Raw genomic sequence first — 72,089 nt, 5'->3', positions numbered from 1 at the left:
GGTTTGATCCCTGGGTTGAGAAGATCCCCTGGAGAAGGGAATAGCAACCCACTCCAGCATTCTTGCCTTGGAAATACTGTGGACAGAGGAGCCTGGTGGGCTACAGTCCACAGGATCACAAAAGAGTCAGACACAACTTAGCAATTGAACAAAAGCAACTGTAATGTAGTAGATAGTTAAAACTACACTCCCAAACGCATCCTCTTTCATACCCTTCCCATGATGGGTATGGGAAATATGCAATGTTTGGGGCTTTCCTGGAAACCTGTTAGAATCAAAGTGGTCCACAGGCAGAGAGCTCACGTCCCAGTTGAGAAAGTTTACTCCTGCTTTTTAGTTTGCATACTTGCTTTAATCAATTACATATTTACATTTAAAGTCAACCCTTCCATAGATTTTTTTCAGAAAGGAATAAGTCCCTTCTCCTGATAAATCCCCTCCCCAGAGATAATTGCTTTCTATTATTTCAGCTAGGTTTTAGTTTAGTTTGGTATTTATTCCAGATATTGCTACTTCTTGATTTTTTTCTCCCTCCTCCATTATCTCATATACACATCCTTCCAGGCTACTCAAATATTCTCATGACAGTTACATGTTAATCTGGGCTAGGTCAATGTTCTCTGTTTTTTTTTGTGTTTTTTAACAATTATGTAAACACCCTTCCCAGCTGAATCCTGTGGTATTCACTGATCACTTTTCCTTTCTAAATAACTATATTTTTCTTAGAGCTAATGATTGTCTTACTACTGTTGTTATCTTTCTATGTAGGTAACACAAATTCATCCAAATCTCTGTCAGCAATTCAGCTCTCATTTCAAAATATTCGGAAACATCAGTTATTCAACCAATTATATATATTTTGAGGAATTCTAGCTTTTGTTGTTTTCCCCCTTGTTTAAAGAAAGTACATTCTTTGGCACGGCAGAGCTCTCTGAAAAAGAATATACTGAAGGTACAATTTTGAGAACTTGCATTTCTGAAGATGTCTTTATCTTGTTCTCAAATCTGATTTGATAATATGGTTGGATATTATGTCTAACTTATGAATCATTTTATTAGGGGAAGCACACTGACTGAAGCCGCCCACTCTGGCCAGGCACCATAGTAACCATTTGCATGAGCTGTTTTACGACAGGAGGTCCTGGTAAGGAACATGGAACTAATAAGCCATCACCAACCGGAAGAGTTCAGGAAAGGTCAAAAGGAGACACCACATGTTCGACCACCTCACAGAATCCTTCTCTCTGGCATCCATCTTGGCTGAACAAGGCATGCACCACCAGGAAGGACTCTGAGTCAGAATGATTGGCTAAAGACAACCCGGAAACTAATCTCATCACCATAAAAGACTGCGAGCCACGCAGAGCTGTTCTGGCTGTTCCTTACCCTACTGCTCTTCCCCCGGGTGCCCTTTCCCAATAAAATCTCTTGCTTTGTCAGCACATGTGTCTCCTTAGACAATTTATTTCTGAGTGTTAGACAAGAGCCCAGTATCAGGCCCTGGAAGAGGTCCCCCCTTCCTGCAACAATTTCATTCAGAATTTTGAATGCTCCCCTACACCATCTTCTAGCTTCTTGTATGACTGCTGAAATAAATCTGAAATGATTTTAACTCTTGATCTTTTAAATATTATTGCAAATTTACCTCTCCTCTCCTCTCATTTCCTACTAGTACAAGTTGCAAGATAAGTTTATTAGAAGCTCTGGACATAACTTTGCCGACTAAGGTCCGTCTGGTCAAGGCTATGGTTTTTCCTGTGGTCATGTATGGATGTGAGAGTTGGACTGTGAAGAAGGCTGAGCACCAAAGAATTGATTCTTTTGAACTGTGGTGTTGGAGAAGACTCTTGAGAGTCCCTTGGACTGCAAGGAGATCCAACCAGTCCATTCTGAAGGAGATCAACCCTGGGATTTCTTTGGAAGGAATGATGCTAAAGCTGAGGCTCCAGTACTTTGGGCACCTCATGAGAAGAGTTGACTCATTGGAAAAGACTCTGATGCTGGGAGGGATTGGGGGCAGGAGGAGAAGGGGATGACCCAGGATGAGATGGCTGGATGGCATCACTGACTCGATGGATGTGAGTCTGAGTGAACTCCGGGAGCTGGTGATGGACAGGGAGGCCTGGCGTGCTGTGATTCATGGGGTTGCAAAGAGTCGGACACGACTGAGTGACTGAACGGAACTGGACTTAAAAGGGAGTGAACTTGCTGAGTGAGGACTGTAACGGTGAGTTTGGGCCATTTTATATAAAATTTGTAAATTTTTCCTCTTTCTAGGGAAGAATCCTCCCTTCTCCAATCTTATATTGGAGGACACAGTCTGGTAGCTGGCATTCTTAGAGCTGTGTTGGTAGAGCTGGCTGGAGACCTGAATATTTAGGACACAAAAGTTTTCTTGTCCTGTTTTCATAATGGTGCCATACTATCAGCTGCACCTAGAATCCTCTAGCCCAGGGTGTATTGTTTTATCCCATCCAGAGAACACATTTCAAGTCTTCTATCAGAGAGGGGGAGGGTGTATACCTGGCTGCAATGTGTGAGGGAAGCAATCTAGAGATCTGTGTCATAAACAGATTTTTAAGCAGACTTTTTTATTCCTTCCCATGTCCTAAGGGACTTGGTGTGAATTCATAAGTTTTTGAGGGATTCTGCATGTAAATAGGTTCTTTGTCAACTTTTACCAGTACTGGATTAAGATTCAGCTTTTTCTGGGCTGCTAATTAGTAACCATTCATTTGCATTTCACTTCCTAAAATGTTGCTTGCAACTTTATCTCTTTTCACTTTCTTTACTCCTGTGGATTTTTACCTTTTAAGATACCTCTCTTCACTGTGGTTTCAATAGAGTTTTGGGAATGGAGCAAACAATGTACATTTTTTTTCAACCCACCATCTTTATCTTTATCGAATGTTCCCTGAGGATGATGCCTGCAATTGGTAAGATCAGAGGTTAGAGTAGAAAGATTCAGATCACAATATTTCCTCAGGATTAAAGGTATTGAATTCTTAGGGCAAGTTCTTATTCCAATTTGCATTCTCACTTTGTGTAATTATCAAGGACATCACATTATTACCACTCTGAGTCCTATCAAAATAAGATGACAATAGCAATGATTCACTGAGCAACCGCTCATGCCACTGCTGAGCCAAGTACATTACAAACCATCTCGTTTAATTATCATCCTGACTGACTGCATACCATAGGTAGTTTTATGATTTTCATTTTTTAAATGAGGAAAATAATACTTGGAGAGATAAAATAACTTGCCCAAGGTCATAAAACTATAACTTGGAGGAATGAGGATTCAAACATGGGTCTGTCCAGCTGGTAGTTGCTTTATTGTGAGGTTTCTGCTTTTTGCAGTTTTCCCTGCCTTGGCTGATGAAGGCTACTTGCATTGCAGGCAGATTCTTTGTCTGCAATTACTTGGCTATACCATCGCTACAGCCCCGCCACCGCTGATGCTGCTGTATGTGTGTGCTCCCCGCAACATCAGTTTCACAGGATTCACTTAATAAGGATACAAATCCCTGAAGAGTGACATTCTTGGATGAGGAAATAGAGATCAGAAGAAAACCATGGTTGCACAGAGGGGAGGCAATACAGCACAAGCCCAGGAAACTCTGTCCATATCAAATTTTTTCTCCCTGAAGTACTGGCTCAATTATTCCTACATTGCACACAACAAATTAATATTTGGCACATTTTCCAACTGGGGGTATGCATCCTGCTTGGGGAGTCAGCCATTACTATGACAACAATTTCTTTATTTTTTTCTAAAGGAATGTTATAATTAGCTGTCACATGAAATCAGATACAGCAGCTGACATCCTGTCAGACACTCTAACCCTAGCCATTTAAGATTTCTTGGTGGCAGGAAGCACCAATAGGAGCTTTGGCCAAGTGGGTGTCTCCAGATTCAAGAAACTTCTCATTAAGGCAACCTAACTCTAATTAGATGCTGCCTCACTTTCAAGCATATACTAGAAATAAGACTCTGCAAAATAAATCATGTTTATTGAGAGGTGGTTGACTCAAGAGAGTACAATTGGTTTATTTTTCTAAGTGTAAGGAACCATTAAAAGTTAGATGCTACATGTTTGTATAGGCCAAGTTTTGTATAAGGATATGTAAGTTGATTTTACTTGATCTGCAGCTGGAAAAGCAGAAGTAGAAATGGGAAACTAACTTCCTACCCTGCCTACATTGTGCCAGGTGTCTTGTTAAACTGTCACAAATGCACTAAGCATTGAAACCTGTTGGGAGCCAGCATGAGGAACTCCGCCCATGGCAAAGGTCATGAGGAAGGAAGCTTGGCATACGCAAAGGCGTGATCAAGCCTCAGGAAACCCCCTGTTCCCGAGCATCTACCCCCAAAACCAGCCTTTACGGGGAGCCCTCCCCCATAACCGTTTCTCTCAGAGAAGGAGTTAACTTGCAGCTCCAGTTAATAAAAATTCCTGGGCATGACAAGAGTGTTTCAACTTACGAACTCTGAAGGTTCTCTGGCCTGCCTGATCAGGTTCGTCCGGCCGCATGTGATTGTTTACAGCCTCCCAACTGTGAGAGGCACGAGGTGCTTTAAAACTTTCTAAATACAGACTCTTTTGAGAAGTTAGAAAATTATTAGTATAGTATAGTGGGTTGATTAGAAATTATATTGGTGAAGGGTTTTTTCTTTATTTGTAGTGCCAATAATTACTGCTAATTCCCTGCCCTGGGTGTGACAAGGATGTCTCAGGTCAAACCTCTCTGCTGACAGACTAGCTTGTGTGACAACCTCTCAACCATAAACAGCACAGAGAGTTTGGAGTATTAGCATAGGGCTTTTTTCAATGATGAGTCAATGATTGTCATCAGGCCTCCATATCCTTAGGCACCTGGGAATATCTTAATCAATGTATTTGGAATATAGAAAAGGAAATAGAGTAGTTTTTTGATGTTAGCAATACTAGACTTTTTGAGTTAATGAATCTTCTCCTTTGTTATAGATCACTATAAATCACTATGCTATGTACAAATGTAACTTTATCACTATCTTAAGACTAAATAGATCTTAAGGGAAACATTGGTGAAGGGTTTTCATTTGTTGGGCTGATTTTTGCTGCTAAATCTCCATATTCCCTGCCCTTATAATGAATATAACTAGCATATAGGAGAAATAAGTATTAACCTTTAAGATTAATCATGTTAAACCTAAGGTTAAGTAAATTCCTTTCTTGATTGTAACTCACTACACCCTCACCCTATAAGAATGCAACTTTATTTGGAGGGTGGCGCCTGATTTAAGAAAAAATCACCCCTGGAAAAATAAGTTTTCTGGTTAACTGGCCAGTATCAGAAAGGGCCATAAAATGTCAGCAGACCTCATGGCCAGAAGATGATGAAACTCATAAGACCTTTGTATAATTTTATGTGAAGCACCTGATCGTGACAAGGGTCAGGTCTGCTGACCCCTGCGTGACTCTGTATTCATCCCTATGTATAACAAAAAGGTATATAAACAAACCTGAAAAATAAAGAAATTGGATCAGTTTCTGGAAAGACTGATTCCCCCATGTCGTTTCTTTCTTACTCCCCGCTTTCCTGGCTGAATTCCCATCTGAAATGTGGGTACTCACCAAGCCTGCTAATTATGCCTGGGCTTCTGAGATCAGACCGGGGAGGCCTCAGTGCCTCCTCTCCTTTGGGAGAACGGAAAGACGCCTGTGGCCTAAGTAGGTGGTGATTAGTATTCCACGTAAACCAGTTATTCAGCCTCTTTTCTCCATTAATTCTCCTACTACACCATCTGTTTCTAATCTCCCTCTATATCTGTAATTAAATAAGTTTTTTCCAGGACGCCGATTCCATCCCCACCTTCGAATTACCCTGGATCCACCGGAGCTGGACCCCGGCAGAAACCTTGCCTACAATTTAGTTCAGTTCAGTTCAGTCACTCAGTAGTGTCTGACTCCTTGCAACCCCATGAATCGCAGCACGCTAGGCCTCCCTGTCCATCACCAGCTCCCGGAGTTCACTCAGACTCACATCCATCGAGTCAGTGATGCCATCCAGCCATCTCATCCTGGGTCATCCCCTTCTCCTTCTGTCCCCCATCCCTCCCAGCATCAGAGTCTTTTCCAATGAGTCAACTCTTCTCATGAGGTGGCCAAAGTACTGGAGTTTCAGCTTCAGCATCATTCCCTCCAAAGAAATCCCAGGGCTGATCTCCTTCAGAATGGACTGGTTGGATCTCCTTGCAGTCCAAGGGACTCTCAAGAGTCTTCTCCAACACCACAGTTCAAACTCATCAATTCTTCGGTGCTCAGCTTTCCTCACAGTCCAACTCTCACATCCATACATGACCACAGGAAAAACCATAGCCTTGACTAGAAGGACCTTTGTTGGCAAAGTAATGTCTCTGCTTTTGAATATGTTATCTAGGTTGGTCATAACTTTTCTTCCAAGGAGTAAGCGTCTTTTAATTTCATGGCTGCAATCACCATCTGCAGTGATTTTGGAGCCCAAAAAATAAAGTCTGACACTGTTTCCACTGTTTCCCCATCTATTTCCCATGAAGTGATGGGACCGAATGCCATGATCTGTTTTCTGAATGCTGAGCTTTAAGCCAACGTTTTCACTCTCCACTTTCACTTTCATCAAGAGGCTTTTTAGATCCTCTTCACTTTCTGCCATAAGGGTGGTATCATCTGCATATCTGAGGTTATTGATATTTCTCCTGGCAATCTCGATTCCAGCTTGTGCTTCTTCCAGCCCAGCGTTTCTCATGATGTACTCTGCATAGAAGTTAAATAAGCAGGGTGACAATATACAGCCTTGACTTACTCCTTTTCCTATTTGGAACCAGTCTGTTGTTCCATGTCCAGTTCTAACTGTTGCTTTCTGACCTGCATACAGATTTCTCAAGAGGCAGATCAGGTGGTCTGGTATTCCCATCTCTTTCAGAATTTTCCACAGTTTATTGTGATCCACACAATCAAAGGCTTTGGCATAGTCAATAAAGCAGAAATAGATGTTTTTCTGGAACTCTCTTGCTTTTTCGATGATCCAGCGGATGTTGGCAATTTTATCTCTGGTTCCTCTGCCTTTTCTAAAACCAGCTTGAACATCTGGAAGTTCACGGTTCACGTGTTGCTGAAGCCTGGCTTGGAGAATTTGAAACATTACTTTGCTAGCATGTGAGATGAGTGCAATTGTGTGGTAGTTTGAGCATTCTTTGGCATTGCCTTTCTTTGGGATTGGAATGAAAACTGACCTTTTCCAGCCTTGTCTAACTCAATGAAACTAAGCCATGCCCTGTGGGGCCACCCAAGACAGGTGGGCATGGTGGAGAGGTCTGACACAATGTGGTCCACTGGAGAAGGGAATGGCAAACCACTTCAGTATTCTTGCCTTGAGAACCCTGTGAACAGTATGAAAAGGCAAAATGATAGAATACTGAAACAGGAACTCCCCAGGTCAGTTGGTGCCCAATATGCTAATGGAGAACAGTGGAGAAATAACTCCAGAAAGAATGAAAGGATGGAGCCAAAGCAAAAACAATAACCAGTTGTGGATGTGACTGGTGATAAAAGCAAGGTCCAATGCTATAAAGAGCAATATTGCATAGGAGCCTGGAATGTCAGGTCCATGAATCAAGGCAAATTGGAAGTGGTCAAACAGGAGATGGCAAGAGTGAACGTTGACATTCTAGGAATCAGCAAACTAAAACGGACTGGAATGGGTGAATTTAACTCACCTGACCATTATATCTACTACTCCAGGCAGGAATCCCTTAGAAGAAATGGAGTAGCCATCATGGTCAACAAAAAAGTCCAAAATGTAGTACTTGGATTCAGTCTCAAAAACCACAGAATGATCTCTGTTCATTTCCAAGGCAAACCATTCAATATCATGGCAATCCAAGTCTATGCCCCAACCAGTAATGCTGAAGAAGCTGAAGTTGAATGGTTCTATGAAGACCTACAAGATCTTTTAGAACTAATACCCAAAAAAGATGTCCTTTTCATTATAGGAGACTGGAATGCAAAAGTAGGAAGTCAAGAAACACCTGGAGTAACAGGCAAATTTGGCCTTGGAATATGGAATGAAGCAGGGCAAAAACTAATAGAGTTTTGCCAAGAAAATGCACTGGTCATAGCAAACACCTTCTTCCAACAACACAAGATAAGACTCTACACATGAACATCACCAGATGGTCAACACCAAAATCAGACTGATTATATTCTTTGCAACCAAAGATGGAGAAGCTCTATACAGTCAACAAAAACAAGACCAGGAGCTGACTGTGGCCTTATTGACAAATTCAGACTTAAATTGAAGAAAGTAGGGAAAACCACTAGACCATTCAGGTATGACCTAAATCCAATCCCTTATGATTATACAGTGAAAGTGAGAAATAGATTTAAGGGGCTAGATCTGATAGATAGAGTGCCTGATGAACTACGGACGGAGGTTTGTGACATTGTACAGGAGACAGTGATCAAGAGCATCCCCATGGAAAAGAAATGCAAAAAAGCAAAATGGCTGTCTGAGGAGGCCTTACAAATAGCTGTGAAAAGAAGAGAAGCGAAGCACAAAGGAGAAAAGGAAAGATACAAGCATCTGAATGCAGAGTTCCAAAGAATAGCAAGAAGAGATAAGAAAGCCTTCCTCAGAGATCAGTGCAAAGAACTAGAGGAAAATAACAGAACGGGAAAGACTAGAGATCTCTTCAAGAAAATTAGAGATGCTAAGGGAACATTTCATGCAAAGATGGGCTCGATAAGGACAGAAATGGTATGGAGCTAACAGAAGCAGAAGATATTAAAAAGAGGTGGCAAGAATACACAGAAGAATGATACAAGAAAGATCTTCATGACCCAGATAATCATGATGGTGTGATCACTCACCTAGAGCCAGACATCCTGGAATGGGAAGTCAAGTGGGCCTTAGAAAGCATCACTACAAACAAAGCTAGTGGAGGTGATGGAATTCCAGTTGAGCTGTTTCAAATCCTGAAAGATGATGCTGTGAAAGTGCTGCACTCAATATGCCTGCAAATTTGGAAAACTCAACAGTGGCCACAGGACTGAAAAAGTCAGTTTTCATTCCAATCCCAAAGAAAGGCAATGCCAAAGAATGCTCAAACTACTGCATAATTGCACTCATCTCACAATTTAAGGCAAGGCAAAAGAAGTCGTCGGTGGAGACTAAGTACTTATTATGCATTTTCATTTTAAAGATGCATCTGTGGCTCAGCATAAAGCAAGAATGCTTTCTAGCTGGAAACTATACTCTAGAAATCCATGTCAAATGTCAAAAAAAAAAAAAAAAGGTGGAGAGAAATAAATAAGAATATTTGGTATTTCCCTGATCCATGGGCTTTTCCTCGTGGCTCAGATGGGAAAAAATCTGCCTGCAATTCAGGAGACCTAGGGAGGAGACCCAGGTTCGACCCTTGGGTCGGGAAGATCCCCTGAAGGAGGGCATGGCAACCCACTCCAGTATTCTTGCCAGGAGAATCCCATAGACTAGGGGCAACTAACACTTTCACTCTCCCATGAACAACTGAGCAACTAACACTTTCACTTTCCCTGATTCGTATGGTTTCCACAAATCTACTGCTAATTCCTGACAATCCAGGGGTCCACACATCACTGATGATAGCTGGACAGAACATAGAAATCAAGGAGGATTAGAAATAGGCCAGCCTACTGCAGTGATAGGATCACTAATCACCCCTAGACCAACAGCAATGGTAAAGCTGATGGTATGTAGCGGTTGTGTGCTGTGCCTCCTCATTTTGCAGATGAGAAAACAGCCCTGTTGGTTGTGTTGCAAGAGTCACTTGGCCAGTTCACAGGATGACTAATCAGCAGAGGAAGAAAGCAGACCTCCAAAGCCAGAATGCCTTTCCCTCCATCACATAGGCTCATGGGGATGTTATGTTAGGATTTCTCATATAAACTCTCTGCCCAAAGGAATATTTGACTGGGTTTGCTCACAGTGGAATTTCAGACGATGTTTTAGGTGAGATATATTTATTCAGAAAAGCGTTCACTTCCCCTTTTTAACATCAGATAGACAGCAACTTAATCCATCTACACATCCTAATCTCTCTAACTTGGCTGTGAAAACATAAAGCATTCTACATCCCAGTCAGGAAAGAAAGTCACCATCATCATCCATTTCACCTTCTTTCCCATCAGATGTGCTAATTAAAGATTCTGTAATGTTATAACAATTTTGCTTTGCCTACCCTCAGGCCCATCAGATATCTGCAGATGATGATTGGATCATACAAGAATTGTAATTTTCTTCTTCTCTGAGTTACATTCCATTTTGATAGACTTCACAGATACACATTGGAAATAAGTGTTCTTCTGTTTCAATAGTGTTAGCGGCCTTTCCTTTTCTCTTACTTTTCACTGAGAAAACAGGTAGCAAAGACATTAAGTTATTTTTCTTTACATAAATCTGATACAAAGAAGGCTGGGCAGAGAGTATGGAAGCTGCATATTATTCTTCCCCTATTCTCAGACTATTTTCTTTAATTGGAAAGAAAAGCTCATCTTGAACCCCATTCCATTATTAATTTGGCCCTGAGAAAGATATTTAAGATTTTAGAGCCTTAGTTTTCTTTTTAGTCTTTTAGTTGAGGATAATAAAACATAGTTCAAGGTGAAAAGGTTGATAGAATTAAATTAAATCATATTTACAAAAGGGCACTGCAATATGTCAAATACATAATAAACGATAAATGGCTGCTTAATGTAGTAAAATGTGCCGAGTGACTAATATGTGTCAGCCACTGTGGAAAATGTAGAATTGTTAAAAGAATTAATAATGACATTAAATCAGTAATTAATATTAATATCTACCATTTATTCAATAAATCTCATTGGGCACCCAATAACATAGCAGGCATTGTGCTGGGCTGTAGGCAGTCCCTGTCCTCAAGTTGCTCATTGTCTCATTTGAGGAGACAGAAGCAAACAGGCAGTTTATAATACAGTGTGATCAGCACTACTAAAAGCTTGAGAAGAGGGGAGGAGTAGCTAATCCAGGATTGGGATGTCAGGGAGGGCTTCACTAAGGAGGTGATTACACATGAAGCGGATGAAGGGGGGATAGCTTTTGAGGAAGACATAACAATTTCCACAAAGTCCTGAAAGCAAAAGAAAACACAGAACATTCAAGGATTGCTTGTTGTCTAATGTAAAATAAAAGTTGGAGGTAGCAAGTAATGAGAGATGATGCTGTAGCAATACAAAAAGGCTGGGTTATTAAAGATCATAGGAAGTTTAAGAGACTCAGACTTCAATATAAAGAAAACAAAGAGACATTAACCAGGGTAGTGGCATTATCAGATTTGAGCTTTTGATGGTCACTCTGGCTTCAGTCTGGATGATGGATTGAGTGAACATAGGAGCACAAGGAAATACTGCTCAGGTCCAAGTAAGGAATGGTAGGAGCTTAGACCAGGTTTGTTGTTGTTCAATCACTGTCGTGTCTGACTCTTTGTGACCCCATGAACTGCAGCATGCCAGGCTTCTTTGTCCTTCACTATCTCCCAGAGTTTTCTCAAACTCATGTCTGTTGAATCTATAGTCCATTGCCAATAGGTTAGCTGGCAATAGAGAAGGATAGAAGATGATAGACTTGAAAGAAACTGGAAAATATCTAGTGCCTGAGTGAACCTGGAAACATCAAGCTGACTTGAGTGTCCAGATGAACATAGGTGCCATTCACTTAGCAAGGGACCCAGGAAGAGAAGCTGATGTGGGATGGCGTAGGTGGAAAACATTGTGATACCCAGACTTTAAATCTGAAAGCAGGCAGCAATAGCTGAAAATCTATTTCTATAAAGTATAGAAATACTTCTCTAAACGGAGAAGGAAATGGTAACCTACTCCAGTATTCTTGCCTGGGAAATCCCATGGAAAGAGGAACCTGGTGGGCTACAGTCTATGGGGTCACAGAAGAGCTGGACACAGCTTAGCGACTAAACAACAGCAAGAACAGAACTAAAAAGAGGGCCATATGTAGACAAGAGAAGTGACTGTGAGATGCGGCTAAACAAGCTGACAGTCAGGATGGCCTCTCAGAGGTTGCTGTGTATCTGCAGAACTCCAAAAGCAAGAACACTCAGATTCAGGTTTATTAACTAACCTGATCTCCAGTGAAGTGGCTAAGTCTACAATATATCCCATAGCTTATGGAGAAGTCATATGGACTTAATAGTTGCTGAAGCTGGATGATGGGTACATGAAGGTTTATTGTACTCTTCTGTCTTCTTTTGTATGTTTTAAATTCTCCATAATGAAAGATTTTAACAGGTAAGGTGACCAAATAGTTTTGATAAAGCAATCCTTTACCATGCCAAAAGCAAGCTAATTCAGAGACATCACCTCTTGGTGACATCTCCAGAGCCTTTCCAAAAAGGGTCCTCAGACAAAGGCAGTGCACAGCACCCTCCTCTGAACCACCTGAGCATCACCATTACATCATATACTCCAGATCATGCCAGAGCATCTTCTCCACTATCCAAGTGTCATTTCCTGTGGGAAATCCTCCTGGCTGCATCACTGCCTCCAGCTGAAGGAATGATTATTCCTTCTAATGTGCCTTGACCACAGAATGTTTCCCTAGGTTTCCTGGGTTAATTTATAAGGATTCCTGAATTCTTGACCCTGCTATAAGCCCCTCACATGCATAATTCATCTCTGAATCTCTAGTTCGGAACATTTATGGTTGCTAAATAAACATTTGTGGAATGAATCTCTTTCTTTGTATGTCTTCCTCATTTGTGGGAGTGAGTCAGATTTCTCCGAGTCAAGAATTTGTATGATCCTTTTCAACCCCTGCAAGACTGTCACTTCAGAACTACCTTGGCTCTTGGCAAAAGAATACCCATCTTGTTTACCATACCTCTGTGTAGGAAACACTATGACTCTTTTGTCTCATATAACAGTAGTGGAGCCCAGGAAATTTCTAAGATATACTAGAACAGGATACTAGAGAGTGTATAAACAGGTAGAAAAATATAGAACTATAACAAACTATACCAAAAACATTCCCTAAACATAGCTTTACTTTAAGTTGACGATTATCCTTAAGAATAAGTCTATCTCCTCTGAATTCTCTCTTCCACCATTCTCTGGAAAGTGAAATTGTCACTTTTCATCACTATATTTCTTTCATCAATAAAGTTTATAAAATGCTAGTCTTCCCAAACTGATCTGCTCCCTAGTGCTTAAGCATGTTCTTCTCTTTCCCATTGTTCAACCTTTATTCTCACTTCTTCTTCTTCACCTGGTGGAGTTACGGCCTTCTATCCAGTTATAGTGAACCTGAAGTTTCACTCAAGCGTTGCCTCTATTTCTTTCAGTCAGTTCAGTTCAGTCACTCAGTCATGTCCAACTCTTTGTGACCCCATGGACTGCAACACGCCAGCCTTCCCTGTCCTTCACCATCTCCCAGAGTTTGCTCAAACTCGTGTCCATCGGGTCAGTGATGCCATCCAACTATCTCATCCTCTATCTTCCCCTTCTCCTCCCGCCTTCAATCTTTCCCAGCAGCAGGGTCTTTTTAAATGAGTCAGTTCTTCACATCAGGTGGCCAGAGTATTGGGGTTTCAGCTTTGGCATCAGTCCTTCCAATGAATATTCAGGACTGATCTCCTTTAGGATGGACTGGTGGATCTCCTTGCAGTCCAAGGGACTTTCAAGAGTCTTCTCCAACACCACAGTTCAAAAGCATCAATTCTTCGGCCCTCAGCTTTCTTTATAGTCCAACTCTTACATCCATACCTGACTATTGGAAAAACCATAGCTTTGACTAAATGGACCTTTGTTGGCAAAGTAATATCTCTGCTTTTAATATGCTTTCTAGATTGGTCATAGCTTTTCTTCTAAGGAGCAAGTGTCTTTTAATTTCAATTCCTTTAACCCCCAAAAATGTCCCTTTTCTACAACCCATTTCACTTTCTCATTTTATCACTTCTTGTCCTATGTCATAGTTATTTGTATAAATGTCTCATATCTTGAAATAGCTCAAAATTCTATGAGGTCAAGAGTCATATCTGAGTCCATGGAAAGTATCTCATCATGTCTATATGTTGTTTTACACCTAACAGGTACTTGGCAAATAAATGAACTGAAGAATCAAAAAATAGGTTTGATTAATTTAAATGTTTTGTTAAATTGACTGTTAGTATTGGCACTGCATAGGCATTGCCTAGGCTATTTTTATACCCTTTATTTCCCCAAATATTTGCTACAGTAAAGTTTGTGAGACTAGTTAGAAGTAAATTGATTTCCCCCAGTTAAGTTCAGTTCAGTCACTCAGTCATGTCCGACTCTTTGCGACCCCATGAATCGCAGCATGCCAGGCCTCCCTGTCCATCACCAACTCCTGGGGCTCACTCAGACTCACGTCCATCAAGTCAGTGATGCCATCCAGCCATCTCATCCTCTGTCATCCCCTTTTCCTCCTGCCCCCAGTCCCTCCCGGCATCAGAGTCTTTTCCAATGAGTCAACTCTTCGCATGAGGTGTCCAAAGTACTGGAGTTTCAGCTTTAGCATCATTCCTTCCAAAGAAATCCCAGGACTGATCTCCTTTAGAATGGATTGGTTGGATCTCCTTGCAGTCCAAGGGACTCTCAAGAGTCTTTTCAAATACCACAGTTCAAAAGCAACAATTCTTCGGCGCTCAGCCTTCTTCACAGTCCAACTCTCCCATCCATACATGACCACAGGAAAAACCATAGCCTTGACTAGACAGACCTTAGTCAGCAAAGTAATGTCTCTGCTTTTGAATATGCTATCTAGGTTGGTCATAACTTTTCTTCCAAGGAGTAAGCGTCTTTTAATTTCATGGCTGCAATCACCATCTGCAGTGATTTTAGGGCCCCCCCAAAATCCCCCAGTAAGCCACTAAAATCCAAGCAAAAGTAGAAAAGCTCTTTCGGAAGGAAACAGTCCAGGAAATCTAATGTGTGGAGAGAACACTCAAAGTGAAGCCCATCTTGTTAACAGTATAGCTGACAATTTCATAACTTGTTCAAGGTTAATTCTGGGACTTTTGAGGTTGTGGTGACAATTTTGCTTCTGTTAGGTGTTTGGTGAGAAACAATATCTGCGAACTGGGAATGATAGGCATGGCTTTATATTTTTAATTTTACTTGCGCTGCAATCTCTTTCTCTTTCCTAATTTCCTCCTCTCTCCTCTCTCCCTCTCTCTTTCTTCTTCCATCTCCCCTAAATCCCTTCCTTCTTCTTTTCCTCTTCTCTTTCATTCCCTTCCTCTGTATCTTCTTCTTCCCTCTTCCTTCTACCCATTCTCTCCTTCCTCCCACTACACTTTCTCTCTCCCCCATCATTTATTTTTAAATGTGCATCAAGAAGTTATCTATATGAATCTGAAGCCTGAACTTAGATCTTTCCAGTGGGTGGTACAGAAAGTAGAGCGGGATGGAGGGAGTCAGCTCCAGAAAATGGAGTCAATTCAGATGGTATGGCACAGAAAATGTGGTGACAAGTGACAAGAGAGCATCCAGGCAAAAATTGGCATCAAAGAGATGTAACATGAGATTGTGGATTGCCCCCACAGCTGGCTGGGGCAAGATGACCAAATTGGGGCAGGCAATGACTGGAGATCGGAAAGGGTTCTGAACTCAGGGAGGCAGTTTTAAGGAGGGAGGTAGAGCCTAAGCCATTATTTGTCTAGGGTTTGCCATACTTACTGTGGCTTAGTTGACAAAAGCAATCAGAACTCTAGACTTGCAGGTCTGGGGAAATAACCCAGGTAGAGCCTCTCTCTGACAAAAGGGAACAGAACATTGGAAGAGAAATTTCCCTAAAAAGAAATCAATAAAATATCTTGGTTACAGGAGCAAGGAAACAGTCAAATTCCTGAAGCAGTCCACTCAGGCAGAGCAGGACAAGCCTGGGTTGCTGACCCAGTTCATCTTTAAAATAACTCAAAAAGGAACAGGGTTGGGTCTAGAAACTAGAGAAGGGATGGTTGTTGTTGTTCAGTCACTAGGGCATGCCTGACTCTTTGCAACCCCATTGACTATAGAACACCAGGCTCCTCTGTCCTCCACTATATGCCAGAGTTTGCTCAAATTCATATCCATAGAGTCCGTGATGCTATCTAACCATCTCATCCTCTGCCGCCCTCTTCTCCTTTTGCCTTCAATCTTACCCAGCGTCAGCATCAGGATCTTTCCAATGAGGGGGCTTTTCTAGCCTCCAAATAAGGGTGCAGCAGCTGTGGGTCATTCCATCATCAACTGGAAGTAGAAGCAGTATTCTTAATGGTTATGATTGCAGGTGACGGCCAGATCTGCCTGGGTTGGAATGCCAAGTATCTGACTTAGGATGTGAGGGACCTTGGGAAAGTACTTTAACCTCTCTTTGCCTCAGTTTCTTATCTTTAAAGGGGAGCAAAACAGTATCAGTACACGATGCTATTAAGAGAATTAAATGAATAGAGCCTGGAACATAGCATTTGTTATAAATAAATGAATGAACAAGATAACTTTTCTCCATATTCACATATTTTCAACCAAAAGAATGTTTAAGGTCCTTCTATTTACCCAATTAAACTGAACTACAACTAATAGAATCATTAGTCTTTCAGGGCAAATGATCCATTTTTCATTCACCAAGCTTAGACCACGTAAACTTGGTCTCAAATTGAACCAACACAATAAAGGTTCAATATGAGGGTTGCTCTATCTGTGCTCACATCTTGGGAAATACACCAACATTGTTTTCATCGCTTTTACTTGAAACATCAGCCTCATCTTCGTCTCCCCACCTCTTGCTCTGACCCCTGGAGGCAGCATAGTATGACAGTTAAGAGGACAGGCTGTAGAGTTAGACATAACTGGATTAAAATGGGTCAATTCTTCCCCTTTTTAGGCTGGCAAAGATGCCTATCTTTTCTGAGCTTTCATTTTCTCATTTGTATGTGAGGATAACAATACCTACATCACAGAATTGTTGTGAGGATTAGATGAGATTTTGCATCCAAAGGACTTAACACAGTGACCACCCACAGTAAATGTTTAAAACCTTTTTAGCCTAAAATCATAGATCATAATCCAGTTGAATCTTTCTTCTCAAATGTCTCCTAGCTCTGTCCCCTCTGCTTCTTCCTTCCACACACCCTAGGTTCTCTGTCAGGAGTTTGTGTGCATACCTCCCAACTGGACTATGAACTCCTTAGCAGAGGCAGGGAGGTTTTGCCTGGATGCCCGCTTGTCCCTTGTCAAAATGTTTTCTGTGCCATACCATCTATCTCACCTTACCTCAAATGTTCATAATAAATATTCAGCAAGTATTTGTTAAACAGACTCCGTAGAACTTGATTTTCTCCCTGTACTTGGTGTAATAGATGAAAAAAATGAGGCTAATAACCTCAAGTTTCTGAAGGGCTGTGATAATTCCTCGTGGACATTTGATGCAGAGCAAATGGCTCAGTAATTCAGTCAGTCCAAGTCACCCACACAAGGACTCCAAGCTAACATGGAGACTGGAGCCTGAAAACCCTTCCTGCAGAAAAGTCTTAGGCAACACATAGCAATATTTGTCTACAGGGGACAGAACAGGGTAAGAGGCTGAGAACCGGAAAGAAAAAACCAAAGCCACAAAAGAAAACTCTCAGCTTCAAATATTTGAGTGTACGTATTTGTGTCATTGCTTATCACATTTTCAAACACAGTACCAATTAAGTCTGGCAGTTTAATTGACAACTGATGAAAAATACCATATTGTTACCCAGTTAAGTCTCACTCATCTTGCTATTTGATCTCTTTTTTCTGGTGCCAGTAATTTGCCAGCTTCATTACTGACAATGTAAACTGCTCAAACCGCTATGAGAGACATTTTGGGGATGAAAGGACATAACATTATTGTCCAGACTGACACAGTTCAAAAAAAAAAAAATTGAAAACCAGGTTCTTAATTGAGAACCAAGAATAATACAGTCCATAAAATAAGTCATTACTGTTTATAAGGCAAAGCTGAACACACAAATGGTAGTGTTCAAAAGAGGGAATTAGTACAGCTTTGATTTTTCTAAGCTGATGGATTTCATCAGTTTAACTGAATTAATTGGTCCAGCCGGTATGTGATTAACAGCATATGTAGAAATTAAGGAGACATATCATATAGGTGGCCTTATTCATTAAAACGGAGAAGGAAATGGCAACCCACTCCAGTATTCTTGCCTGGAAAATCCCACAGACAGATGAGCCCGGTGTGTTACAGTTCACAGGGTCACAAGAGTCAGATCCAACTTAGCGACTAAACAACAACAATTCATGAAAACATAAAAGAAAATTCTGTTCAAAATGAACAGTGTTTTTGGCTTTTCCAATGCTTGAAATTCCACCATTATTTTCAACCTGTAGAACTTTTCTGACCAAAAAAGGTAATCATCAACTAATCAGGAACTGGGCAAGTTTGAAAAAATAAAATTGTTAGGTAGAAGAGACCAGGTTAGAAAAGGTATGAGAATGGGGTTGTGGGTTTTAGAAAATGGAAACGATGGCGTTCTCTCAGCTCAGGTCAACAGCCTCGCATCAATGACTGGGAGACAGAGGTAGAAAGACAACTCTGTCCATTCAGCCAGCAAAAAGCGGACCAACTGATTGATCACTTCCTGCCTGCTGCTCGTGCTACTGAGCTTTCATCATTTTTCTCCAAGACTACCCCTCCACACAAATGTCTACATTTCTTCTAAAATTTTGTCTGATCGTGTCAGTCACCTGATTTAAAGTTTTTCATGGGCTCACACTTTACCCAAAACTTCGCCCCACATTCATTAAGCTCAAATTTCCTGTCTTAAAGACTTCATCCTCCAGGCCACCTCCCCATAAACCCCATGTATCGAAACACACAACTTCCTTCCAAAGTTCTGAGTTTTGGCCTTTGTGCCTCTTTCCTAAAGGAATTTTCTTCTCTGTCTTTTCTGCTAGGTGGTCTCCCAAGCATTTTTCAAAGATGAGATTAAAGATTACTTTTTGGAGATATGTTGATTTGCATCATATTTGAGATTTCACATATAAGTGATATCATGTGGTATTTGTCTTTCTGTCTCTGACTTACTTCCCTTAGTATGACAATCTTTAGGTCTATTCACATCATTGCAAATCCACATATCTATGAAACAAAAACAGATTCACAGATATAGAGAAAAGAACTGTGGTTGCCAAGGTGGGACAAGGAATGAAAGGGAGGAATGGGTGTTTTGGATTAGCAGAGGCAAACTACAGTATATAGGATGGGCAAATAGCAAGGCCCTACTGTATGACACATCCCTGGGCTTCCCTGGTAGCTCAGACGGTAAAGCGGCTGCCTACAGTGTGGAAGGCCCGGGTTCCATCCTTGGGTCAGGAAGATCCCCTGGAGAAGGAAACGGAAACCCACTCCAGTATTCGTGCCTGGAAAATCCCATGGACCGAGGAGCCTGGTGGGCTACATACAATCCATGGGGTCGCAGAGTCGGACATGACTGAGCGACTTCACGTCACTTCACTGTATAGCACAGGAAACTATGTTCAATATCCTATAACAAACCATAAATGAAAAGAATGTGAAAAAGAAAACACACACATATGTATAACTGAGTCACAGTGTTTAACCTCACTAAAATAGTTTTTAAAAAGTCAGTCTTTCGGTAAAGCTTCATTGGACTCACTCAGCCAGAATTAATCACTCCTTCCTGTGTGACTGTACAAAACCGAGTTCATACTATGTGACTGTCTCATTGAAAAAACAGTGGCTGTCTGTCTCTTTATTTATGTTAGACTGTAAGGGCAGAGAATATGTGTTTCAGAGGCAATGAGATGTTTTCAGGAAAACATTTTATTTCCCTTCCGAGCACATAGAAGGACCACACCTCCCAATTATAATGTGCCCAGATGTGGCCTGAAGCCACTTATGGTCAATGCAATGGGGACAAAAGTGATGTAAACCACTTCCCACTGACCCCTAACTTTTAATTCATTATTTGCTTTTTTTTTTTTTTCCTCTTGCCAATTGCTCAGCTACAAGTTGAAGATTCCAAGAAGCTGCTGGGTTGAAGGCTTCTGGGTCTGAGTTGCCACCTGGAGGAAATCCATCGCACTGCACATTGGCACCGGATTTCTCCTGCCCAAGCAAACCTTTACGGTGTTAAGACACTGGGATTAGGCGTGTTGCAGCCTTACTTACTCTGAATAAAGTCATGTCTTATGATGTCTTTACGATGCCTTCATTCCCCTGGGAACCTGGAGTTGTCCACTCCTCTGGGTCTACCTGATCCAGCTCTGCCGTCACTTCTCTTCCATTTAGACTGAATCCCTCGGTCAATCATTTAGTAATGTTATTACCGTCACCCTAGAATTTTCTTCTCATGTTCTCCTTTATAAACTACAGCTAGTACTAGTTGTACTGATAATAGTAGGAGCAGTAGCAGTTGTTGATATTCTTTAGGAGCACATAATGCTTTGCAGATTAAATGTTTTTACCTTCATTATCTTACTTTGATCTTGGTCTCTCGTTGTTTCTATCTTACCTCAAAGTGCTTCCTACCTGCTATATCCATTCCTGAATCTGAACTGATACCACAGAGAAAGTCACAACAATTTACTTTTTGGCTCTCACACACATTAGTGCTATTTTCTCACTGCTAGTGAGCATAACATTTAGTCATCTCTTTCACTCTTTGTTTAGGTCTCCATATACAGCTTCTTAAAAGTGTTTATAGAGATTTCCCAGTTTCCCCCTGCCCCTACATGTGCATCACTTCCGCCATTATCAATATCCCCTTCCAGAGGGATACATGTGTCACAACTGATGCATTATAATCACTTGAAGTCCAGAGTTTACCTTAGGGTTCACTCTTGGGTGCTGTACATCTTACAGATTTGCATAAATGCATAGTGACATGTCTCCTTCATTATACTATCAGAATATTTCTGTTATACCATTAGAATATTTTCTTGCCCTAAAAATCCTCCTTATTCTGCCAATTTATCTCCTCTCCCCAGCCCCTGGCAACCACTGATTTTCTTACTGTCTCCACAGTTTTACCTTTCGCAGAATGTCATATGGTTAGAATCATACAGTAAGCAGGCTTTTCAGATCAGCTTCTTTCACTCTTCATAGCTGTTCATCCGTTTTATTTTCCCACTCTCCTCAAAAACTTCACCCCTTATTTCCACAGTTAATCCCTCCCATTTTTACTTGATCGCTCCTTCCAATAACTATTTTTTCTCTCTCATTTCTCTTAGAAGGCCATACGGTCAAAAATTCTGTCTTATCTCTCATCATGCCTCTTTTATCATTATGCTTCAAGGCAGCCTGCATTTCACACATACCAAAATTCTTGGTTTCCCAAATACAGCTCATATACCTTTATATGATGTTTCCTTTTTTTTCTGAAGTGCCCACTCCCCAGTTCCCAATCTGGAAAAAGCTTTTTTGTCTGTCAAAGAGCAAATCAAATATCATCCCCTTTATGAAGTCTTCTCTGATATTCCCAGGCAGAAATAGTGGCTCCTCCTCTGTCTCCCCTAGCGCCTCAGCTGTGACTATACTATACCTCATTGCATTGTCAGGTCATGCGAGCGGTGGAGAGTTCACCTGCAGTGCAGGAGACCTGAGTCAGGAAGATCCCCTGTAGTAGGAAATGGCACCCCACTCCAGTATTCTTGCCTGGAAAATTCCGTGGTCAGAGGAGCCTAGAGGGCTACAGTCCATGTGGCCGCAAAGAGTCAGACACCGCCGAGTGACTGAGCATTCATTCATTCATTCATTTGTGGGCCTCTCTACCCTCTGGACTGTTAGCATTTCTGAGGGCAGGACTGTGTCTGATGAGTTTCTTCATTTTCAGCACTAGGAACTATGCCTCACACAAGCAGTTCTTTAAGTCAGGAAAGCAGTCAATTGTGTCTGCTCCTTGGAGGAATGGCTCAAGCATCCTAAATATTATTAGCGACTCAGGACCCATGGCATCTCCAGCTCAACTGAGTTTAAGCAAACCCTGGGAGTTGGTGAAGGACAGGGAAGCCCGGCTTGCTACAGTCCATGGGGTCGCAAAGAGTCAGACATGACTGAGTGACTGCACAACAGGACCCAGGGCAAGTGGGACTGAAGTAAAGATAGGAGCCTATCTTTGTATGGGGCAGCAAGATTGACTCTATTTTGTAACAACAATTATAAACTTAACGTGGCTGTGAGTTCTGTGTCCTTTGAGGTGATGGTCAATCAGACGTGGCCATAAAAGGGGACACAAGGAAGCAGAACATTTTGTACTCACAGGTCCTGGAGAGACAGAGTCACCACACACCATGAGGGGCCACGTGGACAGAATGCCAAGGGAGCTGACTCAACCAAGCAGGTGTGGGGCCAAGGGAAAGTGAGGACCTGTGGGCAAGCACCTTTACTGGGGATTGGGGTGGAATACACAAGAAGAAGGGTACTTCACTGATGCATTTGAAAGTCACTAGGTTACAGTCGGTGGAGGGCAGGAAGTGGAACTTGTGGTGCATTGGTGCATCTGGCCACCTGGGCAGGGTATTCACAGTCTATTTGCAAGGATGTTGAGGCAATAGAAAAGAAAAGGGAAAAGTAGTATAAAGTTTTAGAAATTCACAATACATTGAGTATCTTAGATATGTTTTAAATGGTCTCAGAAAGCAGAACTATAACAAATAGACAAAAGTCACAAGGAGACAGACGGGCACTCAAGATTAAGAAAAGCCTTTCTAGCCATCAGAGATGTGAAAAATGGAAGAGGTTACCTTGGAAGGTAGTGAACCTCATTACTGAAGGCATTCAAGCAGAGGCCAGATGGTTTGTGTGGGAAAATTGCTACATAAATTCACACAGCCTGCAGGACCCATGTGGTGCTGTGTGGGATTCTCCTTGGTGCAGATCAAGTCAAGGCCCACCTTGTTTGGGGAAGGCTTGCACAGATGAACAATCAAAGGTCAAGCTTTGAATTTTATGATCCTTCTTGCTAAAGTTTTTCTTCATATTTCTAGTATAGTAAGATATACTAGATTTTAAAAATTCTGAAGTCAAATATATTTGGAAACTACTTCATATATCACCCTATTGATGATTTAAAAAAAAAAAAAAAACCCTTGAGAATTCCTGAAATAAGGGAGCCATGCCACTTGGCTTATCTCAGAATTTCCCAAAAGTTCTGTTCACAAGATTTTTTATTGTGTAATATACCTGTGAATAGAAGGGGAAAAGGTGGAAGCAGTGACAGATTTCCTCTTCTTGGGCTCGAAAATCACTGCAGATGGTGACGACAGCCTTGAAATTAGAAGATGATTGCTTCTTGGCAGGAAAGCTATGACAAACCTAGACAGTGTGTTAAAAAGCAAAGACATCTACTTTGTCAACAAAGCTCCATACAGTCAAGGCTATGGTCTTTCCAGTAGTAACATATGGTTGTGAGAGCTGGACCATAAAGAAAGTAGAGCACTGAAGAATTGGTGCTTTCAAAATTGTGGTGTTGGAGAAGACTTTCAAGAGTCCCTTCAACAGCAAGGAAATCCAACCAGTCAATCCTCAAAGAAATCAGTCCTGAATATTCACTGGAAGGACTGATGCTGAAGTGGAAGCTCCAGATAGTTTGGTCACTTGATGTAAACAGCTGACTCATTAGAAAAGACTCTGATGCTAGGAAAGATTGAAGACTGAAGGAAAAGAGGGCAACAGAGGATGAGATGATTGGATGGCATCTTGGGCAAACTCCAGGAGACTGTAAGGGACAGGGAGGCCTGGTGTGCTGCAGTCCATGGGGTTGTGAAAAGTTGGACATGACTGGGTGACTGAGCAACATGCCTATGAATGTTTCATGGAAGAGTTCTATCTAATTCTGCTTTCACTTGGGTAAAAATGCCTTGCTCTGGAGAGAGGCAGATACAGCATTTTCTCCTTTGCTGATTTCAAATCATACAAGTCTAAAATATACAAGAAGTTTGTAGGCATAGTAGGGGATTCTTACCCACCAAGGGAAAAAAAGGTATTTACCAAACTCACATGCCTTTTCTCATTTAAAAATGATCCCACTCTTTAAGAAAGATGTTAGTATTCTTTTTACATAGGGGGAACCAGATGCAGCCAGCAAGAAGATGCAAGATTCCAAAATCTGTGATATTCCATTTCTGAACTCAGCTGGGGTTGAGCTGGGAGGCCAGAAATGAAAGAATTCAACTAAGAGACTGTCAAGACTATGACTAGCTTCATGGTCAGTGATTCTTGATTTCATTATTTGAGAATGAACAGTCTCCAGAAGCATAAATGTCACCCTGATAATAACTACTGGTACCCATTAAATCCAGAAATTTATTTTTTCATAGTTGCCAGAAAAATGAGAATGCAGGCAAATATGATCATTACTCATAGGCAGTATGAAGATCAATAACCCATTACTTCTGTCAGCTATATCCTCAGACTGGGCCACCTTCTAAAGCAGAGGCTGATAAGTTACCTGCTAGATGTGAGTCAGGGCCTACATAAATAAAGTGAAGTCGCTCAGTTGCATCTGACTCTTTGTGACCCCATGGACTCTAGCCTACCAAGCTCCTCCGTCCATGGGATTTTCCAGGCAAGAATACTGGAGTGGGTTGCCATTTCCTTCTCCAGGAGATCTTCCTGACCCAGGGATTGAACCCATGTCTCCCTCATTATAGGCAGACACTTTAAATGAATTAGATACGCCCATGGACACTGGGCCAGGTAGCAAACGATGGTAAAGTTTGGATATTTTTGCTGTCAAAAATATCTCAATGGGCTCACACTTTGCTACCAAACTACTAATTAAGTAAAAATCAGATTTTGTTTTCATCAATGGCCAGTTAGAACTGAGACAAGAACTGCCAGTTAGAACTTGAGACAAGCATCTGCCTAGATACTGTAACTGTTAATTTGATATAACTCCAGTCATAAGCAAAGAAATCTGATATTTCAGAGGCTTTTGTCTTTTCATTTCAGGTAATGGCCCGGCTTCTCTGGGGCTATTTAAAATACAGAAAGTAGTTTGAAGTTATGGTGAGAATGAGTTGAAGGATATCTTAAACCTTTCTCATATATTTTACATTGGCTTATTGATATAATTATCTTTTATGGTTTTGAAATTGAAAGAATTAATTAAGCAAATAATAATCAAGAAGGACAATAGCCTGGGAACCCTATTACAGCCTTCATGGTCTTGTAAGGGTCTAAAAACTTAGTAGAAAACTAGCCTAGATCTATCTCAAAGGACTCTTCAGACTCAGAAATGCTGAGAAAAAATCCTATGGCTTTATGTTTTGTTTTGTTTTCAGGGAGAAATGATTGCCCCCCCACCAGTCTATCTCCATTAGCTGTTGGAACAATTCTGCAAGGCCTTTTAATACTCCTGCTAATGAGGCATCCTTAGGTCCTTGCATTAGGTTCATTCAGTGTCTTGCTGAGAAGGCAGAGTGGTAACACAATTTTAAAAAATAAATAAAAAGTCTTCTCATTGCCATAACACAAATCATACCCAGAAGCAAAAGAGGGGTGGGGGAATCTCTAAGAACTCCACATCCTGCTACCTAAACATTTAAATAATTAGTTTCCTGAAGATTGCCAGCTAGACTTGTAAACAGCTACAAAAGTCTTAATTTTTATTTTACAGCGTATTTCTGAACTCGCAGCAAATAGCCTACAGGTTGGCCATTAATTGTGTATCTTTTATTTATTTTCTTTGTTTGGAGGACAGGGTATTAAGGAAAAGGAAAACAGAGAAACTAACTTTAGCATCCTTCTTCCACTAAGTTCTCCTTAATGTTCTCAATAGCAAAGGAAAAATCTCCAGGAGTGGGTGTCTTTACGCCAGCCTCCTCCTTGTAAAACTCTCACTTAAGATGCTACTTTTCACTGCTTCTTTTAATGATCATATTATTTTGATTTTATTAGCTTGGCTTCTTTCTAACTTCCACTAATGGATGAGTTAACACATGACTCACACTTACTTATTTTGATATTTGGGGATGCAGAGATGCTTTTAAAAAATTCCATCTGTATAAGCATGGAGACCACTTAGCACTGAAGGCCATATTTGATTATCCATAAGAGAAAGCTCCTACTCTGAGCAAACCAGTAATACTGGTAAATTGATAGCACTTTTGCCTTCCTAGGAGTCTAAAGGACACTGAGCAGAGGGGTTGCATTCTCTGTTTAAACTGTTCTCCTGCGTAGTGTGTTTGGGTGTTCCAGTAATGGTTGGCTATAGCCAGAGAAGTATGATAGGCCAAATGATTTCTTAAAGATGTGATATTAAAAGTAACTGAAAACATATACCCATTAAGAACAAGGGTAGGAAAGTTGGAAAGAAGTTTGATTTGAACTTTTTAAAACATATATTATGTGCCAAAGTTGGTGCTGGGGTGCTAGGGATAAACAGATAAATACTCACCCACATAAATTCAGAATTTGGCAGTAGGGTATTCGTAAACAGCAGTGATGTATAAATAGAAATAACTTTAAAGAAACAAATTCCAGTTTTGCATAAGATGAAGTAAGCAAACATCTCTGTCTCTCCCACTGGAAGTAACTAACAATGCTAGACGATATGCAGGCAGCATCTGTCTGAGGACTCTGAAAAGCAAATGCTGGCTGGCACTTTGGGAAACCAGAAGTACTATCAAGCTGACAGTGCCTTTATAGCTCCAAACCCAGAAGAGCATACCAGGTGCAAATAGAAATAGCTTTCAGTGAAGCCCTCTCTGTTTGGTCCCAGGAGCCCCCGCAAGACAGAGAGAACAAGTAAATTCCCTTTGGTGGTGTTGTTTGTTATGTTGCTTTCCACTCTGCTGCTCCAGCCCATGGTGGCAAACCCATGGTGGCGGCAGTGGCAGTGATGACTCTTCCAAAGAGCAGAAATGATGGCAGTGCCCGTAAAGCAAACGTCTAAAATTCTGGGCCAAGGGTATGCAAGGAAATCTCATTGCTTTTCTTCCTTCCTCTCATTCCTCTTACCACTTGACCTGGGAGTACACAGCAAAAACTAGTCAGCAGGGTAGGCAGTTCAAAGCTTCAGCTTTCTAGCCAGAAGACAAAGAAGAGATATCCTCAGAGCTAGAAAGTTCCCAGGAGATATACAGCAGGAGAAGCTAGGGGGAAATATCCCATAAAGTTATGTGTTAACTCCTAAGGGTTGCACGCATCTGAATTTAAACAGTAAACCACAGGCTTTCAAACTAGTCTATACAGGAGAGTACAGCCCAGATCCTATACTGGTTACTGAGGGACATACAACAGGGCAGAGACAATGGCTTTGCAATGGCTTTGAAAACTGAATTGCCACTTGAACTACAGACCTCAGAAAGCCAGCTTGAACTTATGGTTTGAACCTAACCCAGTCAATTGCCTGCTTAAAAAAAAAGGCCACATGCTATATTTTCCATAGAACATAAGAGCAAGACTCTTCCAATGTAATACTCAATGTGTTCAAGACACAATATAAAATTACTCAACATATGAAGGATCAGGAAAATTTCAATGACTTATTCTCAATAAATGAAAACCTGAAATGACACAAATATTGGAATTATCAGATATTAAATAAGCTATTTTAACCACGCTCTAAGAAGTGAGGTTGCTGACTCTTGAAATAAATGGAAAGAGAGAGAGAAGCAGGAGAGAAATAGAAGATACTTCTATGATCAAATGAAAAATTTTAAACTAAAAAATACAATAACCAAATTAAATTAAAAAATACAGTGAATGTGTTCAAATAACGGAATAGAGGTGACAGAGGAAAGGTCTTTGAACTTTAAGACAGATTAATAGAAAGTATCCAATGCAAACAACAGAGGAAAATATCTTTCCAATTTATCACCTGATCACTCTGTCTAATGTGTCTCCCACTTCAGTCTTCCATCACCCACTGGTTCACAATTTGTAGCTTACAAAGTGGTACTGCATAGATTTCTGGAAACAAGGATCACATCCTCTTTGGCCTGCTCTCTGCACTAGCTCATGAGTAATTCTCCAGGTAGCTCTGTTGGAACTGTAAAATCATCACCCTAGACTTTAAGCTCCACATTTAAGGGAAGACCACGACATAGTTCCCGACCACTTCCCGATCACCCTGCACATTTGTTTCCCAAGTCACCTCAATCTTCTGGCCTCCATTCCCCCTGTCAATGCCAACCAGTGTCATCGAGTTACTCTCCCGACCTCAGTCTTTCTCCAGCCCTCTGGCGTAATCTATTCTACAGAGTTCTCTTCCTAAAACCCAACTCTCATGATATCATCCTTGGTTCCTTCACTTCATAAAATTAAAATTAACACTAGAACACAGACTAAACAAAGAGAAAGGCATTCTCTCTGTTACCTAGTTGCAGTCTAACTTTGTGGCCTTATTTTCTATTAAATATACTAGAAACTTTTTAGTACACATACCACTTATTTCTCTAATCCTCCAGGCACTTTTATGTATCAGTGCCTTTGCTCAAGTGGTTCTGTCTATTGGAGGACCTTACATATCCCCTTTCAAAGGCCCACTTGACTTCACATTCCAGGATGTCTGGCTCTAGGGGAGTGATCACACCATCATGATTATCTGGGTCATGAAGATCTTTTTTGTACAATTCTTTTGTGTATTCTTGCCACCGCTTCTTAATATCTTCTGCTTCTGTCCTTTACTGAGCTCATCTTTGCATGAAATGTTCCCTTGGTATCTCTAATTTTTTTGAAGAGATCTCTGGTCTTTCCCATTCTGTTTTTTCCTCTATTTCTTTACATTGATTGCTGAGGAAGGCTTTCTTATCTCTTCTTGCTATTCTTTGGAACTCTGCATTTAGATGCTTATATCTTTCCTTTTCTCCTTTGCTTTTTGCTTCTCTTCTTTTCACAGCTATTTGTAAGGCCTCCCCAGACAACCATTTTGCTTTTCTGCATTTCTTTTCCATGGGGATGGTCTTGATCCCTGTCTTCTGTACAATGGCACAAACCTCCATCCATAGTTCATCAGGCAATCTATCTATCAGATCTAGTCCCTTAAATCTATTTCTCACTTCCACTGTATAATCATAAGGGACTTGATTTAGGTCATACCTGAATGGTCTAGTGGTTTTCCCAACTTTCTTCAATTTAAGACTGAATTTGGCAATAAGGTGTTCATGATCTGAGCCACAGTCAGCTCCTGGTCTTGTTTTTGCTGACTCTATAGAGCTTCTCCCTGGAGAAGGCCATGGCACCCCACTCCAGTACTCTTGCCTGGAAAATCCCATGGACGGAGGAGCCTGGTAGGCTGCAGTCCATGGGGTCGCCAAGAGTCAGACACAACTGAGCGACTTCACTTTCACTTTTCATTTTCATACATTGGAGAAGGAAATGGCATCCCACTCTAGTGTTCTTGCTTGGAGAATCCCAGGGACGGGGGAGCCTGGTGGGCTGCCGTCTATGGGGTCACACAGAGTCAGACACGACTGAAGTGACTTAGCAGTAGCAGTAGCATAGAGTTTCTCCATCTTTGGTTGCAAAGAATATAATCAATCTGATTTCAGTGTTGACCATATGGTGATCTCCATATGTAGAGTCTTCTCTTGAGTTGTTGGAAGAGGGTGTTTGCTATGACCAGTGCATTCTCTTGGCAAAACTCTATTAGCCTTTGCCCTGCTTCATTCCGTATTTCAAGGCCAAATTTGCCTGTTACCCCAGGTGTTTTTTGACTTCTTACTTTTGCATTCCAGTCCCCTAAAATGAAAAGGACATCTTCAAAGCTAGTGGAGGTGATAGAATTCCAGTTGAGCTATTTCAACTGCTGAAAGATGATGCTGCGAAAGTGCTGTACTCAATATGCCAGCAAATTGGGAAAACTCAGCAGTGGCCACAGGACTGGGAAAGGTCAGTTTTCATTCCAATACTGAAGAAAGGCAATGCCAAAGAATGCTCAAACTACTGCACAGTTGCACTCATCTCACACGCTAGTAAAGTAATGCTCAAAATTCTCCAAGCAAGGCTTCAGCAATACATGAACCATGAACTTCCAGATGTTCAAGTTGGTTTTAGAAAAGGCAGAGGAGCCAGAGATCAAATTGCCAACATCTGCTGGATCTTGGAAAAAGCAAGAGAGTTCCAGAAAAACATCTATGTCTGCTTTATTGACTGTGACAAACCCTTTGACTGTGTGGATCACAATAAACTGTGGAAAATTCTGAAAGAGATGGGAATACCAGACCACCTGACCTGCCTCTTGAGAAACCTATATGCGGGTCAGGAAGCAATAGTTAGAACTGGACATGGAACAACAGACTGGTTCCAAATAGGAAAAGGAATACGTCAAGGCTGTATATTGTCACCCTGTTTATTTAACTGATATGCAGAGTACATCATGAGAAACGCTGGGCTGGAAGAAGCACAAGCTGGAATCAGGATTGCTGGGAGAAATATCAATAACCTCAGATATGCAGATGACACCACCCTTATGGCAGAAAGTGAAGAGGAACTAAAAAGCCTCTTGATGAAAGTAAAAGAGGAGAGTGAAAAAGTTGGCTTAAAGCTCAACATTCAGAAAACTAATAGATGGGGAAACAATGGAAATGGTGTCAGACTTTATTTTTTGGGGCTCCAAAATCACTGTAGATGGTGATTGCAGCCATGAAATTAAAAGATGCTTACTCCTTGGAAGGAAAGTTATGACCAACCTTGATAGCATATTCAAAAGCAGAGACATGACTTTGCCAACAAAGGTCCTTCTAGTCAAGGCTATGGTGTTTCCAGTGGTCATGTATGGATGTGAGAGTTGGACTGTGAAGAAAGCTGAGCGCTGAAGAATTGATGCTTTTGAACTGTGGTGTTGAAGAAGACTCTTGAGAGTCCCTTGGACTGCAAGGAGGTCCAACGAGGTCCTAAAGGAGATCAGTCATGGGATTTCTTTGGAAGGACTGATGCTAAAGCTGCAACTCCAGTACTTTGGCCACCTCATATGAAGAGTTGACCAATTGGAAAAGACTCTGATGCTGGGAGGGATTGAGGGCAGGAAGAGAAAGGGACGACAGAGGATGAGATGGCTGGTGGGCATCACCGACTCGATGGACATGAGTTTGAGTGAACTCCAGGAGTTGGTGATGGATAGGGAGGCCTAGAGTGCTGCGATTCATGGTGTCACAAAGAGTCGGAGACGACCAAGCGACTGAACTTAACTGAGCTACATATCCCCTAAAAAAGATTTTACCTGTAAAAAAAATTTTTATGAGCCAAAGTCTAGTGCAAATAACATTTTCATGAAAACTTCTCAGAATTTATTCCTCCTCTCCATTGGAATTTACATACATACACACGTTTCTTCAGTATCAAATTTTCAAAATATATCAAGTTACAACATGTGCTAGCTTATTTTTAAGCTCTTTATTTTGTTTTGGGGTAGCCAATTAACAATGTTGTAATAGTTTCAGGTGAACAACGGAGGGACTCAACCATACATGTGTGTGTGCTCAGTTATGTTTGATTTTTTGCTGCCCCATGGGCTGTAGCCCACCAGGCTCCTCTGTCCATGGAATTTTCCATGTAAGAATACTGGAGCGGATTACTGTTTCCTCCTCCAGGGCCAACCCAGGGATCAAACCCAAGTTTCTTGCGTCTCCTGAAATGTCAAGTGGATTCTTTACCATTAGTGCCACTTGGGAAGCCTCCACATATATATGCATCCACTCTCCCCCAGACTCCCCTCCCATTCAGGTTGCCGCATGACATTGAGCAGAGTTCCAGGTGCTATAAAGCAGGTCCTTGTTGGTTATCCATTTTAAATATAGCAGTGTTGTACTAGGTTTTTGTGTGTTGACTCAAATGCCACGCTAAATTTCTGACTAACCTTGAGAACTCATTCCAGAAAAGCTGCTTTATAGGAGTAAAGCTATCTTGTCCTGAGCACTGCTTCATTTCATTAGTTAAAAAACTCATTCATAAGGTGTTGGGGACAAAGAGATGAATGAGACAGTCTCACTCTGTCTTATTTTAATTATAAGACTGGGAAACCACCCAGGAACACATAACGTATTGGAATGTTAATAAATGCTTCAAACATGCTCAGTGGGCTAAGGAAGCATACAGAGGGCTATGCCTGACCACCTGGAGGGGAGCTGGAGATCTGGTCGGGAAAGTCTCTTCAGGATTGACTCACCTGGGCTTACCATGCGGGATGGAGGGTGAAGGGGAACAGAGAGAGGCATTGGAGGCAGAAATCAGATGTGTCTATTAGAACCCTCCTATTTGGTTATAAATACAAATAGCAGAGAAAGGGCAATTTTTACAATGAAGCACAAAATTTTCAAAGACAAAATAAACTGAGTCTCAGAAATGACTAGAACCAAGGCACTGAAGGCCACAGGAGTCTTTTCACATTGATTTTACCTTCTCTCTCGCTGCAGACTGACCTTGTCTGGTTCCCAGACCACACAGTAAAACATGGTCACCTGGAGCTCCCAGGCTTACATTTTTTTTGGTTTATTGCCACATAACAAATCACCTCAATACATAGTGGTTTAAAACAGTAAGCATTTATTATTTTATAGCTTCTGCATGTCAGAAATCCTGGCTGACTTGGCTGGGTCAGAGTCCCATTTTAAAATATCCCTGCTGAGAACCCAGTCAGCAGAAGAGGAGCTTTCAGGGAAAAGGGGCTGAATTGCTCATCTCAGTTGAATGGGGGCTCTCATTGGCCCCTAAACACACACACATCCCTGACCTCCCTGCTTTGTATCTGCTGTATATATTAGGATTTTGAAAACACTTTTGTTTGAATGAAGCTTTGAAAACTTATACATGAAGAAATTGAGGCCCCCAAAGAGGCAAGACTTGTTCAGGATCACACAGTAGGTTAGTAGCAGAGCAGGGCAGAAGGTAGGGATTAGCAGAATATCAGTATTTCACGTTGGTGCCTAGAGATGATGCCAAGGGCTTTAGGAGTGGTTTTCAAGGAGGACAATTGAAGTCATGTAATTGGGGTTTAAAAGGAAGAATGGGGAGGACGAAGTGCTGAAATAATGAGCACCTGACTTTGTTAGAGGGAAATAATGGGATGATGATGCTGAGACTGGCAAGCTGGGTCAAGGTGAAGATCTGTTTGGAATGAATGAGACCTACAGTATTTTCTGGTTGAGGGACGAGATGGGAAGGAAATTTCATATCTGAGGGAGCAATAAGCCAGAAAGAGTGGATGAAACCATGTGCATGGAGAGAGCTGGAAAGGTTGGGGGGAGAGGGGTGCGGGGACCATATGGAAAGAGACATGGGGCACTTCTTCATCAAAAGGTAAAGAAGAGGAGAAAGGAATGGAGAAGAGCTCAGAGCAGTGTTTCTGGGGAGGCACAGGAAGATGGGGAGGCTCACTCTGCACAGGCTGAGAGACAAGCAGACTCCAGGGGGGACTGAGGGAAATGGGGCAGACTTTGAGACTCAAGAGTGTGAGGAGAACTTGCGCAGGTGCTGCGGGGAAGCAACTGGGCATAAAGGAACAGGAAGCAAAAGGCTGGGGAGGAGTGGTGAGGTCTCAGTTGAAGTCGGACAATGGGAGTTTGCAGTAGTCTTACTTATGTGAGCCCATGGACTTCTCTGACTGCCTAGAAATCAGCATCCCAGCCCAACCCTGTGGAATCTTGGGGGTACCTAGAACTTTACTGCTGATTTCGCTTAGAACTGGGGAGCTGAGAAATTAGTCAATGGTGGCCAAATGGACATTATAAAGATGAGGACCAGACATGTTTCCTCCTCACTAAAGACAAAAACTAAGGCTTAAGAAAGGAGATTCAATAGAACAGAAGAAATATTGTCCAGCTAGACTCAAGAAAACAAATTCCTTCCCTATAATAACTTTGTTCTGTGGGACAAAAATTAGGTTACAGAATGACATACTTAATTCCTCAATCGGTTATTTCTTTTATGTGCTTAAGACTAATGAGCTTAAACTTCAGCTTGAGCCATTTAAGAAAATGTCAAAGAACACATTTGTGGGGCTGTTAAAAAGCCGGATGGAGTAATGGTTATGATCGCCGGCTTTGGAGCCGTGCTGTCTGGATTTGAATCTTGCCTGTGTTGCTTAGTGATTGCGTGACTCTGGGTGAGTTACTGCCCTTTCGTGTTTCTTTCTTTTTTTTTTTTTTCCCATCTCTGAAAAAGTGATGACAACAGTACCTGCCTCATGGGTTGTTGCAAAAAGCCCTTAGCACGATAACAATACAGACTTCAATAAATATTAATTAGCTATTATCATTTTTAAAAAATCAGATTGCTTAGTGAACTTCCTAGGAGCCCTGGCTCTCAGAGGGGGGATCTTCTGAGACTACTTGATTTTCAAACTGTGCTCTTCAGAGCCCGAGGGTGAATAAGAGACGCTTCTGGGAAAATGAGGGGGAGGAATTTCTATGACCCCACTTCCATAAGAACAGCTCTGCCTTGATCAGTTTCACATATTTGGCAGACTTCTGCCTATACCTCAAAAGAAGATTTCAATATCGAGACAGAAACCTGAAATAACTTTAGCAATGAGGAAACTGATGTTCAGACGCGGAAATGACTCACCCAAGGTCAAATGCTCAGTTGTCAGTAGAGCAAGATCCAGCACCCAGGCCTGCTGCCTCTGGTCCCGGGTGTCTCTACTGCACCTCTTTACCTGCAGTTCCAGCCCCATTGCAAAAAGGCCTAAGATTTTTTCTCTCCCGCAGGACCTAGCCCAATCACATTTCCTCTGGAAAACCTTTCCCAGTTCCCGCAGGCAGTTGGCTCTTCCCTCCCAGATCTTCCAAGAGTGCCTCTTCCTATATCATGTTTTAAATGGCAATCTTGACTGATGTATAAAAGACCTCAGTTTCAAATGAAACCATATTTTATCTGTGTTGGACTTTCTGGTGCCAAGCCCAGTGACTGGCATATAGTAGGTGCTGGGCAAATAATGGGTGTGAATAAACATTTTAAATTAAAAAACTGATGTATAAATGTGATGAATAATTAATGTTGCTATTATGATTATGGTGAAGGAGTGGCAGATGTAACAGTTCTTGTCCCAAATGAGCTAATTATTGAGTTGGCTTAAAGCTTCTGCAAATTTTATTTCTTTTGGGGAATAAAATGTGAGTCCAAAGTGGCACATAGGGTTTAATTTTAATTTGTAACATAAAATGCTTCTGTGGTTGGAGAGGAGGTTTGCAGGGAGGGTGGGAGGGACTGGTTAAGGGCAACCAGTGTCTGCAAGAAGGTTTCAGGAAGACCTGCTGACCTGTGTGCACAGCCAGAGGCCAGCTTCTTTCTCCTGTACAAGGCCTGTCTGCAAGCCCGAAGAACCTTTTTCCTATGAGCACATTCCGTGGCTGATTGATTAAGGGAGACCTTTTAATGAAGGCATTAATAAAAGAAGTTCCAGTGCCAGAGGGGTCCTGCACTAATTAGGATGGTGCCACTCAGGAGAACACCCACACAGACAGCTCTGGGTCTTCTCCACGGCGGGGGTGCAGGGAGCTACCGGTTGTTGCTGCCCCCCTGCCCTCTCCTCCCCAGCTGGGTCCTGTTTGTTAAAATCTGCTTCCTACACAGTCAGCCCCCTGAGAATGTGTGGGCTTGCCCCGCCCAGCCAGAACCTGGGGAGGTGGCTCTGTTAAACCTTCTGGGACACCACTATCCTTACAGAAACATTGCAGCTGTGTATGTTTCCAGGGAAGATGGAGAGAGGGCAGTACGAAGACCTTCCTGCCTCTCAGTTCCCTCAGCTGGGCAGAGAAGCTTTGCTTTCCTCTCTTCACTTTGTCCTTTATTTTATAACCTTCCAAAGTGATTGACTACCCCATCTGTATCAGTCAGTGTTTTCCAGAGAATATATAGATACACACACACATATGTGCATATTAAAAACACTGGCTGATTGATTTGTAGACACTGTCTAATGCAACTGTGCATACGTGCTAAGTCACTTCAGTCATATCCGACTTTCTGGTGACCCTATGGACTGTAGCCTGCTAGGCTCCTTTGTCCATGGGGTTTCTCCAGGCAAGAACACTAGAGGGGGTTGCCATTCTTCTCCAGGGGATCTTCCCGACCCAGGGACCTTCCCGACCCAGGGATTGAATCCACGTCTCTTATGTATCCTACACTGGCAGGCAGATTCTTTACCACTGTGCCACCTGCAACTGTAGGGAATACACATCCAAAATTTGGAGAGCAAGCCAGCAGGCTGGAAACTCAGGCCGCAGTCTTGAGACAATTTTTTCTTCTCCAGGAAACTTTTGGGTTTTTTTCCTATAGGCTTTCAGCAGATTGGATGAGGCCAACCCTCACAAGATTAAGGGTAATCTTCCTCTATTTACAGTCAGCTAATTGTAGATGCTAACCCCATTTGCAAATTACCTTCATAGCAACACTTAGTGTTTGATTAATAACTGAGTGTTATAGCCTAAACTGAGATGGCACACAACACTAACCATCACACTGTCTTTATGACATTTGAACTTCCCAATATTTCTTTAAGCTAAGCAGAAAACTTAGCATTATCTCCATACAAAAACTGAGGCTTCTCTAGTCACGTCCTGTTTACTTTCACACAGCTTTTTTGTGCAGTAGCTAAGTTGCGTCCAACCCTTTGTGACCCCATGGACTGCAGCGTGCCAGGCTTCCCTTGTTTAACATTAATGTTAAAATTAAACCACGGTTTCTGGAATCAGTCTTAAGTTCTTAACATGAGATGTTACTGCCTTTCTCACATAATGTTCATTCATTCACTCAAATAATTAGGCATTCAGTCCCCACTACAGGCCAGGCACTGACTTGAACGGGATGGACATGGAGTCCTGGCATGACAAAGATGATCCTCTGCTGAGAGAGATACACACAAACATACTAAAGACAGACAGACAGACACACACACACACAAAGACACTAAAGACACACACACACACACATGCATGTGGGTGCACGGAGATGCTCACAGGGCTTAAAAGGCTTGTCTGAAATTACCGATGACCTCTGGAAGGAGCAGGAATTGTCATCCATAATAGAGAAGCATAAGACTGAGAAGACTCTTTGGAAATCGCAGCTGTTTTCTCAAAGACAGAGACAAGATAAATAAATTCAGTGTCCGTTTACTTTAGAAGAGTCTGAGCCCCATGTCTGTGGAGGAAAGGGGTAGAGTTAGCAACCAGGGAAGTGTCTTGGTTTTCACTTTTGATGTGGGAGGGACTGCTGAATGGGAGGCAGGTGGAACCAACACCGGGCGGAAGTAGACTGGAAGCTCCGGGCAGGCTAGCCAAGCAGCAAACCCCCTACCCTGGTCCCTGGTCTACTCCTGGCCTCTATGTGCTAAATAGCATGGGGAAGAATGATTCATAGTTACCTCTCTGGCTGATGAAGACATTTTATTTAGGTCATGAAGTCAAAGTATTTTATGTAGCTTTCTGCAAATGCAGAATATGTGCCTTCATCCTGTATCTAGGCATCCCTTCCCTCCTACCATCACCCGATCGGAAATGGAATCTCTCCAAACAATATTTGTTGTGTAGGATTTCACAGTTTACAAATGTTTTAAAATATATTATCCTACCTAATACCTGGAAAAAATGCAATAGAAACACTATGAAATTGCCATTTCACAGAAGAAACTGAGGTCCAGAGAGATGAAATGACTTAACCAAGGTCTCCAGGCCAATATTTTTGAGGGCATTAGACCTAAGAGTATTTCACCTAGCTCTTGCTACTCAGTCACCAAAATCAAACATCAGTACTATAGCCTAGGGCTGCTGTAGCAAAGCACCACATGCTGGATGGCTTATTGTCTCTCCGTCTAGAGACTACAAATTCAAGGTCAAGTTCTGAAGGCTGTGAGGAATAACCTGTTCCAGGCTTCTCTCCTAGCCTCTGGTGGTCTGTTGATATTTTCTGGAATTCTATGAAAACTTGAAGGCACATCACTGTAATCTCACCTTCAAGTTTCCATGTCCTTCTCCCTGTGTGCATTTCTGTGTCTGAATTCTCTCTTTTCATAAGGACACGAGATAGGCACATTGGATTAGGGGCTCAGCCTACTCCATGTAGGACTGCATCTTAACTAACAACACCGGCAAAAATTCTGTTTCCAAATAAAGTCACATTTTGAAGCACTGGGAGAGGCAGAGGACTCCAACCTGGGAACTTAGGAGGGACATGGCACCATTAAAATGAGCGCCCCTTAAATCGTCCTCTTACCACCCTGTGAAGTGGCAAAGCTGAGGTTATCATTCCCATATAATGGATGAAGGTGAGAATCTTCAAGGTAAGGTAAGTTGCCAAGACACCCGGGTGGCAAAGCTGCCCCTGCCCTCACTCTGCCTCACTACTAGCTTTAAAAGCGGGGCCTTCAAGCTATGCTATGGCACATGGAATCCCCCTGATGTCCTACCTGTGGGGTTTAGTGAGGGTAGAGCAACAGCTCACGTGATCCTTGAGAAACTGCCGATTGAGAGAAAAATGAATGACCTAATGAAATTCTTAGACTGTGAAGCACACTTGGAGGGGATTTTCACTTGAAAAGGAAAGAAAAATAGTGTTGGGTCTGCACGTAGTCTGTCTCCAAATACTGTAGCAAGGAAATGGAACCAGATAGAGGGCACACAAGGTTAACAAGACAACGAAAAGATTAGCTCTACTCTCTAGGGATATTAACATTCCTTCATTGCCATAAATATGTCAGCCAAATTTTTGGAATCACAAATAGGATCAAGATATTTGAATGAAATTATCTCAGACCAGAAAACCTTTCAAAATTACCTAGATTTTTTTGAAGGGAACAAGGATTCTTTGGTCTCAACAAAAACATACAAATTAGAGCATGCCTGGTAAAGAACTGATTTGAGTCATAACTTAAGGCGAGGCCTTTCAGATGAGTTATGGAGCATCAGTCAGTGCTCTGCTGTCTGTAGAGCAGTAGAGAAAGCCTATGGTTGCGAGTGGAAAACATGGATTCCCATCTTGCCTTGCTTCATCACTTGCTGATTAGATGAGGGGCAACTTGGACAGTGGGACTTGTTGGGCTTTTTAGGTCAGACAGACCTGAGTTTGTGTTATGTGTATCACTCACTAGCTATGTCACCAAGGGCCAGAATTTGAGCTCTCTGAACCTTGGTTTCTTAATCTATAAAATGGGTATAAAAGTCATTCGAATTAAGCAAGATAATGTATATAAATGCCTGCCACATAAGAGCTCTTAATGTGAGCTATTTTTCCTCCTCTGTCTCTCTGATTCCACCCTACTACCTTCACACAGCTATTCGAATGATAACTAAAGAAAATGAAAATGATTATCTCTTGGAGGCATCCTAAAAAAGCATTTTTTTAAAGTAAATAAAACCCTCTTCCTGAACCTTTGTTGTTGTTGACTTGCCTGAGATTTTTGAGGCTTTGCATAATTTTAGGAGATCTGAGGTTGAACCAGGCACCTGGTTGGCAAGCACAAACATCAGTTGGAAAATCCAAAGAAAAATGGCATTTCCAGATAGTATTTCTAGCAGATACGTCTTGGTAATCTAACAAAGCATGCCAATAGTAACCATGTGGCCCATCATCCCCACATTGACATACACTGTTAAGGCTACAGAGGCTTTGCAGGGGTTTATTTCCTTAAGCCTCATGTAGCCTGTCTGTACACTGGAGAGGACACAAGTAGTTATTACCTGTTTATTCTGTCATGATACACTGAGTCACAGAGCAGCTAACTGGTATTGGAGCCAGTACTTAAACCTGAGCTTCAGGCATCCCAGGCAACCACACCACATTGCCTTCTGGCCTGGAATTATCGGTCCAAACTCCATCCCAGAACTCTGGCAAGAGCTGAGGCAGAGCTCATATCCGTGACCCTGTGTGCTGGGGCTTTGTCCCTTACTTTTCTTACCTGCTCGCTCATCACCCACCTCCCCGAAGAATCAGAACCTCCTTTCCCAGGAGAAAAACTTAGCATGGATTCTCACTTAGCCATAGCTAGTTTTAACATCTGTTCCTCTTTAGATTTTTACCAATGTATTGAATATAGATATTTTCTTGGTAATACTGAACATATTTTTATGTTCAGTAAAAATATGAACATAATTTTATTTAGTCACACATTCACAGAGGCCTATCATATGTCAGGGAATATTGCAGGGACATAACATCAATCAGATACAGACGTTGTTTCGAAGGGAGATAAGACATACGATGGGTAGCAGGGATGGGGAGCTTTCCAAATTGCTGCAGCAAGCAGCTTCAGAACCCCAGTCCAGACCCTGAGGGGGCCCTGGCATGGGCTAGCCACTATTTGTTCTTTCTCCACTAGCGTGTCCCTTCTGTAGACAAGGCATCCATCTTAAGTGTCTGGAGCCACCCTGTATGGTAGCGTATTCACTGATGGCAGAAATATCCTATACCTACACTGTCCGTGGGCTTTGCTAGTAGCTCAGCTGGTAAAGAATCCACCTGCAATGCAGGAAACCCCAGTTCAATTCTTGGGTTGGGAAGATCCCGGGGAGAAGGCATAAGTTACCCACTCCAGTATTCTTAGGCTTCCCTAGTGGCTCAGACCATAAAAGAATCTGCCTGCAATGTGGGATACCTGGGTTCCATCCCTGTGTTGGGAAGATTCCCGTGGAAGAGAGCATGGTAAAACACTCCAGTATTCTTGCCTGGAGAATCCCCATGGACAGAGAAGCCTGGCGGGCTACAGTGCATGAGGTTGCAAAGAGCTGGACACGACTGAGCGACTAAGTGCAGCACGGCCCAGCAATCCTCCCTTCTCTTCTGAGTGATGAAATTAATAGATTCTGGCAAGGTTCAGATTTAAAGAGGAGCAAATCCTCTGTGAAAGAAAAGCAATGAGTTGTCAAAAAAGCCCCAGGCCTCACTAGCAAGGTAGTGTGGTGGCCTGAAGGGAGCGTGGAGTGGATATAAAGAAACCTGTGATTCAGCCCCCACCTGCTGTGAGCCCACTCTGTGACCCTGAGTAGCTATTCCTTCTTGCTGGGCCTTGATGTCCTTTTCTGTAACCTGGGGGATGAATTTTCTGATTTGTCAGCCAGCTCAAAGCTTCAGAGAAAATCTTATTCCCAGAGACAGCAATTTAACAGTGAAGGAGAGGCTGGGGATGTATTTTCCAATGTGAAGCACAAGGCAAAACTAATTTAGCAGAAAATAAAAAATGGGAATAGTTGAAAGTACATGGTGTTATCGGTGGTAAGCGAGTGCTACTCGTGAACTTAGCAGCAGTAAGAAGAAAAAAGGCCAAGAAGATTACAGAGGAGGAGGGGAAGACCGATGAGGAACCCACAAGAATAGAGACAGGAGCCACGGGGGCAGATAAATAACAAGAGAATCACCAGCCACGCAGCCAGAGAAGGGCGAAGAAGGCAGCAAGCAGACCTCCCTGAACTGGAAAAAGCAATTCGATTACGGGTGATGAGCAGCACAATTTTTGCCCTTGATGCAGAACATCCTGACTTCAGTCAGTGTCTGAACGCACAGGAGAGAAAAACGCCTGCAGCAACAACTTCACTCAGTCAGTAGGTAAATATTTATTGAGCACTCAGCAACACTGGCTCTCAGTCCTGGATGAGTGTCAGAAGCACCTGGGGAGCCTAAGGAATACTGAATAAAAGCCTGATGCCCAGACACACCCCCAGGGACCCTTCTCTAATTGGTCTGGGTGGTGCTCAGTACTGGTGGGAGATGAAAGCTCCCTAGGTGCTCTGGCTTCATTTAGAACCTCTGGTTTCTAGTGACAGGTTTCATGCTAATCTAGGACCTACAATGGGAATCAGACAGACATGCATGGCCCCTGCCCTTGCCAATGTGGGACAATGATCTCTAAATCATACATGAAAAAAATAACACTCAGAAAAGAGATCTATTTCCATATAAGTTGAAAGTCATTAGTCTTGGACTCACCTCCATCAGGTCAAATTTCAAAACCCAACACTCCTTCTCTTATACTACATGACCTCAAGCAACAGGACATAGAGAAAGGTCACTTTCTAGTGGTCCCTTCTCTTTTATTGTCAGCACTTGAAATGCTCACTAGGCTCTGACCATATCCAGACTTGTCAGACTCATAGGTGCCCAAGAGCTGCAGGGAGTGGCCACAGGCTAGGAACCCTGGGATAATCCTAACATGGATTACAGCAGGGGGACACCTCACTTGAAGCACCTGAAAAGGGAGGGAAACACTAATGTACGGATACCTGATACTTGCCAGGCACTGTCCTAGATGTTAAAGACACAGAGATGGAGCCTAGAAATCCACAAGTAGCTGCTTCAGACTAAACAGAAAAGGGCTACCTTTTTTTTTCTCTCTCTCTCTTTTTGCTTCACATGAATTACATTAAAAAATACATATTAATAATAGAATCGTAAATTAAAAGACACTTACTCCTTGGGAGGAAAGTTATGACCAGCCTAGAGAGCATATTCAAAAGCAGAGACATTACTTTGCCAACAAAGGTCCATCTAGTCAAGGCTATGGTTTTTCCACTGGTCATGTATGGATGTGAAAGTTGGACTGTGAAGAAAGCTGAGCACCGAAGAATTGATGCTTTTGAACTGTGGTGTTGGAGAAGACTCTTGAGAGTCCCTTGGACTGCAAGGAGATCCAACCCGTCCATTCTAAAGGAGATCAGCCCTGGGTGTTCTTTGGAAGGAATGATGCTAAAGCTGAAACTCCAATACTTTGGCCACCTCTTGTGAAGAGTTGACCAATTGGAAAAGACTCTGATGCTGGGAGGGATTGGGGGCAGCAGGAGAAGGGAACAACAGAGGATGAGATGGCTGGATGGCATCACCGACTTGATGGACATGAGTTTGGGTGAACTCCGGGAGTTTGTGATGGACCGGGAGGCCTGGCGTGCTGCAATTTATGGGGTCGCAAAGAGTCGGACACGACTGAGCGACTGAGCTGAACCGAACTGAATTTAACACATGGCTGATTGGAGAAAAATATTTATTGTTTATAACCATTCTTTCCATAAGAAATATGGATCCAGGTAACTAGAGGATTTTTTTGTTTGTTGATAATAGAAAAAAGTCTTCATCTTCAGTGTACTGGACTTAGACTTATTTAAAAGATGATATTACAGAGTGGGAAAGAGCATGCAAGTAGGAGAGAAGAGACTAAGATGTCTAAGAAGAGAAACTGAGTAATTGTTTCTAAGAAGAGAAGAGACTTGAGATGTCTCCCAGAGTAATTGTTCCCTGGAGGCAGGAGACAGCAATCAAGAGGCTGCATGAAGACAGGTGCAAAGCCAAGTTACATAAGGAAACAGGTATGAAAGAAGATGCCGGTCTGGGGGTGCTGAATGGGAACTCCTATGCACTGTGAAATGCTGTCCTCCTTTGCCTCCCACCATGAATTTGACAGTGCTCCACATCACTCATTTTTCCCCATGAGTGAAGTTAATCTGGAGAGAGTGTGAAAAAAAAGAGAAATGTGGGGACAGGACTGAGCAGCAAGCTTAGGTTATGCCTATCAGGCATTTGGGCTGAAAAGGAACTTGGATGCAGATGCTGTTGGGTAGAGGACTAGGAAATCCCTTTTACAATAATCCTATTTACATTCCAGCTGAACTGAAACTCCACTCTAGACAGGAAGCAGAATCTGGAAACTCCAAGCTTTGAAAACATACATCTACATAAGAGCCTGGAAGTCTCTTGGAAGGGAATTGATCTATGTTCTTGTACCTATTTGCATCTACTAATTTACTTAATGAAAATGTTTATTGTCATTAAATATACTTCTGCCATATCATTTTTCAGTAGATTTATAATATCTGTTATATACCTGCACATTTATTCAGCCAATACATTTTGCTTGGCATTAAAGCTGTTTATATGATTTTTTAAATAAGCTACACTGAAATGTTATAGATATGTTCCTATACATCTTCCTTAGGAAAAATTCCTAGGATTAGAATCTATGGTCAGAAAAAAAACTTTGTATATTCAGAGATGTTTAACATGTTCAAGCAATGGAAATATATGTCTATATATACACATGTATGTGCAAAGACTTGATAATTGCTTGTAAAGTTAAGATCACGATTGAAAAGCTGCTTGAGTCCATATATGTTTGCTGCTGGGAAAGCCTGAGAACTAAGGTGCTAGAGCTCTCCTTGTCTTCCCTAATTAGAATGAGCATGCAGACTAAGGGGCTTACCAGGTGGTGCTGGAGGCAAAGAATCTGCCTGCAATGCAGGAGACATAAGAAACGGGTTTGATCCCTGGATCTGGAAGAGCCCTTGGAAGAGGGCACGACAACCCACTCCAGTATTCTTGCTTGGAGAATCCCATGGACAGAGGATCCTGGCGGGCTACAATTCATGGGGTCGCAAGAGCTGGACACGACTTGGCGTCTAAACCATTGTCACCACCACTAATTTGCTTCAGTCATATCCAACTCTTTATGACCCCATGGACTATAGCCCACCAGGCCTCTCTGTCCATGGGATTCTCTAGGCAAGAATACCGGAGTGGGTTGCCATTTCCTTCTCCAGGGGATCTTCCCGACCCAGGAATCGAACCCAGGTGTCCTGCACTGCAGGCAGATTCTGTACCGACTGAGCTATGAGGGACGCCCTTAGCATGCAGGAACAAATTCAGACCAAAGTGGCTGTCTCCATGGGGAGTCTCAGAGACAAGAAAACAGAATTGAAACTCTGCAATCTTGGTACAAACCCCACAGAAGAAGTTTACTCTTTTCCTGTTCTGCAAATTTCTTTGTATAAAATCTCCACTGACTCCACTTTGCATACAGAAAAAGAACTCTTTGAATGACTCCTTGAATCATATCTAAAGTCCCCAGATGAATAAATACAGAAAAGATGATAGAAACAGAAAATCACCCTTTTGTAAGCTCCAAAATAATAATTGATTCTTTCAAGGATCATCAAAAGGAGCTCAAACAATTAGGTAAAATGTATGGGGAATAGAGTATTTGCCCTAGTACCAAAATATCACCACACAAATTACTAATTCAAATAAAAAAGCATATTACTGAAAGAAGAACAGATGGTCAGTACATTTCACCAGGCAATCAAACCTAACATCGCAGATAGTGGGATAGCAAAAATTTCCCTTTTAATTTCTGTTTTGGCTGTACCTTCCAAATCTTGACACATTTTCATTCAGTCACTTCTAAATATTTTCTAATTTAGTGTTTTTAATGCCCCTGATTTAGTATTCAATTTTCTACTTTACTGTTTTATTTGATCTATGAATAATTCATATGTTTTTAAATTTTTAAAATACATGTGAATATTTAATTAACTTTGGAAAATAATTAAACATACGCACTGTGGTCTGATTTTTATTTTTGTTGAAACTTGATTTTTATGTTTGTGGAAAAGTATGTGGCTAATCTTTGTGCATGTTTGGTATGTGCTTGAAAAAAGTGGGTTTTCCCTGATTTGGAAATGCAGTACTCTATCTGTGTATGTATCTGTATTAGACCAAGGTTGGTAATTGTGTTACTCAAATGTTTTAAATCCTTACTAAGTTTCTGCTTACTTGGTCTATCAGAGGAAGAAATGTTAAAATATTCCCCTATAATTGTGGCTTTGCCAGTTTCTTCTTGTAATTTGGACTATTTGACAGGTGTGCTTGGTCAGTCAGCTGTGTTTGATTCTTTGTGACCCCATGGAGTGTAACCCACCAGCCTCCTCTGTCCATGAAATTTCCCAAGCAAGAATGGAGTACAAGTCACTGGAGTCGGTTGGCATTTTCTTCTCCAGGAGATCTTCCCAACCCAGGGATTGAACCCACATCTCCTGCTTGGCAGGTGGATTCTTTATCATTGTGCCACCTGGAAAACCCCTATATACATATATATTCTCAAATACGTGTATGCATATCTGAGAAATTATTTTTAGATGCAGGGAGGTACAGGGCCAAGGTCATCAAAAATAAGGAAAATGAAAAATTTTCACAATCTAGAGCTGACTAAGGAGACATGAAGAAGAAATGTAAATGGTGTTCTATGGGATCCTGGGACAGAAATCGGCAGTAGGTTAAAAATGAAGGAAACTGAATTAAGCATAGACTTTAGCTAGGGCTTCCCCGGTGGCCCAGTGGTAAAGAATCCACTTGCCATGCGGGAGAAGCAGGAGACAGGTTGGATCCCTGGGTTGGGAAGATCCCCTGGAGGAAGGCATGGCAACACACTCCAGTATTCTTGCCTGGAGAATCCCATGAGCAGAATAGCCTAGCAGGCTACAGTCCATAGGATCGCAAAGAGGTGGACTTGAATAAAGCAATTGAGCACACAGGCATGCACCGTAGACTTTAGCTAACAATAATGTGTCAATACTGGTTGCTCAGAGGGCAAAGCATCTGCCTACAATGTGGGAGGCCCGGCTTCAATCCCTAGGTCAGGAAGATCCCCTGGAGAAGGGAATGGCAACCCACTCCAGTACTCTTGCCTGGAGAATCCCATGGACAGAGGAGCCTGGCAGAATACAGTCCACGAGGTCACAAAGAGTCGGACACGACTGAGTGACTTCACTTTCACTGGTTAATTAGTTATAACAAACACACCATACTAGAAGACTTTAATAATGGGGGAGCAAGGTATATGGAAACCTCTGTACTATTATATCTACTTTTCTGTGAATCTAAACTGTTCTTAAATCTCATGTGTTTTAAATGAAAGTTATGCAGGGTTAGTGATACCTGCCAGAGGAAATATAAACCCTAACCCAGGAGTTACAATATTTCCACAGGTAGAGCCTTGCAGATGTTCTCAAATTGAAAGTTACAGAAACAAAGGAGATTAAACACTGAGACAGAGAGAGATACACAAAGAGACAGACAATACCTTAAAACAGCAAATTAAAGGCTCCCAAGAATTTGAGATAATAGAGTTATCTGCTATAGAGAAAACAATTATTTTAAATCACTAAATGTATAAAAGAAGGAATTTAAAATGTAGGGAAATAGAAATAATGGTTGCACTATACATTTTCTTCATTTATAGAAACAGCTATGAGACCAAAAAGACATAGAAATTACCTTCTTTAGCAGACAAATAATCAGAAGAATTTTCTTTCTCAGTAGTATAATCAGCCACACATCTTGCTCTAATATTGAATGGCCATTATCAAAGACATAAACGTTTAGAAATACAGCTTTAGAAATACATGTCACCAGACTGACAAGATAGCAAGATTCTGAGCAGCCTTAAGGAGACGTATGAGAGCACTGCTACTGAATGATCACATGAAGATTCGGGAACACAGGCCATAGAAGATAAGATTTTCCAGCTACTTACAGAACTTCTATTTTCTTCGAGTTCCCTCCCCATCAAAGGAGAAATTTACTTTTTAAGAATAAAATTTTAACTCTGAGTTATTTAACAAAGAGTACGTAAAATCACTTGTTTTGTCTATAGTCTCGAGTTCTTGAGTGGTTTTGCAGACTCAAAACTACTTCATCTGAAAGTGAAATTTGCTCAGTCCTGTCCGACTCTTTGAGACCCCACAGACTATAGAGTCCATGGAATTCTCCAGGCCAGAATACTGGAGTGGGTAGCCTTTCCCTTCTCTAGGGGATCTTCCCAACCCAGGGATCAAACCCAGGTCTCCCGATTGCAGGCAGATTCTTTACCAGCTGAGCCACAAGGGAAGCCCAAAGTTGAACTGTAATTCTATTTTGCTTTAATTTCACAATCTCTGAGGCCTAGAAGTGTCTGCTCACTTGTACAGAATGAAAGATGATTTCACATACATTTTTGAGCTTCTTGTCTATACCATTAGTCAAATCAGAAGGCAGTAGAAGACCCTTTCTTAACAAAAGGATAAGAGAGCAAAGGGAAAGAAGACTAGAAGCCTCCTTTTGATGTAAAAAACTCTCCTTAGAATCTTCTGCACATTCAGTTGTCATCTATGCAGCCATGACTCAATTAAATGATATCAACTGCCCCAAGTCAAGAATTATTTTATTTTTCCTTTGTCTAAAATTATAACCTACTCACTGGGAGCCCGTTAGTCATCATCATTATAAAAGGGCAAAGAAATATGCTACAATCTGATTAAATTCAAATGCTCAGGATGTATTGCTCAACCAGAAGAGCATCTTGTGTTCTTATTAGAATTTTGTTGCAGGCAATATTTTTCACATTTATCACCTTTCATAAGTTTTCTTAGGTAAGAGGTAGAAGCTATTTTCATTTTCTTTACAAAAATTAAAGAGCAAGAAGGAGTTTGTGTAGGCACATAAAACAACAAAAAAGGAAACAGGAACCAGTTTTCCTGACCCCCTGTTCAGATCCTAAGAAGCTTTCTTCTGGGGATATATAAGATTAAATAAAAGAAAGAAAGTAAAGAGTGTATCAAATGTAAGAGGCAGTTGGAATTCTTCACTTTCTCGTTCCCTCCAGAACAAATCATTCAGCAAGTCTGAGTCACAGAACTTTCAAAACTTTCACCAGTTCCAGCCTTCTTTCATCTCTGTTACTTTCTCTATAGTCCAGACTTAACTATCCTCCAATCTTGGACCATGACAGAGACCTCCTAAATACTACCTTTGTCTCTCCTGCCAGGCTTCAGTTGATTTTGGTCATAAGAGTCAGAGTGTGCTAAAAAAAAAAAAAAAAAAAAAAGTGAAGGCAAGATTCACTCTCCTGCTTCAAACCCTCTAATTACTTCCCCTCTCACTTGAAGTAAAAGTAAATCTTAGTACAGCCTCTGTGGTGCTATATGATCTGGGTTTGTGCCAACAATTCTGACCTCAGCTCCTGTCCAATCCTCCACTCATTCACAACCTGCCATCCATACTTGCTTTGTTTCTGTCTCATAGTCAAGACCATTGCTACCTCAGGGCCTTTGCACTGACCATTCTCTGAGCCTGAAATGTTCATACCTAAGATCTCAAGAGGCTGGCTCCTTCAAATTCCAATTAATCTCTCTTTCACCTCCACAAAACCTGCATCCCTCCAGCTTTGTCATTTTGATTTCAGTTTAAATGCCACCTTCTCAAAGAGGACCTGCCTAACCTCCCTATCTAAATGGTTCCAGCCATTCTTTTTTTTCATCACTTTGCTTTCCTTTACTTTTAGTATTTGTCCTTATTTAACGCATTTTAAAAATCTATTTATTTTCTATTCCTCAACTCTCTCCCATTAAAACCTTAGTTCCATGTAAGCAGTGAATTTGTCCATTTTGCTGATTAATACATTCCCAACATCTGTTCTAATGCTAAACACATTAAGTGGGTAGTAAATACAATTAATACAATATTTTTAGAGAAGGAGGCTAAATAAAAGTTGGCTGGAGTGCAGAATGGTACCTTTTTGCTTATAAGAATAAAATGAATTAGATTTAGGGGAATCCTGTTTAAGTAAAGTCACACATCAGTTGAATACATCCTATTTTACTTTCTCATGTCCAAAAATATTAGCAAAGCAGCCATTTGACAAAGATGGCTGGTTATCCATCCAAATGTATGCCCTTCCTTGTTATATTAATAGGATTAACAGTGGAACTTGATGGCCCAACTTAAAACTGTTTCCCAGTCCTCTCTCATCCACCCCTCCTCAAGCGTGCAGTTTAGTGCACCATTTTGATGAGTTCTAGCTAGTGAGTCAGAGAAGGCAATGGCACCCGACTCCAGTACTCTTGCCTGGAAAATCCCATGGACGGAGGAGCCTGGTGGGCTGCAGTCCATGGGGTCGCGAGGAGTCAGACACAACTGAGCGACTTCACTTTCACTTTTCACTTTCATGCATTGGAGAAGGAAATGGCAACCCACTCCAGTGTTCTTGCCTGGAGAATCCCAGGGATGGCGGAGCCTGGTGGGCTGCCGTCTATGGGGTCGCACAGAGTCGGACACGACTGAAGCGACTTAGCAGCAGCTAGTAAGCAGGGGGATGCTGTGTGCCTGCTCCAAGGGCCCTGAGAACCTCTCCATGCAGTACTCCTCCCAGCTCTTTCCCACACCTGACAGAAATGCAGCGGATGCTCAGGACAATCATGGGAGCCCAGGGTTAAAGACGGCAGATTTTCCATCAGCTTAAGTCTAAGAATGGCTGCGTAGAAGAAGCCACCTGATAAAGTTTTTACCCACTGGTACTATTTCCTAAGTCAGAAATACTTTCCTAATGCATTTGAGCCATTATGCATATTAACATCTACCTGTTACTGCATTTAGCCTACAAAGTAATATTATCTAAACTTCGGGTAAATTGAAAATACCACAAGAGCAAGCTTATCCTATTAAAATTCTCCTTTATGGCTCTTGGGAGACTTAAGGCAAATACGTCTACACTAAATTTAGGACGTTAGAACAGAAGGAAGGATTGCAAAGTATGAGGATACATATTAGGGACAAGAAGGTGAAGGATTCAAGCACAGAATGACAAATAATTTCCAACTGGTCATGTCCCTGCACAAAGACAATAAAGGCACTTCTATTTCTGGAAAAGAAAATGTGTAGAAAGTTATTCCATGGAGATGGCAATATTTTCGTGATAAAAGTGAGTTCATAGTTAAATTATAAAGGAAGAAAATTTTAGCTGTCGTTTCCTTCTTGAGTTCCTTTCTTACCCTCCAGCCAATGCAAAAGCCTCCTTTCCTTAACTGTTCTCTCCAAAGAATGGTGTCCTGGCAATCAGGAAGGCTAGCTTTTAGCTTGGTTCCTCTATCACTTCTCTTGAGCTAGTTACTCCACATTGCTGGATCTAAACACCTTTATTCTAGAAGGAGGTAGGGTAATAATGGCTGGTTCTTAAGTTGTACATTGTTTCTTATTCTGATACAACATTGCATGGACCAATCAATGGACTGATCAATGATTCAATGCCTTAGGCCTTGATATCCTGGAGAAACAAATCTTCAAAGGCATCGTGAGAGGTTTTTGGGACTAGAACTGAGGGTAACAAAAACTTACCCCTTGAGGTTCTCCTGCCATTCTGTGCAAATCATTTTTCTGCTAAACTCTGCTAGCAAAGCTCATCTTTAATTTTCATCTGAATGAGCTCTCTTGGGAAATAATAGACCAGCCTTGGTTCTTTAATATAAGACTTTCATAATATGTAATTTCTGTGCAGAGGCAAGCGCACCAACTACATTAATCTCATGAGCTAATCTACTCTGTCCACCACCACAGTGGCATTGGGGGCCCTCACTTAGGCTAATGTGGTCCCAGGAACTACAGGGACCTTCAAGAACACCGAGGGTATAGCATTATATCTTCCTCCAATGAAGTTCAGAGAGATTATTAAGGTGGACACCACACTTGAAGAGACACTGTGATCAGAATGAGGGAATGGTGAGGAGATTCAGCCAGCATGACTCATGGTTGTCCTCATGTGAACTTTTGGGGTGTGCTGGGGAAGAGAGACTGAGCTTGAAGGATCCCAGACATCCCTATCTATAGGTCTTTGCTATGAATCCCTTCCATTTTCTTATAAGAGGAAACATTCTGCCTTGAGGTTAAGACCTCAGCCTGAGGATCCTGGAAGTGGGTCTTGGAAAGGTGAGTGGGAATCCTTAGGTTCAGTATTCAGAGTTTCACTTTATCCTTTTTTCGGGCCATACTTCTCACACCAGCCCTGTGCTGTCCCCAACTCAGGATTCAGTGGTTCTGTTTTCTGAAGGGATGAATCTCAGAGCTCCAGTGTTGTGGGGCACAGAGGATTTCCTGGTGGTCTGGAGTAAGGAAGGAACTGGAACTGCAATTATTCTGTTTTCAAATTCTAATTAATCTTGCCTTTGATAGCTTAGGGTGAACGATGTTGGATTCGTGATCGCTGAAGAAGAAGATTTAGCTTTTGGACCAGGAACCAGGCTTGATCACTTGTGTAGCAGAGTTTTATTAAAGTATAAAAAAGGGACAGAGAAAACTTCTGACATAGACATCAGAAGGGGGATGAACAGTGGCCCACTTGCTAGTCTTAGCAAGGGAGCTATGTGTACATGCACACGCTCAGTCACCTCAGTCTTGTCCAACTCTTGGTGACCCCAAGGACAATAGCCTGCCAGGCTCCTCTGTCCATGGGATTCTCCAGGCAAGAATACTGGAGTGGGTTGTCATTTCCTCCCCCAGGCGATCTTCCCAATCCCAATGCAGGGACTGAACCTGCATCTCTTGAATCTCCTGCATTGGCAGGCAGATTCTTTTGCAACTGTGCCACCTGGGAAGCACAATCAGTCAGTCAGTTCAGTCACTCAGTCATGTCCGACTCTTTGTGACCCCATGAACTGCAGCACGGCAGGCCTCCCTGTCCTTCACCAACTTCTGTTGTTCACCCAAACCCATGTCCATTGGTCGGTGATGCCAACTAACCATCTCATCTTCTGTCGTCCCTTTCTCCTCCTGCCCTCAATCTTTCCCAGCATCAGGGTCTTGTCAAGTGAGTCAGCGCTTTACATCAGGTGGCCAAAGTATTGGAGTTTCAGTTTCAACATCAGTCTTTCCAATGAACACCCAGGACTGAACTCCTTTAGGATGGACTGGTTGGATCTCCTTGTAGTCCAAGGGACTCTCAAGACTCTTCTCCAACACCACAGTTCAAAAGCATCAATTCTTTGGTGCTCAGCTTTCTTTATAGTCCAACTCTCACATCCATACACGACTACTGGAAAAACCATAGCTTTAACTAGACGGACCTTTGTTGGCAAAGTAACATCTGCGCTTTTGCATATGCTGTCTAAGATGGTCATAACTTTCCTTCCAAGGAGTAAGCATCTTTTAATTTCATGGCTGCAATCAACATCTGCAGTGATTTTGGAGCCCCCCCAAATTAGTCTGACACTGTTTCCACTAAATCACCATCTATTTGCCATGAAGTGATGGGACCAGATGTCATGACCTTAGTTTTTTGAATGTTGAGCTTTAAGCCCACTTTTTGACTCTCCGCTTTCCTTTTCATCAAGAGGCTCTTCAGTTCTTCTTTGCGTTCTGTCATAAGGGTGGTGTCCTCTGCATATCTGAGGTTATTGATATTTCTCCTGGCAATCTTGATTCCAGCTTGTGTTTCATCCAGCCCAGCATTTCTCATGATGTACTCTGCATATAAGTTAAATAAACAGGGTGACAATATATAGCCTTGACAGGCTCCTTTTCTTGGAACCAGTCTGATGTTCCATGTCCAGTTCTAACTGTTGATTCCTGATCTGCATACAAGTTTCTCAAGAGGCAAGTCAGGTGGTCTGGTATTCCCATCTCTCTCAGAATTTTCCACAGTTGATTGTGATCGCAGAGTCAAAGGCTTTGGCATAGTCAATAAAGCAGAAATAGATGTTTTTCTGGAACTCTCTTGCTTTTTCGATGATCCAGCAGCTGTTGGCAATTTGATCTCTGGTTCCTCTGCCTTTTCTAAAACCAGCTTGAACATCTGGAAGTTCATGGTTCACGTACTGCTGAAGCCTCGCTTGGAGAATTTTGAGCATTACTTTACTAGTGTATGAGATGAGTGCAATTATGCAGTAGTTTGAGCATTCTTTGGCATTCCCATGCTGTGTGGGGCCACCCAAGATGGTCGGGTGATGGTGGAGAGATCTGACAGAATGTGGTCTATTGGAGAACAGAATGGCAAACCACTTCAGTATTCTTGCCTTGAGAACCCCATGAACAGTATGAAAAGGCAAAAAGATAGGACACTGAAAGAGAACTCCTCAAGTCGGTAGGTGCCCAATATGCTACTGGAGATCAGTGGAGAAATAACTCCAGAAAGAATGAAAGGATGGAGCCAAAGCAAAAACAATACCCAGTTGTGGATGTGACTGGTGATAGAAGCAAGGTCTGATGCTGTAAAGAACAATATTGCATAGGAACCTGGCATGTTAGGTCCATGAATCAAGGCAAATTGGAAGTGGTCAAACTGCAGATGGCCAAGAGTGAAAATCAACACTCTAGGAATCAGCAAACTAAAATGGACTGGAGTGGGTGTATTTAACACAGATGACCATTGTATCTACTACTGTAGGCAGGAATCCCTTAGAAGAAATGGAGTAGTGATTGTAGTCAACAAAAGAGTCTGAAATGCAGTACTTGGATGCAATCTCAAAAACCACAGAATGATCTCTGTTCGTTTCCAAGGCAAACCATTCAATATCACAGTAATCCAAGTCTATGCCCCGACCAATAACACTGAAGAAGCTGAGGTTGGGAAACACAAAAGGAAACTAAAAGTGAAAGTCACTCAGTCGTGTCCAACTCCAGGAGATCAGTCCTGAATATTCATCGGAAGGACTGATGCTAAAGCTGAAACCCCAATACTTTGGCCACCTGATGTGAAGAACTGACTCATTTGAAAAGACCGTGATGCTGGGAAATATTGAAGGTGGGAGGAGAAGGGGACGACAGAGGATAAGATGTTTTGATGGCGTCACCGACTCAATGGACATGAGTTGCAGTAAACTCTGGGTGTTGGTGACGTACAGGGAGGCCTGGTGTGCTGCAGTCCATGGGGTCACAAAGAGTTGGACACGACTGAGCGATTGAAATGAACTGAACTCAGAAAATGAGTTGTTTTGTTGTGCAATCATCAGCTCTGGACTTAAAGAAAAATGTTTGTCCTTTTCTCTTCCTTGAGAACTCCAGACTCCTGTCTCCTTCTTGAGAGCCCCAGACCCCTCTCTCCCCCTTGGGGACCCAGGACTTCTTATCAACCTAGCTAGGAATTCACTTTCTCACTTTCTCCCCAGAAAGCTTGCCTCCTGCTTTCTCACCCAGAGCTGAGCCTCTTAGGGATTCTATAGGTCAGGTTCAGGTTGGCTCACCCCTGACAGCAACCCATTCCAAGGCCCTTAGCTTATAACTGTCTTTAACCTGCTTTCCGACCTCCCAGTCCATGTCAATATCACGTAATGTCTTTAAACTCTTTTTCCACTCTCTGTGTCCTCAGGACAAGGTACATCTGTGAGCAATTCATTAGTTTTAAGAGAAGTCCAGATTATTTTTAAGGCTATATTTGAAACTCTAATTGCCCCCTGGAACCTTGCTGTGGAAATTGTTGGAAATGTCTGTATTTCTTAGTAGAGGCTGCATCCACAGTGTTCCTGAGTCTTTGTGGAATAAAAAATTACTACAAGCCTCAAGAACAGAAAAGTGGCCTCGGTAGAGAAGTAGAAAAAATGAGAGGCTTCTCTTGAAATGCAGACTGCCAATTGTTTGAGAAATCCAAAGTTTGAAAATCATCTTCAAGTGGTTGTAAACCTCAAACTGGTAGAAAGGCCTCTCAAACTTCTCTCATCCAGGGAATTCTGTGTTGTTTTTCTTATTGTCTGGAGGAGTTGTAGGAGAGTTTTTCTGTTTTCTGGTTCCATCTTTTAAAGTCTAATTAGATTTGAAGTGCAGCCATCTGGCTCCTCCTCCAGGAGGTGCTGAAACAGCTCTGATGCTCAGAAGTCACGGCCAGAAAATCTTCCATGTGAATAAACACTCCCAAGTGCTCCTATGCACACTTTTAATATTTTAAACTTTCAAAGGTTCAATTCAAACAAGTTCTTCCGGTAGAAAGCTGACTTTTTCCTCCTCTCCCAGCCCCCCACCCCCCACCCCCCACTCCCCATTTCTGCCCAGAAATGCCAAGGACATTCCTGGGTTGACATCGAGGAGCTTCTCCATCTAATACTGACAGGAACCACTGATGCTAGGAAGCGTTTCTCCTGTGGGGTTGTGAATCTCTGCTTTTCTCTCATTAATCAGAGAATTTTACTTCCTTGGGCAAAATGGAACGCAGCTGTCAGTTATCCAGTGACAGAGAAATCATAATATTATTTTAGTTTACCTTCAGCACCTCTCCCACTCTTACTGAGTTATTTTGGGTGAAAACCAGGTTATTTTTGGCTCTGTATTGATCTTCAAGAAGAAGAGACAGAATAGCAGCATGCTTAGGATCTCAGTGTCAGCCACACCGGATTGAAACCCAGGCTCCCTCATTATTAACTAGGTAAGGCATATTGAGCATGTTACTTAGCCTATAATTACCATAAATATCTATGAAATGCATAATTATACTATGTTTTCAATGTTTTCAATAGGACTGTGTGGAAGATTAAACCGAACAAAATGTACAGAAAGATTTGAACGTATAGATTAGCATACAGTAAATGCTCAATAAATTTAAATTATTATTGGTATTGAGAAGATGAAAATAGTGTGTGTGTGTGTGTGTGTGTGTGTGGCTCAGATAGTGTGTGAGGGAGCAGCCAAGATGGCTGAATAGTGAGACCACCCCAAACCCACCTCACCTCCTCTTAAGAACACACCAAAACCACAACTATCTGCAGAACAACACTGGATGAAAAAGCCCAGAGCCTACCAGAAAAGATCTTCTAAAGACATAGGGAACCCCAGAGCATTTGGTTTTGAAGGCCAGTGGGGCTTCGGGAGTCTCCACAGGACTCGGGGAAGTAGAGACTTCGGTCTTAAGCTCATTAAAGCTACACACACACACACACACACACACACACACAGGGACACTTGGCAAAAGCAGTGATTTGATAGGAGTCTGGGCCAGACCTACTTGGTAGTCTAGAAGAATCTCCAGAAGGTGGGCAGGTCCTCATCATCGGGGCATGAAAGCTGGCAGCAGCCTTATTGGGGAGCTCCTTCTACTGTGTGAAGGCCACGTGGGACTTGGTCACCTCAAACACCTGGTACTGCCCACCTGCCTGTGGACTTGCACTGAGGGTCTGTGGCCAAACAACTAACTGTGGCAGAGACATGACCCCACCCATCAGCAGACATGCTGCCTAAAGACTAAAGACCCCACACTTCATGGCAAATAGAAAGCAAGAGAGTGAAGCAGTGACAGACTTTATTTTTTCGGGCTCCAAAATCACTGCAGACAGCGACTGCAGCCATGAAATTAAAAGACGCTTGCTCCTTGGAAGAAAAGCTGTGACAAACCAAGACAGCATATTAGAAAGCAGAGACATCGCTTTGCCAACAAAGGTACATCTAGTCAAAGCCATGGTTTTTTCCAGGAATCATGTACAGATGTGAGAGGTGGACCATAAAGAAGCCTGAGCACCAAAGAACTGACGCTTCTAATTGTGGTGCTGAAGAAGACTCTTGAGAGTCCATTTAACTGCAAGGAGATCAAACCAGTCCATCCTAAAGGAAATCAACCCTGAATATTCATTGGAAGGACTGATGCTGAAGTTGAAGCTCCAATACTTTGGTCACCTGATGTGAAGAGACGACTCATTGGACAAGACTGATGGTGGGGAAGATTGAAGGCAAAAATGAGAAGGGGGCAACAGAGCATGAGATGGTTAGGGAGCATCACGTACCAAACGGACATGAATTTGATCAAACTCCAGGAGATAGTAGAGGACAGAGGAGCCTGGTGTGCTGCAGCCCCTGGGGTCACAAAGAGTCAGACACAACTTAGTGACTAAACAACTGCAGGCCAGAAGGGAGAGGCACATTAGTGTCTAATATTGCAGTGGTTTACAAGACCTACATCAAGGAGTATTGCAGCTCTGCTGGACTGATGTTTCTGATGGCTTTGGTCCCACACCTGTCAGAACTTCTCTATAACTCCTTAAGAGGGGAGATCACTCTGTGTCCAAAGGTGGCCTGTATCATCTTCAGAAAGCTCAACTGTTAGTAAATTATTTGTATTGAAAGCAAAACTGACTCCCAATCATTTCCATATGTTGGTGGAGCACCCCACTGAGGGCACATGCATGCTAAGTATGCTAAGTCGCCTCAGTCATGTCCAGAAGGACACATGATACGAGTCTAATTTGATCTCCACTTCATGGTCCTTCAGGAACTTGGACACAACTGTCAAGTACTGCGTGAGTTTTTCCTTAGCTGAAGCCCTGAGCTGGACATGCTCATTTCCTCCCAGGGTTTCTGCATGACTTGGACCCAGGCCCCTCTCCATCATAGAAAGTTTTCTCCATTACTATGACTGGTATCTCATCATGAGTGGTACCCAGGACTGAAGGCACAATGGCAGGGATGCTCTCACCAAAGCAATCTATGCTTTTCTCAATTTCTTGTAAATCTCCTGAGCTCCACGAATATTTCAAAAAGGCCATATGAAAGGGATCCATAAGCCAGACTGGAAAAAAAGAAAACCCTGAACTCCACCATAAAATAAATGTGGGATCACTAAAACTCCTTTGAATTGTGCCAACAACTGACTTTTTAATGTGGCTGCCTGTGCACCTTTGTTTATCACAACATATGTTGAGAAACTTGAAACAATCTGGAGTATTAAGGAAACTGGGGTTCCTAGATTCTCTTTTCAATTCACTTTGAGAACCAGTCCTGTGACTAAATTAGATTCAAGTTCAAATTCAGTCTGCCTTTTATCAAAAGCAAATGTTATAAGTTGTGTAAACTTGTTTATGTTCCTGAATGTCGTTTCCTCAAATCTTCAAGGTGAACCCAAAATCCCTACTTTCCATGACTACAGTGAGATGTTCCTGGATCAATGCTTGTGAGCATGTTCCACACAGGATGTCACAGGAATTATTCAGAGGTACTGCCACCTACTGGTTTCCACTAAATACAGATTCAAGAGTATACATGTTGTAAGGACTCTCGTCTCTTTATTTCACAGCAATCTATTAAAAGTTTAAGACTGTTAAGAGACCTCTTTGAGTAAATTAACTATGGAATGGAGTTAGGAGTCCTGGAATATATTTCGCGCCCAGCTCATGTGACGTTGGGCAAGTTCCTGCCTTAGCGAGGGTCTCAGTTTCCGTATTTGTAGATGGGAATTCTAATTATGATGGGAAGATTCTTCTCGAATCTGATATTTTCAGATTATAATTTACTCTCTCCCCTTCCAGCCTACATTATGGTTTGATACGTCCTGGTAATATACTTCAGAAGCTAAATTTTGTTTTAACTCCAGAAATATGTTGAATAAGAAAGCAGAGAGTTCCCAGAAGCATTCAAGCTAATGTCCCAAATAATAACTTAAATGACTTCCTGTTACTCTATTTATGAATCAAAGAACTTAGAAGCTACACAGTATGTTAGTATGTGTGTCATTTCTACTTTTCAGACAGTGAGGAGTTATACTAAGAAAGATAAATGAACAGGTCCTGTATCACTCAGGCTCCCTGAGCATATCCAGTGCCTTCTTTAAGAGTTGCTGAGAAAGAGGGATGCCCTATAAAACTGTCTGGTAGGTACTAGCAAGCTTGCCTCACAAGGTTGTCTGAGTAATGACTCCATGGTAATATCTGCACCTCCAGGCAAAGTGACATATGATAAAGGGAAAAATAAGAACCCAGTTTTTCTGTAACATCATACTCTTTCTCCTGTCCATACCCATTGCAGTAATATTGACCCTAATATACAATTCTACAATTTGCAAAACAGTTTTCTTCGCAGTAGTTTATAACAAAAAGAATCCTGCAAGATAACGAAGCATGGCAGGAAAGAGCAAATCTGAGACTATTATCATTGTGCCTTGGAGAAAAAAAATTGAGCCCAAGTGAAGATATAGAATTTCACACAGTTAAAGATGGAAAGAGGGGCAAATTTTAGAACTTTTAATTCGAGTCATCTGACTCCAGATCCTTTATTCAGTCTAGCACATCATATTGCTTCTCAGTGTCATCAACTTGACTCCCACAGTGGTGCCAAGTGCCAAGAAGGACTAGCGGAAAAGGACACCACCATGAAAAGGACATCATGTTGAAAGCTGGTCATTCTAATGACAAAGCGAAAATCTGGATGTCAGAACAATGAGGCAGTCACTTACTATCAGACTTCCTATCAACACTTCTCAGATGCTAGGAGACAATGAAAACTCTTCAAACTTCAGAGGGAAAAGAATTTCAACATAGAACTCTATACCCCCAAAAAATCAATCAAATCTAAAAGTAAAGACATGTAAGACACTTTTGGATGCCCTTATACTCTGATTAAAAAATACTACTTGAAATGTGATTCTCCATCAAAATATAACAGAAATTTGACAAACAGGATGAAATGGGACAGCAGAGAATAACTGAGAAGTAAGAGGGACTAGAAATCAAGTAAGATAGAATCTATTAGATGGGACATTTGGAAGATTCTCCTTTAACCTGAAATATGTAAATGGAATAGAATATTTCCTTTTATACGGCTTAATCCATACTTCCTGGTTCTAAATAGAATATTTACATAACAATACGGTAATTCTGGCCATTCATTTTCTTTTTTATAATTCATCTGGTATATAATAAGATGTATGTACAATTATAGGAGAGAATGTAGATGTAAGAAATTTTATAAAATAAAAATTATTACAGAGGAAAGAAAAATTTAAAGATGGTTGAACTGTAGTGTCGGAGAAGACTCTTGAGAGTCCCTTGGACTGCAAGGAGATCCAACCAGTCCATCCTAAAGGAGTTCAGTCCTGAATATTCATTGGAAGGACTGATGCTGCAGCTGAAACTCCAATACTTTGACCACCTGATGGGAAGAACTGACTCACTGGAAAAGACCCTTTGCTGGGAAAGATTGAAGGCAAGAGGAGAAGGGGATGACAGAGGACGAGATGGTTGGATGGCATCACCGACTCGATGGACATGAGTCTGAGTAAGCTCCAGGAGTTGGTGATGGACAAGGAGGCCTGGCATGCTGCAGCCCATGGGGTCGTGAAGAGTCAGACACGACTGAGTGACTGAACTGAACCGGGCATATCACTGTCATTTTCTTTATAGTGGAGGTTTTAGCTGTCTAAAGTTCGATAAATCATGAAATAGAGTTTACTTGTATTACTTAAATTCATGAAGACAACTAGGAGAATATCAAAAAATAATAATCAAGCTGACAACAATTAGGAAGGGGAAGAGGAAGTAAAAGTGGATGGCAATGTCAGTGAGTCAACTCCTTAGACCTTATATCTAGAAAGTAATAGGTCTATCTAGAGTTAACACATCAAAAAGTAGGGATCTGAGTATGTTATATAAAGTTATAACAATAATTACTAGTAGAACTAAAAAGAGGAAATATTGACAGTGGTTATCTCTAGAGAGAAGGTTGGTAATAGAATGAAGGGTAACTTTATGTTTTATTTTTGTTCTTCTGCCCTATTTGAATACTTTTAAATTCTATATGTGTGTTAGTTCTATATTTAAACAAAAGAAAATTCAGTCTATGCAATATCTTATAATATGTGGGTGAAAAGCACATCTGGATGATGGTTTGACATGATGCTGGCATATCAATCATTACAAAGAAAAGAAAGAGAAGACTGAAAAAATCAGTTTCATCTCTTTTATTTTAAATATGAAGTATCATGAACCAAGGAGGTGACTCTTTCAAAGAGACTTTACAGTGCTGACTGTAAAACTTAGATTCACATTCTAATCAAGAACTGACTTGAATTTTTTTAAGTAACCACCATTGTCCCAATATTGAAGCACAGTCATGGTCAAAATCTGGTAACTTCTGGCACAGTTAACTACCCTGTCAATTAGCCTTTTCAAAATGAGACCCTTTTATCTCTTATGGTTACTTAAGTATAAAATTGGATAATTTCAATACCTACTTTACTAAGCAATGGATTTCCAAGAGTTGTAAATCACCAAATCTCAGATCAATGTTATTAATGCTATTTTTATGCTTTCTCATTTGCCCTAGTGTAAGGACGACCCTTCACAGACTTAGGATGGATTTACACATAGGCAAATATGTTCTGTTTTCTCGCACAAAGCCTATCAGAGTGACTTGGGCGGAAATGTCAGGCCTCTGTGACCCACTAGGTCTTTAATTCTGTGACAGGTCATGGACCACTGAAAGAGTATTTCCTCTTTGTTCACTGACCACGCAGAGGTGCTGAGTAGGGACATACGCATGCCCTGAACTAGCTTTTCTTCCTTTCTTTTCTTTCCTTCTTCCTTCCTTCCTCCTTTTCCTCCCCTTCCTCCTCCTCCAACTCCTGCTCCTTCTCTTCCTTCTTCTCTTTTTCCTTCTTAAAACTAGACTAATCTCACCAGAGACCTTAGCTTTTCAAACCCTTCTTCGTACTCAGCTCAGTACCTTCCTAGCTCCAGCCTTCTCTGCTCACTGCACTGCACCCACACCACCGCAGGTGCCAGGTGAACGGACCCTTTATCAGGCTTTAGAGAACCTTCAGCTTTACCACCTCCACGTATGGTTCCTTCCACCTATACCATCTTCCCCGTCCGTCATGCCCAAATGCTACCCGACATTTAAGTCTTAGCTCATGGATCAGCCTCCTTCATTAAACTTTCCTTTATCTGCTCCCTAAACTTAAGCAATCGCTCCCCCCTCTGCTTGTTACGTCTCTTTATCTTGTCCTGTCTTTCAGCTCAAGTCTCTATGTACATCATGCTGGAGTTGTTTATGCATGTGCTTCGACATCTGGCCATTCTTTCGCATCCATGCCCACTTCCTCTCTCTGCTCTCCTGTTCCATAAAACCTGGCAAATTGTAGGTGCTCAACAAATACCTATTGAGTTCTATTGATTTGCCAAGTCTTACATAGATGGTAAATGTAAAGTTGAGACTAGAACCCAGGCTTTTTACTGTGGCTCAGTTTATTCTCCATCACACCCATGGCCTCACACATTACACCACACATTTAAGGAGCTGATCTGAGCATTTTGAACTATGACAGGGAGTCAAGTGAACACTTGTGACTTGTCCCAGACTGATATCAATTCAAGCTGACAAGGTGAAGCATAAGGTATGAAAGTGTCCTTAGAAAAAGCAAACATTAGAATCTGCCATTTTGATATTTCATGGGCAGTGAAAACATGTCGGACTTCATTAGGCACATTCAACATCCCTTAAAGAAAGGACAGAAAGTGTTTGGTGAAGTGTCACGGCTGCTACCTACATTTTCACCTATTGTCCTCAGGTGAAGGAGAGAAACTGTTTTCTAAAAGGGGTTTACAGTTTAGAAAAATCTTCAGAAAGCATTAGACTTGCCACGTGTACTTTCTGATTTAAAAGGTGATTTAAGAAATTAAAAACTGAGAAGCTAACATTTAATAAGCATGTCTTCCTGGACAGATTAAATTTTTAAAAAAAGCTCAGTTTTGATTTATTATAAATAATCAGTTTTTAACCAAGAAAAGTCTGCTTCATTGAAACTATAATCCCAATCTAAATTGTTGTTATGTTTCATTTTCTGTTTCATCCTGAAAAAGTAATAATGATCCGTAAACTAAAATGTAATGGGAACCAGTGAAGACAGTTTAGTTGAGTTTAATTTTTCCTTTTATATTCTGAGTCAAGGAAAACATCTATAGCAACTGTACTTTAACATGCTACCAATCAAAACTGGATTGTCTGAATCCCTACTCTTTCACAATGCCCAAACAAACGCTTGTTCTAGTCACCTGTCTTCCTTATTATACACAACCCACTTACACGAGATCTCTATTGCCCAATATAATTCAAGTACCCTTATTCTATTCAGAAAATGAAACTTGAAGGAACACACTGTCTGAAATACCCATTGATTTGTACAGTGTAACAAAAAAAAAAATTATCCAAGATTTCTTAAGTAAAATAAGTCCAGATACTTGATATGAGAGTAATCTTGAGTCTCTCGGCATAATAGATAATACCTAGACACTTGTAATCACACCACCCTTCTAGGGGTTCAGAGTGTTTTATTGCTGAGGAATGAATCCACAGGAATATCCTTTCAACTGCTGCTGCATGTGTAGCACTTGTGGTGTATTTCTCATCTAGCCTCCTTGTTCATCAACTAAGACATTTTCCCTTCATTTATATGGAATGTCAGCCTCCTTGAAATATATCACTGCTACAAGTGAGATAAATGTTCACTGGAAAGCATAAATCTTCTCAAAATAAAGATAAGCAAAGTCCCATTTGGATTTTATAATGGGCTGAATCATGTCATCGAGAAATATACCTGAATCCTAACCACGTGAATCCTAACCACTGTACCTGTGAATGCGACCTTAGTTGGAAATAGGGTCTTTGTAAATAAAACTGAGACGAGGATCTCAGGATGAGATCATCTTCAACTTAGAATGAACCATAAATCGAATGGTTAATGTCTTTATAAGAGAAAAGAGAGGAAGATTTGAGATACGCAGACGTAGGGGACGAGGCAATGTGAAGATGAGGACAGAAACTGGAGTGACGCAGCTGCAGACCAGGGGATGTCAAGGACTGCCAGCAGCCGCCAGAAGCTAGAAGAGATTCAAGAAACTGCCTCTTCCACAGGGCCCCCAGTAGGAACCAACCCTACCAATATCTTGATTCCAGACTTCTGGCTTCCAAAATGTGAGGGAATAAGTCTGTGGTACTCTGTTGTGGCAGACTCAGGAAACTAATACAGACTCAGTAGTGGGTACCTCAACAGAAATTTTTGGCTCAGTGGGAAAAGGGAAGTATATGTGTGTATACCGCACATTATGTGTGTCTACACGTCTATACGAATTAATACTGTCAACATAAAACCTCCTATTCCATCATGAGAGTGACAGTTGAGAGGAGTGTTCGGTAAATATTTGTTCCAGAAATGAATAAAGTACTTTATCAGAAAACTAGCAGTGTGCACACTGTGTGGATATGGATCAGTTAAAATCTTCCCAAGACTGGGAGACTTAAAGAGATTGCTGAGTTCTGGTTTTTCCCCCAGTCAGTCTGGGGGACATCAAGAAGGAAAAAAAAAAAAAAACTAACAAGCTCCCCTCCCCAAAGACTCCCTTACTCCCTTCCCTTGGCCAGTTGAAAGGGATTCCCTTTATCTCTGACTCCATAGTTTCCTTTTATTGCCTTGCATCACAGTCAGTATGCATGTAACATATATATTATATATAAAATTATATATCCCAGATGGCTCAGTGGGTAAAGAATCCACCTGCTATGCAGGAGACACAGGAAATATGGATTTGACCCCTGGGTCAAGAAGATACCCTGAAGAAGGAGATGGCAACCCATTCCAGTATTCTTGCCTGGGAAATCCCATGGACAGAGAAGCCTGGCAGGCCACAGTCCACGGAGTTGCAAAAGACTCTGACATGAATGACTGAGTACATGGCAATACCCTTGTATGGTCTCTCTCGTATTAAAGCAAGCAAGTCACAGGCAGTCCTGCACAGTGAAAAGTGGCTGAATTCAAATCAAGGGACAAAAGTTTTCTTCTCACTATGACCCAGAACAAGCTTCACCCTCTCTATGTTCAGGCTCTTCTACATAACAGGAACAAAACTTCCTGTCCAACAGCTCTTACAGGCTTTCTGGAAGTTGCAAATAAAATAATTAGAGTGAAAGTACAGTCAAAAAGAACATGCCAGGAAATATAGCCAGGGAGAGTATTTGCTAGGAAAATCTGTCCATATTAAAACAAAGAACTGTTTGCCTTTGCATCTCTGGTAGCACGGCTTAACCAAGAGCCCTGCACATAGAGGGTCTCAGGAAAGATCTGGGGAATGAACAAGGGGTGTCCAAGAGCATCATCCTCACTCAGACTGAAACCCCTGAAGCTTCAGAGCAGGGTTCATTAAAGGTCCTTGAAAATGATCAAATGAATGAACAAGATAACCGCATTCTCCCTGACTTCACAAAGGACCGTGGGGATTAATAGGACCCAGTGCTTTATCTGCAAAGGGGCTCCAGCGGTTCCTGGCAGCCTTGAAAAGTGAAGTCACTCAGTCGTGTCCAACTCTTTGTGACCCCATGGACACCAGGCTCCTCCATCCATAGTATTTTCTAGGCAAGATTATACTGGAGTGGGTTGCCATTTCCTTCTCCAGGGAACTTCCCGACCCAGGGATCGAACCCAGGTCTCCCACATTGTAGACAGACGCTTTACCGTCTGAGCCACCAGGGATGTCTCTGTGCAAATGGAGTCCCCATGATCATGATCAGCCTGACCAAAAGACCAAGAGACACTCCTTCTTCTCTGGGCTTCAGGCTTTAAAAACTGTGAGCATCTCGCATTTGGCATTTTCTCATTTTGTAGAATTATAATGACCATTTAATTCCTTAATTTCAAATAGCCACTAACTGGATTCTAAATTAATGTAAAATTTGAGACTTTTAATTTCTCCATCAAATTTCCTAGTCTTACTCTATTTCAGGCTCCTGCCAAAGAGTCTTTTTGTTGCAAAGTTTAATTCAGTTGGTTTACAGGACATCTAGATATGCTTCTCTAGTTGTTAGGGAAGCTTACAAAATTTTACTGAGTCACTGATCAAGCAGGAAGGAACCTGATAGATATTCTCTGGAGATTCCTAATTTAGAATCCATGGATCCCATAAGGCCCACGCATGGATTTCAGGAATGCTATAAGCCCTGCAAATTGTTTGCACATTCCTATGTGTGTGTCTATTTGTGATGGCGGTCATTTCCAGATCTAGAACAGGGTAAGAATCACCAATCCATTACCACTGTCTCATTTAAAATGTTTTTGCTAATGTGCTGCTACTATTACCATGATCCTGAATACCTACCATGCATTCATCGAACAACCTTCCAATCTAGGTGTTTTTATTATTAATATAATGAAGCAATTTGGACTAAGTAACTTGGCTCAACTTGACTGGAAAGTTCAGCTAGTAAGATAGAGCAGGATTCCAATTTGTCACAGTCTAAAGAGTACACTTTGGCCACCTCATGCGAAGAGTTGACTCTTCGCATGAGGGATTGGGGGCAGGAAGAAAAGGGGATGACAGAGGATGAGATGGCTGATGGCGTCACCGACTCGATGGACGTGAGTTTAGGTGAACTCCGGGAGTTGGTGATGGACAGGGAGGCCTGGCGAGCTTCGATTCATGGGGTCGCAAAGAGTCGGACACGACTGAGTGACTGAACTGAACTGAACTGAAAGAGTACACTTTCCACCACACAATAACAAGCCTCAGCATGTTTTTCCTCTAAACTTTTTATGTTGTTGCTCCTCACAGTGATCCCTCCCTAGGGTCACTGGAGCGCACATGGAGTTGAAGGTCACTGCTCCGTCTCAGTTTGCCACCATAAACTGGATCGGTATTTTGCCTCCTTGTCCTCCTACGGCCATAGGTCTCAGACACCAGAATAATGGTCTGAAAGGGAGCAGAGGGAGCAGGCACAAGCCGTCTGACTGTGGCTTTGTGAAGAAATGCCCGAGCAGACTGCTGGCCCAGTCCGTCTCCTACTTGAGAATGAAACCCAAGGAAGTGGAAGTGACTTGCTTAAAGCACTAATTAGCCTGGAGCATAAAGGAAGAGAAGTTATAAAGAGTAGGAGGCGGAATGCCCAGGTTCTAGTCTAAGTTCTGCCATATCAGGTAACTTCAGGAAATTCTCCCTGGTTCTCTGTTCCTCAGTTTCCTCATCTGAAAAACAAGAGACTGAATCATACAATTTCAAAGTCCCCTTCCACCTCACCACACTGGGAGTGACTAACTTGAGCTTCAGTTTTTAATGTTTTGAACATGTGTTGAAGAAGTGCAAAGTGTTAGAACAGTAAATCAGATTTCGCATAATTTTTAAGGTCACAAACAGAGTCTGGGAAGATATTTTTACTTATAAATCACCTCTTGCTTTAAAAGGCATATAGAAAGCTAATAGAAGTCATTATTGGTGAAATCATCGGGAAAAAGTAGTGGAGCATGCTCAAAGGGAGGCAATTTACAATGATGGATTATCTACCAGCTTTTCTCCTGTCAATTCAAAAAGCTTTCTGACTGCTTGCTTTCCATTTCCAAAGCTTCAGACTCAGATAGCTCTTTACAAAAATGATTGAGCCATACAAATTAATATAACTGCCACAGGAAGCCCACCACCATCCCCTTTCTGTCTTTTGACTTTAAAAACATTTCTATGAAAAAAGAGAATTACCATTTATTGAGGTACTCATAATGTGCCAAGATCTATTTAAGGCACTTCATGTACATGATATCATTTAATACTCTCAACAACTAGGTTTGTTATGTGACACAGGGGCTTGGAGTGCGTTGGTGCTTAATCCCTGTATGCATGGCACATGTTGTGCCCCTTGCCCTTCTCCATGTTTCCTAATTAGAAGAAGATTGTGATGGCTGGTACTCTTGCAGCCATCTTGAGATCAGGAAAACACACACACACACACACACACACACACACACACACACACACAGGATTTCTGTGCAGCACAGGAGAACCTACAGTCATCACTTACATTTATGGGTGATATGCCAGTGATGGACTGCCCACCTCTGGATTTTTTAATGCTTGATAGAAAAATAGATCCCTGTATATTATTTAATGCCACTTTAATTTGTTTTTCTCTTACTTGCAGTTGAACTCATTTCCTAACTGAAACACATGAAACAGCCCAGTAGAAAAACATTTCTTGAAGATGTCTTACTGTCTCCAAAATTTATGACCATCAAGGACTCTTGAGGATGTGGTATTAAGGAGAGGAGAGGACAGAGATGTACTCATAATGCAGGGGTAAACATGGAATAAACTAGACCCAGCTAAAAATGTCAGCTCTGGAACTGAGGAAAAAGAGCTGTGCAGGGAAAAAAGCCATCAGGTCTCTACCCTGACTTGGCCACTAAATGAAGGTGATCTTTTTAAAAAAAAATTATTTTATTAAAGTATGGTTGATTAACAATGTTGCATTAATTTTTGCTATACATCAAAGTGATTCAGTTATATATATATATAAATATATACTTTTTCATATTTTTTTATTATGATTTATTACAAGATACTGAATATCATTCACTGTGCTATGCAATAGGACCTTGCTGTTTATCCATTGTATATATACCAATTTGCATCTGCTAATCCGAAACTATTAATTGATCCCTCCCCCCATCTCCTCCTGGGCAACCATAGTCTGTTCTGTATGTCTGTGTCTGTTTCTAGTTTGTGAATATCCACATAGTTGATTATGAACTTCATAATTGCTAAGGCAAAAATTCAGTCAGCTTCAGAGCCACTAACTTCTTAAAAGTCACACAGAAAATTTGTAGCCAAGATAACCAGGACATTTAGGGGCAGAACTAGGACCCTCACACTCCTTTCCTGTGCTAAGTGACTCCTAATGAGCCCAGTGACAGCTCCCTATAGGGAGGGCAACCAGTTGAGGGACAACACTCCTCTAAAGTCTGTAAACATTGAGTAGGTCAGGACGCCAGAGATTGAGGTTGTTTTTAGACCTTGGTGTCCAGCCAGTGTGGACAACCACTGCAATATGAAGGCTACATTAGGAAGAGTACAGAGGGATCAGTAAAAACCGTCACAGAAAGGAGAACTGTGGTGCCCGTCCAGGCAATACACTAGAGATGGAAAGTCACTAGAATCTAGACCTGGGATGGGCAGCCTGCCACTCTTACCATCCGATGCATGTGATTCCTCTGATTTGACTCCATTCTGAACAAGCAAATTTTGACTAAGTTTCAGCTTCCTAGGGAAGCATTTCTATGGGACATGCCAGGTCTGCCATATGATTTATGAATTCTGGTCCTTTTGGCCATGGTCCTTCATTGGGAATCTATAATTTTTTACATCAACCACATGAGGTTGGTGGAGAAGGCAATGGCAACCCAATCCAGTACTCTTGCCTGGAAAATCCCATGGACAGAGGAGCCTGGTAGGCTGCAGTCCATGGGGTCACTAAGAGTAGGACATGACTGAACGACTTCACTTTCATTTTTCACTTTTATTCATTGGAGAGGGAAATGGCACCGCATTCCAGTGCTCTTGCCTGGAGAATCCCAGGGACAGGGGAGCCTGGTGGGCTGCCGTCTATGGGCTTGCACAGAATCGGACACAACGGAAGCAACTTAGCAGCAGCAGCATGAGCTTGATTGGGCTTCCCAGATGGCTCAATGATAAAGAATCTGCCTGCCAATGCAGGAGTCACAAGAGATGCAAGTTCAATCTCTGGGTCAGGAAGATCCCCTGGAGTAGGAAATGCTGACCCACTCCAGTATTCTTGCCTGGGAAATCCCATGGACAGAAGCCTGGCAGGCTAGTCATGGGGTCATGAAGAGTTGGACATGACTGAGCGACTGAGCATGCACACATGAACTTGGCTAGTCTAGACTTTCCATGAGAGAAGAAGGAGCACTTTGGTGCTCATAAAATCAGGTGTGAGCCTGCCAGACTGAGGGCCAGAAGATGCCCAATTCCCTAAGGGAAGGAATATATCCTTTCAGAACTCTTGGCAAGTAAGGAGCCAGTGGTTCCCCTGGGGGTCCTTCTCCCCAGTCTTGTGTTAAAACTGACACAGGGTAAGCCCTGAGGAGAGCTTGAGTTCCACACAAGAAAGCTCTTTCTTACTCACCTCTTCCCTTGCTTGTTTGGGGAACCTCTGTGCACAACCTTGGATTTAGCCACCAGTGATACTTATTACTCCTGGGAACTTGTGCCTGCCTCGGACCCTGCACATTAATGTAAAAATCATTACATCTTAAACAGTCAAATTGCTAGTACCTTACATTTATTAGACCCACTTCCCTATGAGAAAATTTGAAAATTATATCTCTTCTTGGGTGTTTCATAACTGATTTCAAATAGCCCAGCCCAGCATGAAACCACAGGGAACTGAAATGAGGATAGAGGCAGAAGGGGGAGAAGGATCAACTTTATCCTCTGATTAGCTGAGATGAAAAATAACTTGAGAGACACAAATGGAATGACAATAACCTGGTTCATTGGACTGGTGGCCTGTTATTCATAAACAGATAAGGGAACCTCTGAAACTTGTGTAGCTTAAGTCTGTTTGTGATGACCAAACAGGACCAGCATAATTGCTTTCATTTTGGATTTCAAACGTATCCCTAGACTAATGTTAAATACAGAAAAAAAATTTTTTAATAATATGAAGAAGTCATAGTACATCCAATGGGAAATCAGAATTGAGAAGGAGACAAAACAGCTCAGAGTTACTGACTTTTTATAGTTCAGTTTTGAAACAATCTTTCCAAAGGGACTTTGGTGAAACCTCCTTCCCAGTTCACAATCAGGATGCCAGCTCTAAATTCCTATATCTTAAAAAAAATTTTTTTAATTGATGTATGACTAACTTATAAAAGCCTGTACATATTTAATGTATATGACTTGACGAGCTTGGGTAGGTATACATTCATGAAAACATCCTCATATGCTGGGGTCCAGCTCCCGTAGGATCCAGGGGAACTCAAAGGAGAAATGGCATCAGCAAATGATTTAGAGAGAGATAAGGAAAGAATGCTGTAGGTAAGAAAATAGAGGAGAGAAAGAGGCTGATATTAACACAGAGAGCCTCTATGTTCCAAGGGATCAGCCTGAAAAAGAGAGTAAGAGAAAGAAAGAAAAAAAGAGAGAAAGAAAGAAAAACACTGGGAGACCAAGCTTCTTAGGTGAGCGAGGCCCCTTACTTTATTTTCAGAGAGGGCTTTTATACCCTGAGTTGTACATACAGCAAGGTGAAAAATGCAGAGTCAACTCAACATTCCATCAGTATTAACTTTTATCGATATCAGGTTCCTTCCTGCAAGAGTCTTATTTTTTGTACATTATCTTCTGGCCTTGATATCTATCCTTGATATTTTATGACCTCTTTTTGATAAAGGTTGGTCAGCCAGAACAATACTTTTCCCTTAAAGTGTTTCTTCTTAAATTCCTAGCCTGTGTCACCTTAAAGTACAGAGTTACATTTTTATGGAGCAAAGATTTAGCAGGTTACAGCAAAGAACTTATTAACTCAAAGTCTAATGTTGCTAATGTTAAAGCTGCTGCTTGTTTTTTCTACATCCTGACTATATGCACTCCCAGGAACACAATGGATAAGAGATGTGAGAACTTGGCAGCAAGCATTGGCTCAACAGTGTTGCAAGAGTCTGGATAAACCTGCCAAGTAAGCTAAAATGCTAACAGGGGGTTTGAATCGAAACACTCTTATCTTGTCCAGGAGACCTATTAGCTAGAGCCCTAAGTTGATTTTCTTCAGAGAAAGGTGGTCGAGGATAACCCCTGTTAATGTTAGAGGAGTTGGTGAAAGTCATGAAAAAACAGAGAGTTTTGAGGTAGATGCTCAAGAAGGGGGGCCCCTCGAGGCTTGATCTCACCTTTGCCCATCAGGCCTCTTCCTCATGACCTTTGCCATGGGTGGGATTCTCCATGCTGGCTCCCAGCACTCATACTCTATGCCATAAACACATCCACCACCTCTAAAAGTTTCCTGTTACTCTATACATTTGTTTTATGTTTATTTTG

Source organism: Capricornis sumatraensis, chromosome 1 (assembly GCF_032405125.1).
Source record: "Capricornis sumatraensis isolate serow.1 chromosome 1, serow.2, whole genome shotgun sequence".
In the NCBI taxonomy this organism is placed as follows: Eukaryota; Metazoa; Chordata; class Mammalia; order Artiodactyla; family Bovidae; genus Capricornis; species Capricornis sumatraensis.
This window is presented reverse-complemented; position numbering follows the sequence as displayed.